The sequence below is a fragment of the Condylura cristata genome, unplaced genomic scaffold (assembly GCF_000260355.1).
Source record: "Condylura cristata isolate star-nosed mole 26May11 unplaced genomic scaffold, ConCri1.0 scaffold00020, whole genome shotgun sequence".
Lineage (NCBI taxonomy): Eukaryota > Metazoa > Chordata > Mammalia > Eulipotyphla > Talpidae > Condylura > Condylura cristata.
In genome coordinates, this window is record NW_004567121.1 from 794318 (window position 1) to 851406 (window position 57089).

At 42.0% G+C, this 57089-nt stretch overlaps 2 protein-coding genes across 2 annotated transcripts; both read right to left on the bottom strand.

Annotated features, from left to right (window-relative positions):
• Window positions 1–18258: 18258 nt before the first annotated feature.
• On the bottom strand, window positions 18259–23177 carry CHCHD5 (coiled-coil-helix-coiled-coil-helix domain containing 5). The gene is made up of 4 exons (XM_012727391.1): window positions 22988–23177; window positions 21879–22019; window positions 21632–21797; window positions 18259–19329 (listed from the first exon to the last, which is right to left on the bottom strand). Coding segments are annotated over exons 1-4 (333 nt in total). The 5' UTR covers window positions 22990–23177; the 3' UTR covers window positions 18259–19305.
• Window positions 23178–24719: 1542 nt separating this feature from the next.
• On the bottom strand, window positions 24720–48906 carry POLR1B (polymerase (RNA) I polypeptide B, 128kDa). The gene is made up of 15 exons (XM_004686102.2): window positions 48425–48906; window positions 45667–45834; window positions 44969–45115; window positions 43274–43406; window positions 42005–42141; window positions 41093–41316; window positions 40435–40606; window positions 38001–38172; window positions 37054–37335; window positions 35840–35973; window positions 34753–34923; window positions 33870–34026; window positions 31854–32050; window positions 31160–31413; window positions 24720–29399 (listed from the first exon to the last, which is right to left on the bottom strand). The coding sequence occupies exons 1-15, from the start codon at window positions 48599–48601 to the stop codon at window positions 28517–28519; spliced, it is 3408 nt and encodes a 1135-aa protein (XP_004686159.1). The 5' UTR covers window positions 48602–48906; the 3' UTR covers window positions 24720–28516.
• Window positions 48907–57089: the final 8183 nt, after the last annotated feature.

Here is a 57089-nt window from a genome sequence, read left to right on the forward strand (position 1 = left end):
AAGGGGAGAGGGTGAGTGAACTGGGTAGAAGGGATCAATTATATGATGGACAGAAATGGGGTTTTAGTGGTGAATATAATGTACATATAGAGGTGGGTTTATGGGCTGCACACTTGAAACTTACATAGAACAGAAGACAACAGAAGCTTCTGGGCTCGGCCATCTTGTGACCTTCACACTTTTAAGGGACACAGGACTTCAATGCTTGAAATCATTTATTCTTGGTGAGATCTGAGGAATCAAGGGTGAAAGTCCCTTTGGGGTACTTCTCAATAGATGTCATGTTAAGGAGAGAAAATGCTGGTAAATAAATAAAAGTCCCAGTCACAGGGAGGTGGCCGGAAGAAGTGGAGCGCCACAGCTGGAGGTATTTACTGGAAAAAACAGTGGGAGGGGAGGTTCTGCCTCGAGTCAAGCTACCCACAAGTCAGCTCAGAGGCTGTGACTCACTGTGTTCTGGGGGAGGCTGCTTTCTCCAAACAGGGAATTGGTGGCCAAGGAAGGAAATGAAGCAATCTCAGACTACTCAACAGCCTTCGGGTAAGCATTGCTAAAGATTCAAGTCATTCCCAAGTAGGGTGACTTCTACTGTGGCCCCAAGGCACAAACAACATGAAAGGGATAGGATTCTGGGGAGAAAGGGAACTGAGAACTATCTTGGGTGCGTAGCTTTCCCACTCTGCACCTTCATTTCTTCATTTTAAGAGAAGGGGGAGACTTGGCACCCAGCATCCCAACTCTGCCCATGGCTGCGTTTTATGTTACAATTAGAAAAACAATGGAATTTTAGTGCCTTTGCACATGATTTATCTTCCCGGCCAGCATCGCCTCTGCCCTCCCTTCCATCTCTCCCTTAGTCGCTTCACAACTCAGGCTCCCTGCCTGCTTTCGACATTATTTGAAACGACAATGCCAGGGCTAGTAGTCCCCTCGTCCTTTATCGCTCCAGAGCTCCAGGATTCCGAACCTAGTCAAATGGACTCCAAATACTGAGTAGAAACATAGCAAGTAGCCTGCACTGGGATGACAAGGGAAGGATCCTTCATCCCAGGATTCTAGAGCCTGGTGTGGCATGGTGCCAGGGCTGAGCATCTGCCAGGCAGCTTAGGGAGAATTCAAAACAGTCTTTTTTACCGCCTCCTGTGAATCCTGTTTCTCTAGTGCTGGGCCGCCAGCCGTGGGCATCATGCCCAACCTTCAGTGGGCAGTGAGGGGGCTAGGTACCCATCTGTCCAGTTTCCTAAGCAGGTGGCTGTGAAGGTTGTGCCTGCATCCAGGCTGCCCTCTGCTGGGCAAACACTGCAGCTGCAGTGGGGTGTGAGACAAAATCCAGAGGAAAAAGGCACCCACCCACTCCTAGTTTTTATACCTCTGCCAAGTGAGAAAAGCAAGGAAAAAGTCTTCAGCTTTTCTTCTATCTTGACAGGAATGCATGGCACCTTCCTTGTGATATTGGTCCTCCTAAAAAGTTTCTAATAAGACAGCCTCGGTTATAAGTCTAATCAAAGTGATTTTTGTAACATTAAAGGCTGGCACAACAACGTGCTCAGACCTATTTATTGAACAAATGAACTAAGTCAGCAGTTACCTATGGTAGAAGCTATTCCTGGCTTTGTTGAGGAGTATGCTTACAGCGTATTGGCTCTTTCTGGATTCCCCTCTCTAGCAGGGGAAGTCAGATGGGTTCTCCTGTCTGCCTCAGCCAGTTCCAAACTGTAGCTACTGGGCATCTTTCAATTCCTTGACCCTACTCCTGCTTCCCCACTAGATGTTTACAAATCATGGAAGACCTAGTTCTTAGCTTCTTCCTTTTCTCTCTCGTTATAATTTCCTTCTGTGTCCCTTTTACGTACCTAGGTTCTCATTTGACCTTCAAGCCATTGGACTTACATATAGTTTCACCTTCCTAAAACAGTCATAAGCACGCCTCTTCCTCACATTAATTGTTGTTACTTGACACTCATCAATGCTGTGGACTTGTACAACGACTGGCAGCTTCAGCTTTCCAGGAGGCCTTTGGGTCCCCTAGGATTGCCTGCGTGGAGCCAGGCTCCTAGAGGAGTTTAGCTAGGGCCTGAAATCCAGGCACACAGCCAAGTGGCAGGATGTTGTGTCAACCCTGAGCTTGTCTCAGGTATTCTCACATGACCTCCACACAATGAGCTAACGTATGGGGTGTGTGTTAAGCTGAGGCATGCTTAAAATTTTAGTTTGAGTGAAAAATTGACTCAGCTACTAGGTATATACCCAAAGACCATAATGACATTGATTCAAGAGAACACCTGCACCCCCATGTTTATTGCTGCTCTATTTACAATAGAGAAAACATGGAATCAACCCAAATGCCCAAAAGTAGATGACTGGATTAAGATGTGGTACATATATACAATGGAATATTACTCAGCAATCAAAAAAGGTAAACTCATGCCTTTTGCAGCAGCATGGATGGAGCTGGAAGGGGTCATGCATAGTGAAATAAGCCAGATAGAAAAGGAAAAATAGCAGATGGTTTCACTCATAGCAGGAGCCTAAGGGATCAGGGAAGAAAAAAGAAAAGGGAGAGACTAACAAATGTAATAAAGTAAAAATGAAAACAATGAACAACTATAAACCAGAGACATTTTATGTAGGTGTGAGGGGGAAGGGATTGGAATTGGGGTGGGAAGAGAGCAGCATTGGACTGTGGTGATGGCTCACGGGAGAACTGTTCATGGGAGGCCCATGGGTATTACAACTGAGATGGAAAAATGCACAAAATGATGATGTAAAAAAAAAATTGACTCAGTCTAGCATATGGAAAGGAGCTCCTTGATGCAGTGCAAAATAAAGACTTTTAGAGGCAGAAGGAAGCAGGAATATAGAAAAGAATATTATGAACACAGGGATCTGCGTGTATAGTCATTCACTCAGTCAGTGTTTCTTAAATGTCTATGTTCCATGCACTGTTCTCACTCAAAAAATCTTGTTCTAGAGAACTTAAATCTGATGAGTGAGGAAGTCAGACAGTGAGATAAATCAGTCAACTATATGTTAAGTCAGATTTGTATGTGAAGACTGAGGAGGATAAGCAAGCTGGGAGTAGTCCTGCAGGCATTTCCCTCTGCTGTCTCCCAGCCTCGGAGCCCCTGGCGCTGCCTCTGGTGACTCCAAGGTTTCATGTCCTCCCTGTGCTGGGGGGCTGGCACTGCGTAACTGTGGTCTGTGACAAACCCTGCGTGGTCAGGTGGGGAACCTTTGCAGGCAGGTATGGAGGCAGGGGCTGCTGATCTTTATTTGCCCTGGGTCAAAGTTAATGCATGTTTTTCTGGCTTTAGTTAAATGTGATGGAAATACTTTTTTTTTTTTTTAAAGATTTATTTTATTTATTCGTACAGAACTGGGGCACAGGCCAGAGGTGCAGAGGGTGAGAGGATTCACCTGGGACAGAGTGGGGAGCAGAACAGGCAGATCGGTGAAGTACACTGCTGAGGGGAGCAGCGGGCGGGTCAGGAGAAGTCTGCCACACCAGGTGGATCTCCTCCGGGGCAGGCGGGAATCGAACTCATGCGGAAGTGACTCAAGCTTCTTAGTGCAGTGCTTTAACCCGCTGCGCCACAAGGGAGGACCCGGAAATATTCTTTAGAAAAAAAATTATTTATTTATGCATATAAGAACTGGGGTACAGGCCAGAGGTGTGGGGTTGTGAGGAGTCACCAGAGACAGAGTAGGGAGCAGAACAGACTGACCAAAATACACTGCTAAGGGGAGCAGCAGGCGAGACAGGAGAGGTCTGCTGTGCCCTGTGAGTCACCTCCCTGGCTAGGGATGAGACTCCTGCTGTGGTGGCTGTGGATGGCTTCTCAGTGCTGTGCTTTACCCCTTGCACCACTGGGAGGGCGCTAATCCTAAACTTCTATCCCTAAATTCTATAATATTTTTTAAAAGTTTGAAATAAATGAGATTAAAGGCACATGGCTTAATGAAAAAGCAATGAAATCGTAATACATTTCTATTTCTCGTCACACTTCCCAGAAGAAGCAAAGGCCAGTGATGGTGTTCAAGCAGTATTCTAGGCACTGTGGAAAGCACTTGGGTGTAATCTTATCTTCAGCACAAACAACTGTCAGAAGAATACTTCTAACTTTCAGATGGGCAATCAGGCTCTGAGGGCTTAAAGATCTTGCCTGACTACCACTAGCAAAAGAGAGGAGAGATAATTGGCTTCTTTAATCTCACTATTTATTTTACTGAAAGCCACTATAGATAGACACTGGTGCTTAGCTGAGCCTAATCCTGGGAGCACGGGGTTCTTTGGAGAGAGGTGCTCTGGGTAGTGAAGAGGGATGTAAGTGTTGGTCAGAGTCCATCTCACTGAGTCAAGTGGGGTCCTGGAGAGGCTGTACGGCTACCAACTTTGCTTCCTTTTTAGAGAAATTTCTATGACATCTGCATTCACCTTACTTATGTGGTTAGTGTAACAGGAAATGGTGGTGGTGGGGAGTGACGACAAAAGAACAAGAACATTGTGGGTATGGATTTGCTTCCCCTCCCCACAGCTGTCAGCACCATTGCTCGTATGTTTACAAATGTTTATTCAATTGCAAAGGTACCCCATAAATAACTTGGCCACCTTGGGATAGATTTTTATGACAAAATGGACCACTATGGAATTCCTTGATCTTAGTGCATACTGTAGAAACAGACAGTTGCACAGAATGGTGAAAGACCTGCTAGAGTCCCGTGTGGTGGCTGCTTGGACTCACAGGACTTCAGAATATTCAGCAGATCTGTGGGTAGCTCTCTAGTCCCAAGACACTTATTCTTTGATCTGGTGGGGTATTGAGAAGACAGACAGCTCAGAGCTGAATCTTTTTTCAAGAATTACCTTCAAGAATTGGCCACAGGATCTTTTTTTTTTTTTAAAGATCTATTTATTTATGTATGCAGCCAAGAACCTGGGTATAGGCCAGAGATGCAGAGGAGGGTGAGAAGATTTACCAGAGACAGAGCAGATCTACTGAAATACACTGCTGAGGGGAGCAGTGGGCGAGACAGGAGAGGTCTGCTGCACCATGTGGGTCAGCTCCCTGGCTGGGGATCCAACTCATGCTGCAATGGCTGTGGATAGCTTCATAATGCCAAGACTCCCTTGCACCACCAAGGAGTTCCCCACACAGGGTCATTTTAACCCAAGGTCAAGTAGCTTAGGGACACATAGGATGTTCCAAGTATGTGTAGTCCTTCAGGGAACATGCTACAGTGTGTGCAGTGACAATGGGTTAGTACACACCTAGAACACACGCTGCCCAGCAAGACCACATGGCGTGGTGGAGGCAGTGCGAGGAGGGCGGGCCGCCACACTGCTGAATGAGCTGGTGGGGGACACTTACCACCATGCAGTAGGGAACACTCCCAGTCAGTCCCAGTTAGTCCTGGAGAGCTGTTTAAGCTACAAAAGTCAGGGATAGGCCCTTCCTGGTGGCACAACGGGTTAGGATGCAGCACTGCAAGCTAGCCGCAGCCACTTCAGTGCGAGTCTGATCCCAGCCTGCCCTAGATGTCAGGAGCAGCAGACCTCTCCTGACCTGTATGCTGCTCCCCTCAGCAGTGTACTTCATCATCGATCTGCCTGTTCTGCTCCCCACTCTGTCGTCTCTGATGAAGCCTCTTACCACCCCTGCATCTCTAGCCTCAGTTCTGTATGCATAAATAAACCTTAAAAAAAAAAAAAGTCAGGGTTAACTACTAGGCAAAGCCACTAGCTGCAGGAGTCACTCTTTTAGATAGATACATGGCCCGACATCCCTGGATGTAGCTACCCCAGACAAAAAATTTGTACCGGCACTTTCAGCTTGTTGGGTGAGGGTGATGAAGAAAAGAGGAGAGAGGAAGCCGCACCCAGATCTCTGAGGATGTCTGCATCTGGTTCACAGATGGATCAATCAAGTTAAAAGACCAGTGGGATGTACTTACTTCCTGCAACTGTGTAGTCACAGAAGAGTAACTGTCTAAATTTTGCATAAATAAGAAAATGTTAAGCAATGGACAGAACTGAAGACAGTTCTGTGTCTGGTGAATCCTCTCACCACCCCTGCACCTCTGGCCTGTACCCCAGTTTTGTATGCATAAATAATAAATCTTTAAAAAAAAATAAACATAGGTAGAACTAACTACCTGACTGACCTGTGCCACCTAGGGAATGACAAATGGACACAGCATTATCTATCATCCCTCTACCATGCAGGACTGGCACCAAAATAAGACTTAAAGATTCCAGACTGTGAAACCACAAAACTCCAGCAAATGTACCTATCAGTTGAGTGGCAAGAAAACTCCAGGGCACATAAATCCAGGATGTGGATTCCTATTGAGCTGGTTACTAGCTGGCCACTCATGGGCAACTGTGACCTACTTGCTATCAACAAATCACAGCAGAGCATTCTTTGACTATCTACGGAGTATAGCCCGTATCACGAGGTGGACCCAGGGATGCCTAGGCTGTTGTTGACCTAATTGCATGACTATCTCATGGTGGTCTCGGGATAACTCTGCCTGTGATAACATCATACTTTGCTGATGCAAATAGCTCTTGACATATGGTCACGATGTCCCCTTCCTTGTCCCTTGTCCCCCATTCCTCTCCTGCCCTCCGGACTCTATTCCTCATACCATTGTCCCATGATCAACTTTTACTGGCCTGTATGGTTTCAATAAATGGCAAAGAACTTCTGTTCAAGTAGCAGAGTCTTGCTTGCAAACTAGCCCCATAAGGGATTCTTATGTCCCTCATCTCCTTCCAGCCCCAAAGCAGTAACAAAGTTCCTGTTCCAAAACCAGGAAGCCAGGTTCTAGCAAATGAGACTATATACCCTGCTGTCCTGCCTTTTTTTTTTTTTTAAGATTTATTTATTTATTCATACAAGAACTGGGATACAGGCCAGAGGTGCAGGGATGAGAGGATTCACCAGAGACAGAGTAGGGAGAAAAACAGGTGGTCTGACTGAAATACACCGCTGAGGGGAACAGCACGATATGGATCACCTCCCTGCCCGGGGATCGAACTCATGCTGCAGTGCGTTAGCATCATAGTACTGTACTTTAACGCACCACAGAGAGAGTCTGCTACATCATTTTTTCTATACAATGTGAATTCTTACATTTTTGAGCAACAATAAACATCACCCCTTTGGACTTACAAGATATTAGCCAAATACTTTCATAAAAACTCCCCAAATCTCAAGAAAAAATGAAAAGTTAAGATTAGTAAAATATGTGCACTCACATTTGAGTAAAAGACTGTAAAGTAAAATTCTAAGTTAGTGGATTGAAAACACTGACATATCATTCCTCCTTTCAACATGCCTTTCTCTTTTTCATCTTATTATAGAGAAAGTCGAATGCTTCATTCAGGAACAGGAGATAAAGAGGTCATGGGGGTATAATTCCTTTAAAACAACAACCAGAAGAAACCTTAGCTCTTTTCTTTAATGGCTCAGAGAACTGCAGTTTTGAATTGGAAGGAATTTAAAAGCCTGAATTTGAAAGCAGCCAGCATTAAGGACTAACATAGATGATGTGATGTAATTTAAAGGTTGTGTGTCTATGGAAGCCACTGTACATGTAAAAATAGGCACACTGTAATGGAGGAAGGTGAAAGTGACAAGGCTGAAGAACTGTCCCTCACCAGACAAGAAGTCTAACAAATCCATCTGAGTCATTCTTGTTTCAGCTTTACAATGAAGAGAAGGCGAGTCATGCGCACAATCACACATTAGACAGAAGCAGCAACAACATTACCAAATCTCTTTCCTTTTTGGAAAGAGAGATGTGTGAGTGGCACTTAGCCAAGCAGAAACAGTATATGATTAAGAAAAACTTAAATTATATGTCACCCACAGTTTTTCAGAATTGAAATGAACTGGAACTGTTAATCAATTGCATTGTACTTTAAATCATTTAATTCTATCCAGATGTTTTTGTTTTTCTATTTTTTAAAAAGATTTATTTATTTATGCATACAGCTGGGGTACAGGCCAGAGCTGTGGGGGGCGGGGGGCAGTGGTGAAAGAATTCACCAGAGACAGACTGGGAGCAGAACAGACAGAGCCACTGAAATTCACTGCTGAGGGGAGCAGCGGGTGAGACAGGAGAGGTCTGCTGTGCCATGTGGGTAGCAGGTGAGACTGGAGAGGTCTGCTGTGTCACATGGGTCAGCTCGTTGGCTGGGGATCTAATTTGTGCAGCAGTGGCTGCAGTCAGCTCCACAGTACGGTGCTTTAACTCCTGCACCACCAGGAAGGCCCATCTTTTCATTCTTTTAGAAAAGGCTATCTTTCTGGGCTGTACATGGGAAGCCAACAGACCTGAATGACAGTTATCAAGACAGTTATCTTCTCCAGAAATTTTTGTATTTCAAATATTATTCATTTCCCCACAACCATATATTTGGGAAATTTTCAAATCTACAAAATGTTGCAAGAGCAGTACAATTTCCCTTCATTTATTAAGTGTTAGCCTTTTTCCATATTTGTTTTCTGTAGAAAGATAAATAGATGTTTATACATACTATCTACATATGTATATTTTAACTATACATATATGTGAATAATACTGATATCAATATATCTATGTATTTGAGAAGTATAACATCACCGCAACTATTTGAGAAATTTATTCTGCAACTTTACCTTTAGATACTTCAATGTGCATCCCTAGGAAATTCTTCTATATTAAGTCACTATCATTATCAAACCCACAGCATTTAATATTTATACAACAGGGGCACTCCCTAGTGGTGAACAGGTTAAAACACAACTATGAAGCTATCTGCAGCCACCACAGCAAGTCACAAGTTGGATCCCCACCCCGGAGGTGACCAACATGGCGCAGCAGACCTCTCCTGACCTGCCACTGTTCCCACAGCAGTGTCTGTCAGTCAATCTGCCTGTTCTGTTCCCCATTCGGTTTCTGGTGAATCCTCTCACCTCCCACACCTCAGGCCTGTATCCCAGTTCTTATGTGCATAAATAAATAAACCTTTAAATAATAATTTTTAAAAAAGCATTGTACAATAGTCTTATTTAACTTATTGTCCTTATTCAAGTATCCCTAATTAAACCAAGAGTGGCTTTAGGGAATGGTCCAGGAAATATCTCTTTAGTCTAACTTCATGGAGTCTTGTTCATGGGCTTGCTCTTTCATGATATTTATATTTCTTTCTAACTATACTTTCTGTATTTTTTCTTTTTATAGGTTGTTAATGTTCCTCTCTGTTGGCTTCAAGTCATGGTTCAGAAGCTTTTAAAAGCAGAATCCAGGGCCACCCTGGTGGCCTAGGGGTTAAGTCTCAACACTGTCACCGCAAAAGCTGTTCTCATCAGCCTGAGTTTGATCCCTCGCCAGGGAGCTGACCCACATGGCACAGCAGACCTTTCCTGTCTTGCCTGTTGCTCCTCTCAACAGTGAATTTAATCAGATCTGCCTATTCTGCTCCCTACTCTTTCTCTGGTGAATTCTCTCCCCTGCCCAGCACCTCTGGTCTACACTTCAGTTCTTCTAATCAAAATAAATTTAAAAAAATAAATAAGTAAAAATCTTATAATAAGGAGATAATTCTTTTAAATAAACAAACAACAACAACAAAAAACAAGAGTCCAAAGATGCTCCCTTGACAAAAATACAGCTGCTCTTTTCTAGCACAGAGTTTTATATACTTGGGTGTTTGTTCCTGTTATTAATAGGTGTTTAAACAGTTTGTTGTTTTGATTTAGCAGGGGTGGAGGGGGGTGGAGCAAGTGTTTTAAATATCCCAGCCTCTGCTTTGAGTAGTAGCCTCTTCTATGAAGAAACAGGTGATTCAGCCCTTTTCCTCACTGACTCAGGCTCCAGCTGTTCTATATTGAGTCTCTCCCCCCTCCACCTCCCCAACAGTGTGCCCTCTGTCCTACGCGCCAACTCTGCACATAGCCTTCTGCAGTGCAGTGCCAGGCCCTTATGCAGGGCATTGCCCTTGAATCGGCAACTACAGGGTTTCTGCTCCACTAACACCCCTCCTTCTTGGATCGTACTGTCCCAAAATCGCCAGAAACATAGTTCATTTCAAGTTTTTCCTATCCCTTCCACCCGGCCATTGCTCTGAGAGTGTGCTGTAGTCATCTATTTCTCCCCCAGGGGTTTTGGCTTGTTTTTCTGCCATCTAGTTCTAAGTACTTAGAGCAGGAAAGTCTGGCATCTTCACTTTGTCAACATCTTGCTGGACTCCTGATATTGAAAATTTTGAGGAGTCCAAGATAGTCACTTTTCAGAGTGTCTCTCAATTTGAATATACCTGATATTGTCTCACTCAAGTGGGGCCACAAGTGGAAAACGAATGGAGCTGCTACGTAAACAGCCAATGTCATGACCTTTGAGGACTCTGGACTGAGTTAAGGTCTGAATAGTAACTAAGCACACTGGATCACTGACAGTAAGAGTATTCAAGAGCCAGGGTACAACAATACAGCGGTGAAAAAAAAAAGCATGGGGCCCTCCCTGGTAGCACAAGGGGTTACAGCACAGCACTATGAAGCTATCCGCAGCCATTGTAGCACAAGTTTGATTTCTGGAGAGGGAGGTGACCCACATGGCGTGGCAGACCTCTCCTTACCTGGCTGCTGCTCCCCTCAGCAGTGTATTTCAGTAGATCTGTCTGTTCTGCTCCACACTCTGTCTCTGGTGAATCCTCTCAATAAATAATAAACCTAGTAAATAAATGCTTCAAATGGTATGTGAAGAGGTGATAAAGAAAGAGCAGGCTATCAGATGTGCTGGGCAAGGGGTAGGTGTCTGCGGTCTACTATATTGGATGACTAGAAGGTGACTTTGGAGAAAAGACTTAGAAGTGACAGTCACTTCTTTATCTGGGAGAAGACTCCCAGCTTAATAATTATGCAAATACGCTGAGGTAGGGCCAAACTGAGAGTGTTCCAAGAGCAGGAAGGAGCTGCCTGATTGGGAACTGGGGACGAAATGAGGTCAGAGAAGCAATGAGGAAGGTGTCCAGATTGCACAGGGCTTTGGATGCTACTGTAAGAATTTGGGCTTTGCTGAGGTGATGTGTGTCTACAATTTTAGACAGATGACATGTATTCTGACTTCTTGAAAAGAATCCCTCTGGCAGTTGTACTTAACATACTCGGGAGCAAAGTAAAAACTGGGAAAGCAGGGAGGAGGGTGCTGCAGAAACCTAGGTTTCAATGATGGTGACTCATACTGGGAGTGATTAACAGCTAGGTTGTTGGATTATAGAGGTATTTTGAAGATGTAGCTAACAGGATTTCTTAGTGAACTGGAAATTTTTTTAACATTTATTTATTTACGCATAAAAGAATTGGAGTACAGACCAGAAGTGCAGGGTCAGAGCGGGTGAGAGGACTCACCGACGACAGAGCAGGGAGCAGACAGGCAGACTGACCACTACTACTACCACGACACTACTAAGAAAAGCAGTGAGCAAGACAGGAGAGGTCTGCTGCACTGTGTGGGTCAGCTCCCTGGCCAGGGATCAAATTCATGCAGCACTGGCTGTGGATAGCTTCAAAGTGCTGCACTTGAACCCCTTGCGCCACCAGGGAGGCCCAGTGAACTGGAATTGAGTGAGAGAGAGGAGGGGTCAAGGAGGCCCCAAAGTCTTAAAGAATGGGAACTGCCTGGCTTAGAGAAAGGTGAGGGTGAGGCAGCTTTCTTTATTTTATTTCTTTAAAGATATTTTTTTATTTTTTATGCAGAGGTGTGGGATGAGAGGATTCACCAGAGAGAGTGGTGAGAACAGGCAGAACAGGCAGATCCACTGAAATATACTGCTGATGGGAGCAGTGGGCTGGCCAGAAGAGGTCTGCTGCGCCATATGTGGGTAGTTTCCTGGCCAAAGATAGAACTCAGACTTAATCCCTAGGTCACCAGGGAGGCCTGTAGATCAGCTACAGCAGCAGGCATTCAGCTCTGAAGATGTTAAGGCTGAGGTTTACAGAGATGAAAGAGATGCTGGGTAGGCAACTAAGATGCAAATCGGAAGCCTGGAAGAAAAGCCTCAGTGGAGATTAAATTTTAGAAGCTGATTACCCTACATAGTGGCTGTTGTCATTTCTCTGATCTGTAATTCATGACACACATTGTTCTGAATGTGACTTAAATGTGCAGTTTGTGTGTATTATCGTTATGTGGTAACAATCTGTCTTTGACTGTGGATTAATTGTTGTGTTTTGTATTAAGATAGTACTAATTTAGGCCGTGGTGCCTAAATTAAAGGGTTAAGTATCAGCACTATGAAGTTATCGGCAGCCACTGCAGCATGAATTTAATCCCCAGCCAGGGAGGTGACTGATCCACATGGTACGGCAGACCTCTCCTGTCTCACCCACTGCTCCCCAAAGCAGTGTATTTCAGTCAATCCATCTGTTCTGTTTCTCACTCTTTCTCTGGTGAATCCTTTCATCCCCTGCACCTCAAGTCTACACCCCAATACTTGTATGCATAAATAAATAAATCTTAAAAAAAAAAAAGACAATGCTGGTTTAACACTGTGAATATTGTGACCATGTTTCCTAGGAGTTCAGGTAATCAAAATGAGAATGATTACAATATCCCATTACCAGACATCACTGAACACACAGACTCATGGTTGTTAATGACAAATGGGAGGTCATATGACTAGGTTAAGAAAGTAACCAAGGGCCCTCCCTGGTGGCGCAGCGGGTTAAAGCACAGCACTGAGAAGCTTAAGCCACTTCCGCATGAGTTCAATCCCCGCCTGCCTGCCCTGGAGGAGATCCACATGGTGTGGCAGACCTCTCCTGACCCGCCCGCTGCTCCCCTCAGCAGTGTACTTCGTAGATCTGCCTATTCTGCTCCCCACTCTGTCTCTGGTGAATCCTCTCACCCTCCGCATCTCTGGCCTGTACCTCAGTTCTGTATGAATAAATAAACAAATCTTTAAAAAAAAAAAAAAAGTAACCAAAACTTTCTTGCTGTACATTTCTAAATAGATGGAAGGACTTGGAATTGTACCCAGTACAAAAGACTATTTAAAACACATTTTGGAGACTAAATTTTAATTTCAGGATGAGACAGCCAAGTATTTCTAAATCTGACAAAAAGTGGAGTTTAGGTTTTTTTTTCTTTGTCTTGCCAAAGACACTAGTGCTCAGTTGAAAAGAGTGGTCTCTGAATAAGCTAGGCACACCACACACTCTTTTTTTTTTTTTTTTAAGATTTATTTATTTATGTATACAAGAGCTGGGGTATAAGCCAGAGGCATGGGGTTTTGGGGTGAGAGGATTTACCAGAGACAGAATACAGAATAGGGAGTAGAACAGGCAGATCCACTCAGAAATACACTGCTGAGGGGACCAGTGGGGTAAAACAGGAGCATTCTCTGTGCCATGTAGGTCAACTCCCTGGTCTATAGCTTCCTAGTGCCGAGACTTAACCTCCTGCACCACCAGGGAGGCCCGTAAACCTGCTGTATTATCTGATTTAGACACTCCAACAAAAATATCCTGTGGGGTACAAAAAGAGAACTTCTGTTAACAGATGTATTGGTCTATACAGTGGAAAGCTGATTCTGGTAGGTCTCACCCATGATCATGCTTGCTAATTACCCAACAGTGGCATGGCAAGAACATTCTCCCTCACTCTTAGGTGTCTTGATTTGAAAAACAGAATTTTTTTGTTTTTGAAAAACAGAATTTCAAGTCATCTTAATTCTTCTGCAGACTGTAATGAAACTGCAGAAAACACAAAAGACCTTTGGTCACTTATCCAACTACAAACTAGACTTTGCTTATTTATCTGCATATTTGGCAGACAGTACAAAAGTAAATTTTGGCAAATCCCATTCAGTTTATAAGCTTCTAGCCAAAGAAAATGAAGAGACTTGTTTATAGTGTCCTGTACATTTTGTGTATAACACTGATAAAAAGACATGTGATTCATTTACTTGTGATATTGAGGCTTTCACAATGTAAATTTTCCATTGCCTCAAATATATACAAGAATTTAATGAGATTGTTTTACTTTATTGTTTTTATTATACAAAATTCTTTTTGAGGAACAGTTCTACTCTGGCGAGTTACCATCCTGCCAATTCCTGGTGCCAGGCCAAAGTAATAACATCATGCTAAATAATATCCTCTTTACAGAAATACTGAATATGGGATGATAATTAGGATTTTTTAGTCTTACCACTACATAAGAGAAAAGAGGATCCCTAAAGACTCAGGAAGTTTAGGGAATTACTACTGGGAATAGAGACAGAAAAAGCAAAGCTATTTTACTACTTTTAAAAAGATCTGTTTATGCATACGAGAACTGGGTACAGGCCAGTGTGGGGTGGGTGGTAAGAGGGTTCACCAGAGACAGAGTGGGAAGCAGAACAGGTGGATCTACTGAAATACATTGCTGAGGGGAACATCAGGAGACACAGCAGAGGTCTGCTATGCCATGTGAGCTAGTTCTCTAGTCAGGGATCAAACTTCTGCTGTAGTGGCTGTAGACAGCTTTATAGTGCTGAGTTTAACCCCTTGTGCTATTAGGGAGGCCTAAATAAAACTATTTTATTGTATCATAAAACATAAAGAAATATATATATTAAAAAAAGAAATATCATTGCTATTTTTTATTCATAATATCCATCTGAAGTTGAGGCACTTGGCTGGGCAGATTCTTTGGAAGATGTTATTTCTCCATTTTTCTGATCCTCATTTCCCCCTCCCCTTCTCCCACCCTGGCATCAGGGACTGTTGCAGCAGTCAGAGTGGTAGGCTCCAGCAGCTTCTGCTGGGAGGCACGAGATGTGGCTTGGACTAACTGCCCACGCTCTGAAGCCAGAGCAATTCACTGGCAGTGTCCAGGCCTCTGCTCTTGGGAGCCTCAGGAGGGTAGGGCTTTCTCATTGCACAAACTTATCCATGTTTGCTGCATGGCATTTTGTTGTTTCTTAATACTTTTCCCAAGAAATACTATTTTTGTCTGTGCAACTGACCTGACACAACAAGCATCCCATATTTCTTTCCATCAAAGAAGGACGTGATCCAAATTCTTTGGATGTGATCTTGTTTTATATGTCACCGTGTCATTGGTAAATATTCATGGGGTTAAAAAGAATACTATTATGATATTCATAGGCTCCCAGACTCTGAAAACTATATTATCAAGGCCCTCAGACAGGCTCATTAATTTTCTGAACTTTATTTCTAAGCAACATTTTAAAAAATAGTCAAAACAAACAAACAAACAAACAAAAATACCTGAGGCATTCCACCAGGCCAGTGGTTCTCAAGCTTGGCTGCCTCATAAGTGAGACGGATTTGAAAATTGGTATTAAAAAAAATATATAGCTAGAGCCCTCCCTGGTGGCCAACGGATTAAAGTGCAGCACTATGAAGCTAGCCGCAGCCATTGCAGCACAAGTTCAATCCCCAGCAGGGAGCTGACCCACATGGTGCAGCACACCTCTCCTGCCTTCCCTGTTGCTCCCCTCAAGAGTGTACTTCGTCAGTTTGCCTGTTCTCTATCTCTGGTGAATCCTCTCACCACCCCTGCACCTCTGGCCTGTGTCCCAGTTCAGTATACATAAATAAATAAATCTCAAAAAAAAAGCAACTTTATCTGGGTCTAGCCCCAAGATACTCTGATTTAATGGGCCTGTGGTTTGGTGTTAGAACTCTTTTGAAGTAGCACACATTATGCCAAAAGTCAGTTTACTTTCTTTTCAAGATTACCATTAGAGATCTGATTTCTACTTACGCACATTCTGCCTGAAAGTTTTGATGACATGAAGTAGATTGTTCACAGAAGGTAAGGGCCAACTGAATTATCATTATACAGTGACTATCAATATATCAATAAAGTCAGTATGTTCAATGGCAATCATAAATCCTGTTTAGCTATTAAAGGTGAAATGAGACCTTCAACAAGTGCCTTTAGGTTAACATAGCCCACCTCTTCCGGCACTGACTGGTATAGACTGCCTTCTCAGAATTCTGAGTGTCACCACCTGTCCCTTCCCTGCTATTCCTAATACTTCCCCATCTTTCATGCCCACCAGTTCTAACTGGCCTCCTTGGTGAAATACAGTCATTGTGAATGTGGTCAGGCATTTTGAAAACACTCTTGCTACCACAATACCTCCAGCAATGATGGCTGTGGTAGAATGTGGACATGGATGGCAGCAGTAACAGGCAGTAAATGTGGTTGGGGTGATGGAGGCTACGGCTAAGGCAGCCATGAAGGCTGCCACATGGCAGCTGTGGCAACAGCTGATGGCCACTGGAGTGAGTGGCCGTACGGTGACTCCCACTGATGTGAACCCAGTGGGCAAGAACAACTAAGGAAGCTTCTCTGTTGGCAAGTTTCTCTCCCCCAAAGTCTACTCTGCCTGTGTGTGCAGCCAGCAGGAATGGCACAGAATTAAAACTCTGTCCCCTTTAGTAGTCCTGAGCAAAATGGGTAAGGGGGTTAGTGTTTAAACCCCCTCACCCCTCCGGTAGAAATACGTGTGCATATTCCACACAGCTGCCCAGAGCCCCCAGAGAATGAACCTACTGTTCACTGTGCCATCTGCTTGCCGATGCACCTGCTGTGCTGCTGTCCCAGACCTCTCACTTCCCCTCGCTCTACCCTTGTCTCGAAGGATCATTTTCCAATCCTTGCCTCAAAGTCTGTTTCCAGGGGACATAAGCTAAGATAGTGCGTCATGAACCAAGGGTTATGATTCAAGCACATATGGCACATTCACAAAAACTGACCGTGTGCCAAGCCACAAAGTCTCAACATATTTCCAAAGAGTGAAATCACATAAAACATGTTCCTAAGCCAACTGCAATTAGCCAAGATAATTAGAAAAATCCCCACATTTAGAAATTCATAGAATTCTAAACTTCTACATTATCTAAGATCGATTAGAAAACCACAATACAACGCCATGCTTGGTGGGAAATTTAGGTGTATATATGAGAAAAGAAAAAAGGCTGAACATGAGAGAGCTAAACTTTTACATCCAAAAGCAAAAAATTAAATCTAAGTAAAGGAAGTAATAATTAGTTGAATTAAAAATAAAAAACAGAGCACATTGCGAATTTCAGAAGTAGATTCTGGGAAAAAAAAAAGATTGATAAATCCACATTAAAGCTGATCAAGAAAAAAAGGAAGGGGATACAAATAACCAAGGTGAGAAATGAAAAAGGGGTTTTCACTGCAGATTCCATAGACCTTAAAGCGATAATATGAGAGTGACTGTAGTTAATAACTGTACTATAGAATTAAAATTAGCTAAGAGAAAAGAACTTAAATATTCTCACTATTAAAAAAAGACAAGGATATTCTGAATACATTTGTGGCACTTTGAAAATTCAGATACTGTGACTAATTCTTAGAAAAATATAATTTACCCAAACTGACACTCAATGAAATAAAACAATGACATTTTCACAGTAGCTTAAATATGGGCACAAAGCTTTTTTGCAGTTACTGCCATCAAGGTGACTCGCCACCCTTCTAATGTGCGTTGACCTCATGACTTGCTTTGGCCAATAGGCTATCGTAGTAAAGGCAATAAGGCCTCTGAGGTTTCTGTTTTTACTCCCTTGGACTCCCGAGAGCACCACACAAGGAAGCTGTTCTAGACTACTGAAAGAGGCCACTTATAGAAGATGTTCTGAAGTGAAGCCTCAATTTCCATCTTGGCTGTTATGGTCACACTTTAGCTTTTTGGAGCAGAAGCCCACTCGACTTAAGTCAAGTGGGGTCAGCTGAAGACATACTCAGAAATCTGATCATAAAATCCACAGTCCAGAGAAACTGGAGTTGAGAACAGAAAGCCACCAGGTCCAAGCAGGTCTTGTAGGCACTGAGAACAGATTACAACCCTCTCTGCTACCTGGGTTTTCTCCTGTTTGGCTACATCTGTCTGATGCTCCTGATCACACATGTTTTGGCTGGCTTCTAATAAGCCAATTCACAACTTCTTTTGTCTTAAAAATCCCCAAAAGAGAGACTGGCTCATTTCTTCAAGCCACATCACCAGCCTTGGGTTTCAAACAGCCAGTATGGTTAACATTGGATAGATTTCCAATTCCCTGAGGTATGGAGTTACTGCCAGAGAACAGTGATTTGTCTTGAGTATGGGTGCAGGTCCTGGCATACTCTGCTCTGCTCTGCTCTGGTCTGCTCTGCTCAGCTCAGCTCAGCTCAGGTCAGCTCAGCAATGGGATCTCTTTTTAGTAAACGAGCTGTCTGCCTCCTGCGCTGGAGGACCTGGCCCTGCTGGAGTCCCTGTGATCAAACCCACAGAGCCTGTGACCTTGAAGACATTAAGAACTCGCAGCAGCCACTGTTGGTACCAGCCCAGATCTAATCTGGAGGCTGCTCACTTGATTCTGACATGTTCTGCCCAGGGATCACTTCTGATGTCAGGAGCATACTTGTGCCTCTAGGGTAGGCAAATATGTCAATCACTGCCCAGGAAAATAGCCTTCAATTACAGATTGGAGGACAGCTATCCAATTTCTTTACCTCTTAGATGGGATAACTTTGGTAAGTTCTCTGCAGAAGTTCCCAGAGGGACTGAGCCCCAGCAGCAGGGACTGACTGGCTACTTCACCTTTTATTTCCCTCTGTCTTCCCTCTCTACCCCCCTCCAACTTCTAGTTCCATTAGAATCAAAAATCGTGTTCTTGATCAAGAACTAGAATCAAGTTCCAAATATACCACTTGAACTAAAGTTGTCAGCACTAGACTGTAGAATACAAACCAAGAGAGAAATCCAGTACAGCAGACTCCAAGTCACATCTTTCAATACAACTGTTTTCAGGAATAAAACCCATATTTTTATTTCCAATGCCTACTACCCATTTCTATCACTCAATTGGTGTGGAACTCAGAAGTGAAAGATTATTTCTAGTACTTGAAGCCTCAAGTACTCAAAAAATGCTCAAAAATTTTTTAGTAAATGCAAGAGTAGAAGAGAGAAAGAAACTTTCCCCAAGTCCATGTAGGAGACAGAATATAGCTGGTGAAATTTATGACTGTTAAATTTCTTAGCCATGGTGAACAAATGGAACATTCTGCCCCCTCCCAGGCTCTTCCTTAGTACACTAGGTGAAATTAGGGTGCAGAGTACCCTAAGGTACCATAGGTTAGAATCAAGACTTGATACAGAGTCTTTATTTACTGTGAGTCCTGATGTCCAGGGAAGCCACGCCCATGTCCACAGCCCTTAGAACTTCATCTGACCATTCTTCAGGTAAAGGTGTCCACTCTTGTCCTCTTTTCCTATGATCCAAAGAATCCTCAGGAGGCAGGAAGTGGCTGTGGCTGTGAAGGAAACACAACAACATCTACTAGCACCTTTTCTTTGCTCAGACCCAGGCCCACTGCTGGGGAGATCACACAGACACAGCAAAGGCTGCAATCGCAGAATTTATAGTCTGGGGGGAGTTGGTGTCCGGTAAAGACCTTGGTCCCCTACCATCTAAACATGCAGTGGACTGTCAACTGGGAGGAGGGAAGGACCATTTGCTTTATGTGCTGAGCATCCACCGTGTGCCCAGGATTGTTCCAGGTAATGGGGAACCCAGCAAAAGGTGCAGGAGATACATCTCTGCCTCTAAGGAGGAGAAGACAATCAATGACAAAAACAAGTTAACTGCTAATAATTTCTAGAAAAAAAGAAAAAAAAAAACTAGGATAAAGAACAGAGGTAAATGTGGAAGAAGAAATACAAGTAGCACTTTAAATTGTCAGCTACGTTAATGTTGAGGTTCCATAAAGTCTTTACATCATGCTTTATGAGACTTGCTTGTGTGTGTGGACATGGGCCTAGCCCTGGACATTAGGGCCAGTAAATACTCTGTAGCAAGACTTGATTTTAGCAAGTGGAGGAGGTCTGAATCTCACCGTCCCAAATTCGGTAGGAAAAGCTGCAACTAGAATGGAAAAGGGTGGTGAGGAAGCTGGGCATTGTGTTAATTACACTAAACACACTGAGAAGCCCCAACAAGGTTTTAAAGGGGAGAATGTGACCCAGCCCCCACTTGTAAACATTCCTTTGACTGTCAGAGGAGAGCACATTTGGGTTCAGAAGTGGTTGACAGGACGACTCAGGACAGGCTGGCTGCTTGCTCAGTGAGGGAAGGAGCATGTGGGAAGGTAGGGTATTTACTGTTCGGATGCTGAAATAACTTCCAAGAAAAATCACCAACACATGACTAAGAAATATGACTAAGGAATAGCATGAACAGCATGCAGTCATTACTGGATGTTTCTTGAACAGAATTAAAAGTCCTTCCCTCTGATAACTGCTTTTGGGTCTGAGTCTTTCATGTATACATGACTCATTGGAGAAAAAAAAAAAATTAATGACTACAGACCCAGTATAGGGGATTCTCCCCAATTCTGAGCCAAGAAAGCCTCTGAAGTGGGCAATACAAGGGAAGCAAGTAGGTGAAAACCATGGTGGAGGGAGCTTAGGTACCTTGGGTGCCTAGGGACGGGGATAGGTCATCAAGGGACATTTTCTTAGGGAGAAAACATTTACAGTGGAAACAAGCTTAGCCTGATGGATCAGCCAGGGTAACAGAGACAGAAGGGATGAGCTAGATAAATACTTGGCAGCAGGAGACATGCCTGTGAGTACCAATTACTAAGGCTGGAACACAAACTTGAGGTAGAAAGCAGGGGAGGCAGGGCCAGAGATACAGGGGCCACATCCTGTAAGGTGCTCTGTGTTGGTGTTTAGACTTGAACTGGCAGAAGTGAACAGTCACGAAAAAGTTTTCAAGAAAAGCAGAAAATTTTCTAATTCCTCTGAGATCACTCTGGAAGCATCACAGAGAATGGACTGTGAGGGGGAAGATGGGGCAGAGAGGTTCCAAAAGAAGGCTTCTCTTCTGGATGCAAAAAAAGATGCTGCTCTAGGGACACAGATAGGGGTAAATTCCAATATCTTTAGAGGTGGCTGTGAAAGGTATGACTTTTGACTTTGACTCTGGAATCACAGTCCGGTGGGGGAGGCAGTAAATGTCTAAATCAGTGTTTCTCAAGCATTTTTTCATTTTTGCTCCAAGGAACCTGTTAAAATACTTTAAAAAATTGTACCCTCGGTGAAACTTTAATACCACAGATACATACACAGGTATTAGTTAATGTCTTGTATACATTTAACAGTAAAATTTCCTCATTCTGTCTGACAGTACAGCCAAGCACACAGTGATGAATGAAAAGTAAGTTTGAAGGTGCATGAAGTCGGCTTGGGGACGAACACCATGAACCCAGCAAGAATTCTGTTCTCAGCATGAATGGGAAGCTACCGAAGCAAAGGTGTAATGTGACAGGTTTTAGTTCTTAAATGATGACCCTGGCCACTGACTAGACCCAAGACAAGAACAGATTCAGGGAGATCAGTTAAAAGGCTGGAGCAGGTAGCAGTAGAAAGGTGGGAGTGATGGCTGAAATAAAGCAGGAACTGTAGAGGGGCTGGAGGTGATCACAGTCTGTACTCTGGATGGAGAGGGAAGCTGTGTGGGTGGACTGGGTGGGAATGGCTCCAAGTTCTTTACTCTGAGCAACTGGACAGTTGAAGGGGTGATCTGAAAAAGTAAGCCCCCCCCTCACTTACTTCCACATTCGAGGGTGAAGGTGGCAATTGCACTTGCTCAGCACACTGTAGGAAGCGGCGCACATGCTCTGCACAGTTGCCCACTGCTGCCTCATTCTTCCGAAGACACTCCTCAAAGGCCTCAAAAGGTTCAGCACAGGCCTGGCGGATCTGACGGATGATTGGGCTGTGGGGGTAGGGCATTTCAGGCCTGAGACTTCCATGCCACTGCATTCCCCTTCCCCCACTCCCATACTAGCCCACTCACTGGGAGGATGTGCATTGAGCAATGCTCATTTTGAGGTGGTGGCAATCCCGCTGCCATGACTCAGGCTTGGCTGCCACACACTGGCCATATTGCTCCAATTCCCGGCCACAGTAGCGGGCAGTGATCTCCAGGGCTGCTTGCCTGTGGGACAGAGTAGGCTAAGAATAATTCCAGACAGCAAGCAAAATGGAAGTTCTGATTTGAGTGTGGGGTGGGTCAGATCTGGGAGTGTGCAACATCCTCAGGTAAGTGTAAAGGTGGCATGAATCATGGGACATGCAATAGGTTGGGAGCTTCTTGGGAGATAGTGGAAAACCTAAAAAACATCTGATTATTCTAAAGCAGACCTTGGAGGAGTCCTGGAAGAAAGAGCTTAGAGTCTAAGCATCCTACAACAGATCTTGGAATCATTCAGAGAAGGCCCTGGGCTTTAAAAGTAAGAGCTAGTTACAGGGAGAGAACTCATGATGTCTAAGTGGGTCTGGAGGTCCGAAAAGTGAGGCTTAGAGATAAAGAGGTGAACCCCTGGTTCTACAGAAGGGTCTTTTGACCAATCTCAAGATAAAACCTGTGAACAGATGTACTGTAAATTAAGACCTAAGGCCTTGGGTGGGTTTGGGGGCCCTGGGATGGGTGTCAAGGTCTTAGGGTCATACTCTGGAAGACTTAGCTTGAGAATCTCAGGCGGAGCTGGAAAAACAGGGCGGTGTAACGAACAGTCTGTGTGGATCCTATAGTGAGGTATGTAGTACTCTGGACAGATCTATAAGTTCAAGACATCAGTTAGGTGTGCCAGGAAGAATGACTTGGGGCTCTGAGGACGGGTCTATGAGTCCTAAATCCTGAAACAAGTCTGGAATTCTTGGGTTGTCGGGCAAGGTTCTGGATTCGGGGTTCTGAGAGGTAAAACTTCGGTGCTGAGATTAGACCTTAAAGTCAGTTACCACAAGGGAGAGGTGGGGACTAGACACGCGAAGGGGTGAGACTTGCGAAGGCCGGCGCTGGATGCTAAGGATGGAATCTTTTAAGTAACAGACTAATCCTTCCCGCAATTCTGGGCTAGGTTCTGAGGGAAAAATGGAGCGCGGGGCAACCCTCCAGCTACTCACATATTGATGCCGGTGTGGGATCAGCATGGGAGGAGCTGACCGCCTTTTCCGGTATCAGGTTGTCATGGCGGCGCCCAGTCCATCCCTCCGAGCCTCGCTCTTTCCGGTGGCCGAGCGAGCCAGCTGCTCATTCTCTTTAGGCCCAAACCGTCATGGCGGCGCCCTGTGTCTCCTTCCGGTCTCGCCCTTTAAAGGATGGGTCCTGAGTGGCCACTTCCGGCCCCAGCCGGCGAGGTTGCTTTACCCCTTTCTATTTCCGACTTGTCATGGCGGCACCCAGTTTGCACCGGAAGTAAGTGGGAGAGGTACAGAGGTGCCTCAGCCCTAAGTCGTGCGCGCCTGACTAACAGTCTCCTTGCGGGGCTGAGCCACAGCTACACATAAGTCTAACACTCTACTGGTGCTAGTGGCGAGCGGTTGCTGCTGCTACAGGCTGCTGCCTCCTACCCCCCGACGTGAGTGGGCGCCATCACTGCCGGCTGCAGCGAACAGGGTAAGAAGTCTTCACGTGGCCGCCACCTGCCTTGCGCATGCGCTCGCCGCCCTCTGTGGGCGCTGGCTGCTGGTTCTTGGGCGCACAGCGAGCTGGCACAAGCTTCTGACCAGGATTTTCCCGTCTGCTTAGCCTGTGTTGCCCAGATCTTATCCCCTGCTCCTTGGCCTCGATTGTGAAACCAGGACGTACGGGAATTTAATCCTGACACCTTGCGACCATGGGCAAATTATTTCTCTTTGTAATTCCCCCAGGTGATAATATATCCACCCCTTAGCAATGTATCCACCTCTATCTAGAGCGTACGGATAGACTTGGTGTGTTTCCTCATCTGGCTAAGCACTGGTAACCCGCAATTAGAGAACTGAGCATCACATCGGCCGTCCTTTCATAAGTGCTGCGGTCTCATCCCTCACCCATCCTATACTGCTTCACACATGCCATGTACCTGCACTGGGCACCAGTGCATCCCAGATGTTTACAAATTCCTCCGTCCTTTTTGTCATTGCAGCATTTCCCCCATACGGAACATCTCTTACCGAGATCAGCTCTGCAGATACGTCAAGTGTTATAATACATCTTGCACTTGGGAGCGTGGAGTGTCCATTAAATAAAATTTTCCTTTCAAAGGCCCCAGTGAGGGGGCAGAGTTCAATGATAGGATTGTTACAGTAACACTGTAACATGAAGACCAGTCAAGAGTGGGAAAAGGACCTACCCCTGGCAACCCTGGACGGGGGCCAGAAGGATGTCCAGGACCAGACAGCCATCTGCAGCGAGTAAGTGGGACCAATGATGTGTGATGCAGAGACACATGCAGACAGAAACCTGTCTAGCAGGAGGCAGAAGCAGTCCTTTAATTGATAAAAAAAGAAAGCTGTTTTTTTTGTTTTGATTGCAAGAGGCACCACTTTGTCCCTGTTGTTCCAGGGCTAAAGTGATGAACTGTTATCCCCAAGGTGGGCTAGGTCTGGAGGTCTGGATATTCCTGGGAACCAAAGGCTGTCTTTTAGATTTTTACTTTTCTCTCAAGCAGTATTCCATCGACAGATCTATGTAACATACATAATTTTAGCTCTAGCCTCTCGTTGTAGTCGTTTTCTACATTTTCAGATATATGTAATTCAATTTTTGTATCTTTCCTTTAGTGTTGTGTCCTATTGCTTCACTTTTTAAGCATGTGTACATATACATGCACACATACTTATTCATGTTTGAATTTTAATCTGTTGCATGTCATTCTCATTTGAGTAGGTTTTATTCAGTTGGGTTTACATTCAGTTCATAAAAGATAAAACATTTACCGTTGTGCATAGCAGTGTGTTTCAGCAGATACTAACTTCTGTTCTACCAGCAGTCCATTCATAGAAATCTAAATCTTTCAATAGGCACAAATGCTTAAATTCTAACACTACAGATACATGCTTTTATTGATGAGGTAAAAACCATCACTCAGCCTTTAACAATATTGAATTCAGATAAGTAATTTATCTTTCAACAGTAACCACTTTCTTTGAGTATATTCATTTATCTTTTAACTACACTCTATTCCAGATATATAGATGCATTGTGTAGTTTTCCTTTCAGTGAAACACCTTCTTTATTTTCTACCAACATTCCACTTATAAGGATGTATTTCCTACCATTCAATTTTGTGTATAAATTTTCAGTAAATATATTCAGTCACAAACTCTTCATTAATGGAGATATAAAATAAAGAATTCAGTTATGTGTATAATAGTTTCAATTTTGATAAAGTACCCCCAACAATCCCCCCAACAATCCAATTTACAGAAATACTAGCTTATAACCTTACTTCTGTGTGTTTAGTTTCCCTTTATTCTGCTATATTCTAAGAGACATAACACCCCTCAATATTGTATACAGGTTTCTCTTTGTTCTTTATATACCCATTCATATTCTGTCATTCCATGTTGCACACAGCTCTTTTATATTTATATATATATCTTATTATGTGTATCTTAGTTACAGTCACCTATAATTCAAATTTGATTATGTAATTTTCCTTTGAATAGATATATTTCAGCTGCTGTTTACTCACAGAAGTATCTAACATAGCACTCAATTTAGTTTATCAGTCTTTTAACAATACCTTCTATTTTGCTTTGCCAATACACAACACAGACATTGTATCACTCAGTCATTAAAACAGCTCTTTTTGAGGTGATACTTCATTTGTATTTTGCCTACAACCCATTTCTATAATCAAGTGTCCAAATGCCAAATTCAGTTTCTGTAAGAAATTGTATGGAACACGGGAATGCCCTGTCACGGGTCTTATCTAATAGCGCTGCTTTGGGATGGTTCAATCGTTGCAACAGAGACCATCAGTCCCACAAAAGTGAAAATAATCAGTGTGGGTTTTTGAAGTTAGCTAAACGTTTCTTAGTGAAATAAAATATAATTCAATTTGATGTATAATGTGATTTTCTCAATAGAATAATGTATCTTCCAATACTTCATTAACATACACCAAACCATAAAATGTAAATCAGTTTATGTACAGCACTTTGCTGTATGTTCTAACAGTATATTCAGAGATAATACTCAGTCTTGAACACAGATTTTTTTCTTTCAAACTATACATTCTTTTGTGTTCTTCCATAAAAATGAAAAGATAAGCAATAGGCTGGGAAAAAATATTTGCAGAAATTTATGACAAAAGCCATTCATATAACTATAAAACTATATAATTATTATAAGAATACATAATGAAATCTTGAAATTCAATAGTAAAAAGACAGACAACCCAATTAGAAAACAAGCAAAAGATAAGAACAGACATTTCACTGAGGTTATGCAGACAAGAAGAAAGTACACTGAAAATTATTCAACATCACTAACCACCGGAGAAGTGCAAAATAAAACCACGAGCTATCACGCTAGTTATTCACTTATTAGAAAGGCTAAAATGCAGTGATAGTCACGATGTAGGAGAAATGGATCACTCATATAGTGCTGGTGGGAGTGGAGTGTGGTAAAGTTTGGCAGCTTACCAGAAAACTAAACATGCAACGCCCCTTACCACAGAGCAATTTTATTGGTGGTCACTTGTCCTAGAGAAAGGAAAATACGTGCTTACACAAAAACTCCATGATCGTTCAGAACAGCTTTATATGTAAACACAAAACGCCAAGCAACCAAAATATCTTTAAACAGGTTAACAACACCCCCACAGAGTACTATATGTAGCAATAAGATGGGATAAACTACTGATTCATCCAACAGCTTGGATGAATCTCGAGGGAATTAGGTTGAATAGAAAAGGGCAATCTCAAAAGGTCACATGATTTTATTTTACATACTATTTTTGAAATAACAAAATTATTAGTGGTGGCCAGGGGTTAACAATGGGGGAAGGAGGTAGGAATGGTTCTAAAAGGATAGCATCTTTTGGTATAACAGCTTTTTATCTTGGTTATACTACTGGTGACACCAATCTCCACCTGATAACACTGAAGAGAACTATACATACGTATACAAACGAGTGCATGTAAATTGGGAAATCCAAATAAGCTCTGTGAATTGGTCCAATGTCAATTTCTTAGTTGTGAATCTAGCATATCAATTTTAGTTAAAGCTGAAAGTTAACTATTTCATTAACCATTTTTAATGCTGTTCAAAAAAAATGGAGGGATGTGAACAATAGATTTCACTTAAGGGATGATGAGGTAGATAGGCTGGTCTGGACAGTCTAAACAGATTCTACAACCAGTAGGGGAAGTTTCAGTCAACAGATTCAAGGTGTTATTCCAGATTTTGTTTTCAATAGTTTCATGAAGCAAAGCCAGAATATACCTTGAATGGTCTATTTTTCTCAGTCTAGAATTATCTGCCTCATAATTAGTGATAGGCCACTAAAGCCAAACTCAGTGAAAAATTATAAAGCTTTTACACGTCAAAAAATACCTTACACTTCCACAAGTAACTGTAGGCAAGGCAGCTCCTATCAACACTGTAAAAGTCAGTATGGGACAGCCCAGTTACCATTAATGACACAGTACATACACACGGTGCATGCTGAATACAAAAAAGGACACATCCACTAGATCTTATGGATTTAGTATAGAAAAATATAGCCCAGTTCATTTTTTATATTCACCACATGTTGAAATGACATTTTGGCTACATGACATCAGATATTATTTCTAAGATGTCAACAAACTAACTGTCCATTAAATAGAGAAGTGGGCAAAGAAAATATGGCATTTACACACAGTGGAGTAGCATTAAACCTTAAAAAGGGAAATCCAGCCCCATGCAACATGTTTTCAAAAACCTGAGGAGACCAGTCACAGAGAAATACTCTGCACAGACTCACTGACAAGAGTTATCTGTAATATCAAACAGTCAAGCTTAGCGAAAGAGAGAATGGTTACCAGGAGCACTGCAGGGGAGAAGATGGGAATTGCTGTGCCAGGGCCACAAGGAAAATGAATGAATTCTAGAGATCTGCTGTACAGTACTGTGCCTATAGTTAACAAAACTGCATTGTACACTTAATTTGTTAAGGAAAAAGTGGTCTTGCTGCAACAAGCAAAAACAAGGGGGCCGGAGGAAATAGGATGGATGTTTATTATTATCCTGGTTGTTTCAGAGGCCCATGAAAATCCATGTAATTGTTCACATTAAATGTGTGGTTACCTGTATAACAATCACACTTCAATAAATCTGTTAAAAAATAACTGTAACAGTAGGAAAAGATATGACTGCATCCATGGCTTGCATCATATTTGTATTTGACTACTCTGTTCTACATGGACAAATACCTGTTTGAAAGTGAAGTACTGAAAGCTGGGTTTGGAAAGGACAATTTTCCCTATAGAGTCGTCTATTTTTTAATGGAGCATTTTTTTAAAATCAACTTCAGTAGTTATTATACCAGAGACTTAGAGAGCTTGAGTTAGTCTGAAAGTCTAACACCCTTTACAAAACACTGGCATAACATAGCAACAGCTTTACTGAAGTTAATTTTGCTTTAACCTGATAGCTCTAACCCAGAAGGCCACATCAAGTTAAATGACGTCCAGTTTCACTTTGATGTTCATAGCTGCCAGCTCAGCTACAAAATACCGAAAAACGTAAGGCACAGAAACGGTGTCAATCGTGTCGCTGCGGTCACACACCGTGCAGTTGTATTTTCTATTGCGCAGGGCAGACCAGGAAGGGGGTGGCTTCTCCAACAGCGGTGAGAGTAAACTACCACACTTCACACACACGTGGGCTACCGATCGATCAGAACAGTTGAAGAGGCGGTCATGAAGGAGAAAAGATGTACCGTGAGCTAAAAGAGCATCCCGCTCCATTTCCCCAAAACGGATTCCACCCTGGACATTTCTCCCCCCAATAGGCTGGTTTGTGACTTTGTCTCTGGCTCCTGTTGTTCTAACTTGGAATTTGTCTGAGACCATGTGTCGTAAGCGCTGATAGTAAACCACACCTATGAAAATGTCTGCTTCCAGTTCGAGCCCACTGATGCCGCTGTACAACCTCTCAGTGCCATAGAAGTTGTAGCCAGCAGCCTTTAACATTTCGCCGAAGTATTCCAAGGCCGAGTTCTCCTCTGAAAAGGTGAAGGGTGTAGCATCATGGCAGAGACCATGCAGGGCAGCAGACTTCCCTGCCATACTCTCTATTAACATACCAATGGTCATTCGGGATGGAAAGCCATGTGGATTGAACAGAATGTCTGGGACCATCCCACTCTCAGTAAATGGCATGTCTTCGACTGGCCACAATCGGCTCAAGATGCCCTTCTGCCCATGCCGACTGGCAAATTTATCTCCGATAGTAGGGTTCCGAGGGACTCTCATTGTGATGCAAACACACTTGAATCTTCCATTTCCAGTGTCATTACTGCACACTTTGATGTTATCCACAACACAATTTTCTTTACTCCTAGAGAAAAATAAATAAAAATACAAAAAGTCAAAACCACTTATTTCAACATACAGAAAGGCTTAAGTTTTTTTGTTTTACAAAAGTTTATTTTTACATCATTTTGTACATTTTTTTTCCCATCTCAATTGTAATCCCTGCGGGTTTCCCATCACCAAGTCACCCGTGTGCCATCACCATAATCCCGTGCATTCCCCCCCCCGCCATTTTTGATCCCATTCCCCACTCCATCCCCGCAAAATGTCTCTGGTATATGGTTGTTCATTATTTTTGTTATTTTCTCGCCTGGTCCATTATACTCCTGCTATGAGTGAAACCATCCGGTATTTTTCTTTCTCTTTCTGGCTTATCTCACTAAGCATGATCTTTTCCAGCTCCATCCAAGTTGCTGCAAAAGACATGTGTTTCTCTTTTTTGGTTGCTGAGTAATATTCCATTGTATATGTGTACCACATCTTTTTTATCCAATCATCTACTTTTGGGCATTTGGGCTGCTTCCATGTTTTTCCAATTGTAAATAAAGCAGCAATAAATATGGGGGTACAGGTATCTTTCTCAATCAGTGTTTTTGTGTCTTTTGGGTAGATACCTAGGAGTGGGATTGCTGGGTCGTAGGGAAGCTCCATGTTTAGCAGTTTGAGGAACCTCCAAACAGTTTCCCATAGTGGTTGCACTAGTTTGCATTCCCACCAGCAGTGCAGGAGAGTTCAGAAAGGCTTAAGTTTTATGGATGTAACTAGTTCTCCATAAAGATACTTGGAAACCTTAATTTTATCTCCAGTCTCTGATTCAAATAGAGATTTCTGTTAAAAGTATTTATAAATAGGGTTACTGATTATGCTCACTACAAAGTTATGAATTATAAAATAAGCTGAAAATAAGTTCTTAAAAAAATTTTTTTATGCATACAGAACTGGGGTTCAGGCCAGAGAGGCAGGGGGTGGTGAGAGGATTCACCAAAGACAGAGTGGGGAACAGAATAAGCAGATCGAAGAAGCACACTGCTGAGGGGAGCAGCAGGCAGTTCAGGAGAGGTCTGCCGTGCCATGTGGGTCACCTCTGGGGCGGGAAGCAACCTTGCACTGAAGTGCTACTGTCAGCTTTGCAGTGCTGCGCTCCAACCTGCTGCAACACCAGGGAGGGCCCAAGATATTTCAAGTTTTAATAGAAGGCACAATAAACCCAGTATTTTAGCTAAGAAACATCCCTAACAACACGTGTGGCATATTTCTACATACTTCATAATCAAACATGAAGGCTATAGTTTAAAAATAAATCATAGATAACAGTCATCAATTATGACAGACTGACAAGAGAAACAGAAACACTGACAGAATTTCATCTTGTTTAAAATATATGCATTTATAATGGCTGCGTCATAACTATCCTTTATATTTTTTCTAGAAATTCTCCTGTTAAAAGATAACTTTTATTGACTTCCAGCATTTTCTCTGAGCAATAGCCTTTAAAAAATAGCACTGGGAAAACAACTCCTAGAATCTGACTGCAGAACTGAGGGAGAGAGGGAGTGGAGGAGATGTGTACAGATGAGAGAGCCAAAGGACTCTGACAGGGGATTATGGGCACTTTGGTGGTAGGTGTGGCTCAGTAACCTACATTCAAAGAGATGTAGCCAGAGACCCCTAAAACATACAAAGTGCTGTAAAACAATGTTACCTTGATTTAAAAATATATTAATTAAATAAAATTAAATTTTACAAGTTAAAAAAAAATATATAGCACTGGGTATTCAAACTTACTTATAATACATCACAAAGCTCTCCCCAGTGTTTAGGTTCAGGTAGCTGTAATATGGATCTCCATACTGCAGTTTAGCTCCAATAAATGGCAGCCCGTCATCATCCAACTTCTGCAAAACCCGCGGGTCACCAGGTTTGATTCCAAACACCAGGCTATCATCTCCTTGTTTAATTTTTTCAGAGAGATCTATGAACTCAGACTTGTAGACACTTCCATGGGCAAAGCCTCGTTCCCAAGACGCCTTATTCACAATCTATAAGGTCAAAGAATAATTAATTTAGGACAAACAAGGCCAATTAGTGATTTTTAAAATAAAACTGGTTAAAATTATAATACTTGGTTTAGGATAACTGGTATTCAATTTTAAAATTGTATCTACATGTTCCAAATCACCTAAACTAAAAGCCAAGTACACATAAATGACTTAAAACCTAATCATGCATAAGTATAAAAGGTCAATGTCTCCAAGATTGCTTTACACTTTCAAAATCTACTGTGTCCTCAAACCTGCATGCGTGAATATTATCTCCCTTGAGGTTTGCTGCTGTCAACTTAAAGCATGAATTAACTTTTTACAGAACACTCACGTGCCAAATCCTAGGCACCTAGATATAATCCTTCAGTGACTTAACAGTGGGGGGGGAAAAGATAAAAATTAAAAAGCATGGAACTAGATCTCTTGGTGAAACATACCATAGCATCCTCCATATCATAGCCAGTGTAAGAAATAACAGCAACGATGGCATTTGTCCCAATTGGATAGTTATCCATGTCATAATAGTCATACATGTAAGGTCTCACTAAAGGGCTCTGTGGGGTCTGAAGACGATACAGTTTATTATCTGATCTGTCTTGGTAAGTGAGAAGAGGAAAACCCATGGTTTGTTTACCTACAAAAGGAAAAAGAACTTAGTGTTTTAGTTTGTCCCCTTGATTGCAAAGATAATATACGAAGTTGGAAACACTAAAAGTTAATTTTAGGGAAATGAATAAATAAATCATGATGTAACCACATACTACTTGCCACATACTACGCCACAGTGTGCAAGTGCAGTAGACCTACATATATCAGTATGACTAGACCACGAAAACAATGCAAGTGGGAAGAAGTACAACACTACGCTAATCAATACTATTCTTACACATTTGTAACACATGCCAACTATCCTATGCCCAGTGTATGGACACATGAATAATGTAACAAAAAAGCATTAAGAGGCTATAGTGTCACACAGTCCTTTCTCATATACACATACACACCTTTAGAGCAAGATGTCAGTATCTGTTAATTCTGAGGAGCACAGGACATAGGCAAGACTTTATTACTTTAGAACACAGAATCAACTCAAAATAAAATTATTTTGAAAACTAAAACATTGATGCAGTAGATTTTTCATAAATACAGTATAGGAGACTCTAGTTTCCAGTAGTAGAAGGCTACTCTGACAGGACCATCCTCAACTGCTAATATCCAGGAAAATAATAAAACAAAAACATATACCTACATGCACACAACTTTGAAAGCACTGAAGAGTTACCAAAAGCAATCACAGACTTAAAAATATATACAACTGGAGAAAAAGAATTAGAATTGCACTAGGTGAATTTCCAGTTTTAAATTTTTTTTTTTTTACTTTATTTTTGCCTAGCAGTGTCATAATATAATGGCTATGAAAGTGTTCATGATTCAAAGAACCAAGGAATAGAGTTCAGAGAACAATAAGGGGAGAAATTCCAGAGAGGGAAGAAGCCAAGGGAAGAGTCTTAAATTATGCACATAAAGTAAGTCCAAATCTTTGGAAGACTCATGAACAGTGTATGTGTGGAATATTTTTAAGCAGCCCACCTGAGGCAAAGAGTAAACTTCAATGGCTATGTTTAAGTCATCTAGCAGTTAAATCTAAAAAGCAATCCTCCTCAGAGGAACACAAGAGAATCCAATCTAAAACATTTCATTGCAAATGTCCACCAATACAAACTGATAAAGAAACAGGAACATACTCAAGAAAAATGTCCAATTAGTGGACACTGATCCCGAGATGGCCCAGATAATGATTTAACAGATAATGAGCTAAAAAAATATCTGTTGCATGACTCTGCTCAAAATTTTAAGGAAACTATGATAAGCATTTTAAAGAAAACAAACTATAAACATATAAAGAAACGGAAATTAGTCTAGGCTGTAAAACTGAATATATGAAATAGAATGAAAAGTCAGTGAACATGATGATTAATAAAAATTCCTGTATGATGAAAGAAAAGAGAGATAACAGAAATCCAGTTGCTTGAGACAAGTATCCAAAAGCTTAATTTACAGGATGTGTAGCTAAAATCTCAGACAAGAAAAAGCATGGGGCAGATGTATATATTTTTGAAATAATGGTAGAAAACTTCACAAACTCCATTATTATTATTTTTTTCATAGATTTGAGAAGATCAGCAAAACCCAAGCAACACACACTCAAAGAACATTTTACGTAAGTATATCAAAGCCAACTTGCTATAAATCAAAAATAGAAAAATTGTGACGAAACAGGAAAGTTAACACAACCTCTGGCTGAACAACAATGCAGATAGCTATTGACTTCTAATTAGGAATGACAAAGGCCAAGAAAAGACAGTATAACATCTTTTAAGTGGTAAAATTATTTCAAAATTAAAAAGTTACAAGCACATTTCTTCTGTGACTATCATCTCACGTCACCTTACCCATCTGGCACTGGTACATGTTCCGCGGACTCTGGTTGTGATCGGAGAACGGGATGAAGTTGGCAATAACACTCAGCAGGCTGTGAGGAAAGAGCTCTTGGTGGGTGGTAACTCCAGCAAAAACCTCATCCTCAAAGATAGCTATGTTCATGAAGAGCTGGAAAAGAGGAAGGATGAGAAAGTGCAAATGCAAGGTACAAAGTAACTGTCACTGCTGACATACTACTCCCACCAAAAGACTTAAGAGAAACCCACCCCACAAACACAGCAGAGATCCACTGGAAAGCACAGGGAAGTTTCCAGTTAGAAATACACTTGCCTTAGGGATTTCAGTCTCATTCTACTCTGGTCCTTTGCAAAGGGGGATATGAAGAGAAGTTTTTTTTTTTTTTTTTAAATGATATAATAGTTTATTTTTATATCATTTTGTGCCTTTTTCCATCTCTGCTCTAATCCCCATCACCAAATCACCTGTGTGCCATTACCACAGTCCAAGGCATGTCCCCTACCCCCAACCCATTTTTGATCCCATTCCCCACTCCACCCTCATAAACTGTCTCTGGTCTATAGCTGTTCATTATTATTTTCTCCCCTGGTCCTTCTATACTCCTGCTATGAGTGAATGAAGATTTTTGCTATAAGTGCACGAAGGTTTTTGTTAAGTAGCAGAAAGCCCAATCTTGCAAAAGCCAAGATGCAGGCAAAGAATATGAGTGCATCTAACTGAATATTTTATCCTCACCCTCAAGGCAGAACAGGGTGGGAAGGAGCTTTGGGAGTTGGACAGAATGTGACCACAACCCTATTATAACAATGACAACCCTTCAGAATAACAACAATAACCAGGTCTCTGCATAGCCATTATCGCCCAGTTTCTGCATACCTGTTCCATAGTTCCAATTAGCTCTTCTTTACCCAGCTCCAAATTCTGCACAGGTCGTATCAGTCTACAAGGAGTGGTGAAAAGGAACAACCCTGGGTACAGGCCAGGTTTTCCTGTCATGGGGATGAGGGCCACCTCCATCCAGGGAGGAATTCTTTTTTCTCTCAACACCTGTTTTAACATAAAGAGTTCAATGAAGAATAAACAATGTATTCACCTCATCCGCCTGCTACTCGGTACAGCAAAAGTAGGGAAGAGGTTAAGCATGACAAGCAGTTACCTTGAGAAATTAGTTATGCAGGTAACAAACCTAGTGCCTTGCCAGTCTCACTCTTGGCAGAGAGTGCCACTCACCCCATTACCCAGGGCTGGCAGAGCCCTACCAGCTGGGAGGCCCAACACCACTACCAGGCAGACCAACAGTGAGAGCCTGGGGAACAGGTGAACAAGGATGTATGGGTGGACATACTACATGATACAGTTCTACAGAATCGAAAATAAAGTAACTACTGAGTTTATTTTATAAGGTATTCCATGAAAAAAAAATCCTTCTTTCAGGAACATTTTTAAAAAATACAAACCAAACTTTGAAAAAAATAACAAAATTACATCTCAGAACTTTTGGGAATTCACAGGTAAACATAATAAAAGAACTCAAATACTAAACATAATAAATGAACTCAAAAGCTTAAAAAAAAAAAAAAAGGAAATAAACCCCCAAAGTACAAATAAGGAAATTATAAGGTAAAAAATCTGAAATTAATGTGGTACAGAGAAAGTTTCAAACTAAGGAAATTCTCAACTTTTCATTAACGATCACTCACTCCCTGGGGGTGGGGACAGAAGCCACCGAAAGGGGACACAATCCATTAAGACAAAAGGGGAAACGCCACCTAACACAAGCATCACTGAAGTCTCATGTGCCACAAGCTGTGCAGGGGATGGAAAATGTTCTCATTCTTTTTATAAAGCAGAGACTTATGAATATAGATTCGAACAATTTTAAATAAATTGAAATCTATTTCAGGGCGTATTTCTTAAGTCTTAAAACCCAGTGGGGTACACAGTCCCAAAGACACAAGAGCACCTTGAACTGTCGGACAGCATCGGCGACGCCGGGCGCTAGCTCCTCGGCCACCCAGCCGACCATCACGCCGTCCAGCAGGACAGGGTAGCACGCGCGGTAGGGTCGGTGCGGCGCTCCGTCCACCGGGGTGACACCTGAGGGAGGGAACACACAGAATGGACCTATCTGGATGTTTTTCCAGATTAAAAAGCCCCTCCAGAGGGGTTCAAAATGGCATCATTTTATGTAGATGCTTTTGTATTGCTGGACTAAGTTTCAAAGTATGTCAGGAAGGACACACAAGCAGCTAGACTCTACTGCCTGTGGGAAGAGGTACAGGGGGACAGGGAATCCATCCACTGTAAACTTCATTTTTTAAAAATTTATTTATTCATTCATACAGAACTGGGGCACAGGCCAGAGGTACAGGGGCGGTGAGAGGCTTCACCAGAGACAGTGTGGGGGGCAGAGCAGGCAGATCGACGAAGTACACTGCTGAGGGGAGCAGCGGGCGGGTCAGGAGAGGTCTGCCACGCCATGTGGGTCACCTCCGGGGCAGGCGGGAATCGAACTCATGATGAAGTGGCTTTAGCTTCTTAGTGCTGTGCTTTAACCTGCTGTGCGACCAGGGAGGGCCCCACTGTAAACTTTTTATGTATGATTTTAAAACCATGTAAAATGTTGTGCCCCACCTCCCCCAATTCAATTATTATTGATTTTCAACTGCAGATCTATATCTGGAAATTTGCCTACTTATTGAAAGCTATTTGTAACCCTGATATCTGAAGCATCTGAGGACACTCAGCAAAACATCTGTCTCGAAAACAACTGAGGTCTAACGAGGTGACACCCACCTTCTTGTTTCAGCTCTCATTCTATAAACAAGGGTCCTTCCTTTTCACTGTCTATTCAGTGCCATGGTTTTCACATTTCTGTGCTTTTTGAAGGTGATGGAATTTAAAGTGCCTGGAATTTAACGTGGCCTGAGGTACAGTGTGCAAGTGCTGTCTAGTGGTCCTGCCACTGTGCTGTGCCTTCTGGGAAAGAAAGCACGGTCACAGCAGCTGATACTTAGAGTGCTGTTGGCTGGGGGCTCAATGTGAACAAATCACAGTATATTTAAATACGGTCTTTAAACAGAAACACAAACATATAAAATAAGCATAACTTAATTATTTGCACCTATTAAAATCCACATAACCAGACAACACTGCTCATCACTGTACAACACATACCCAGGTTGCAGAGCAAGGCTGGAATAGACGCGGTGTACACAAACTGTGTGACAACCTCACAGGTGGCAGTTAAGTGGTTCATCAGGCCACAGGGCTCCCCATCTGGGGTGTGCACGGGACAAAGAAAACCCCAGGACTCTGGCAGCAGCCTGCGCACTGTGGTGGTCCTCATCTTGGCAAAATCAGCACCTCTGTGCACACAGCGGAAGTGGGAGAGATAGCGTATGAAGTTCAGCTTGTCAGCCACAACGCAAAGTCCAGAATCTTGCAGGAAGCCAAGACCTAATAAAATAAAAGTCATTCAATAATGGGCTAATCCTTAAGAAAAATTTTAAAGGCTATTTTTATTGGTAGCTCACATAAGAAGACAAGACTACATCCTACAGATCACAGAGTGGGTTCCTCAGCTTACAAAGCTCCCTCAGCTCGGACAAGTGGGAAGTAGTCAAAAACCTCAAATTCACAAATTTTATTAGTCCTGACTGGTTCCCTACCTACTCTACCACTTTGTCCTTTGTACGGAAACATTAAATACATAATAAATAGCCAATATTAAATGGGAATCAGTTAAAAGAGTTGGTATTACTAAAGTAATTATTAGCCTCAGAATATGTATCAGAATCAATCATACTTTTTTTGTTTTTTGTTTTTTTTTTTAAAAAAAAGATTCCTTGGACCCTCAAACATTTTTAAAGTTTTCCTCCCATTCTGAAGCAACTGATTTAGAATGGGATGTGTAACAACCCTCCCACATCACCTATACAGGTGTCCTTCCTTAGGGGGCTCAACCGCCTTTAATCTTCTAGGCGGCACAGGAAATGTATTCGATTATACACTGATTTAAGCCAGGAAGACCCTGTCTATTTAAGCTCCTGAGGTTGATATACACTATTAGGTAAAGAATTTTATAAATATAACTAAAATAAAGCCTATTTATTCAATTTCACCTGTTTTAGAACGTAGATTCCCAGTTGCAAGAAGATATTCAAATGGTTTGGTAAGGTCTGTTCCCAGATTAAAAATCTTCATCAAATTTTCACTGTTAATGGACACATTAGTCTTCTGAGATCTCTTATCTATAGCTAGTTTAATGGACACTAACCAACTTTCCATTTTTTCCTGAAATAAGAATGAAAATTAAATATTTTGCATTTTAAATTCAAGTTTCATATTCATTCCAACATAATCTATGTGTTTATAACAAAGGTCCACTAATACATATACTTAAATACAGAACAGCTACACTATAAACCCGGAAGACAGCTTTTCAAGTCAGGCAATTAAGATAAAAGTACAAACTTTTGGTGGCGCAGCGGGTTAAAGCACTGCACTGAGAATCTAAAGCCGCTTCCGCATGAGTTCGATTCCCGTCTGCCCCGGAGGTGACCACATGGCGCGGCAGACCTCTCCTGACCCGCCCGCTGCTCCCCTCAGCAGTGTACTTCGTCCATCTGCCTGTTCTGCTCCCCTCTCTGTCTCTGGTGAATCCTCTCACCCTCTGCATCTTTGGCCTGTACCCCAGTTCTGTATGAATAAATAATAAATCTTTAAAAAAAAAAAAAAAAAAAAAAAGTACAAACTTTATAGATCTGGGTGTTTTACCCTCAGACTAAAATGTCAAGACTACTCACATTTTGATTGGCTCTTTGTGGTGAAAGACCATTTTGTACAAAGCAGCAAACAGGACAGCACCCCTAGTCTTTACTTACTGGACACCAACAGCACCCCTCAAGTGTAACAATGTCCATTGACAATGTGGTACAAAAGTCATTCTCACTAAAGAATATCAACACTGGGGGCCTCCCTGGTGGTATAAAGGGTTAAAGCGCAGCACTATGAAGTTATCCATAGCCACTGCAGCACAAGTTCAATCCCAGGCCAAGGAGGTTTACCCACATGGCTCAGCAGACCTGTCTTGCCCCCTGCTCCCACAACAGTGTATTTCAGTCAATCTGCCTCTTCTGCTCCCCACTCTCTCTGGTGAATCCTCTCACCCCCACACCTCTACCCCAGTTCTGAATCAAAACTGGTTTGCTTTGTTCTTAGCAAATTTTGAATTAAAATGCTTTTATCAACAGTCAGAACAGCATCAATCTCAGAAACAGGCAGCAACAAAGACTTGAGCCTGTTGTTCCAAGACCAAAATCAACCAACAGCTCAAAGTCCTCAAATGATATCTAATGCACATGACAGCTAGTAGGCAAGACTGACACGTTCTTCTCATATGAAACTTGAGATGTAACGGAAAAGGAAGAGAAGACAAAAGAGGAAAGAGCCACAGAGATGAGGAAGAGAGACTGGGTAACAGCACTGGAACCTGAGCCAGGAGGAGGCAGGAGACCCGCCCGTGTCAGAGGTCTGCCCAGGGAACTCACTGCCCCTGCACTCACAGCCAACAGCACTGTCTCGCAGACTGGGTGACCTGATGAAATCACATATTTTCTCAGAGGCACATACATCACAAAACCTTTTGCACTTGGGAATACTAGATAGCATGCTAACATCGCACCTAGGCCCATTTTACACAGCCAGATCACCAACTAAAAGCACAAAAATGTGAGAAACAAGGAAGTAACCCTTGTTTACAGAATGAGAGCTAAAATAAGAAAGAAGAATGCCACTTTGTTACACCTCAGCAGGGAACAGGTAGATCGGGAGACTCCACAGTTTTTACTCTGAATGTGTGTCTGTAAATAACCATGAAAGTGCTGCCAGAACTGATATTGTTGGTGTTAAAATTAATCTGCGTGAGTACACCTACTCACTTTTGTAAATATGAAACAGTGAATGAGGATGGACTGTATGGTGACATGTCATTCACATTCAATCTAATGTTCTGATCAAAATCTTGCCTTTACTTAGCCGATATAAAAACATTACAGAAATTTCCGAACCTAGTATAAGCTAGAACCTTTGATCAGATTTCTTAGTACTAAATATAGAAAAAAGAGACTATATAAAATGCCCAAGCTAGCAGTTACAGACAACTCTCTTTATCTGTAGATCCTGCATCTAAATTTAAAGATGGAGCTGGCCCCACAATAGGTACTGAACATGTACAGACTTCTTTGTCATTATTTCCTAAACAATGCAGTATAAAAGCTATCTATACGGTATTACATTATAGTAGGTATTATAAGTAATCTGAAGATTGTTTAAATTATGAGAAGATATGCATAGGTTTTATGCATTACTGTACCATTCTACATAAGAGATTTAAGCATCTGAAAATTTTGATATCTGCAGGAGGTCCTGGCACAAACTTCCTGTGGATGCTAAGGGGTGTATGTATAAACACACATGGGAATTAACACTGCCAGATCCTGTCTCACCATTCTTCGGAGGCACAACTTGACCCAGGTGAGAAAAACACATATTTACCTTCAGATACATGAGGAAGAGCTGACCAGGAGTAAGGACTTCCTGATTCACCAAACTATCAGGATTTTCTTCCATGCACTCTCCTTTAGCTAAAGCAAAAAGCTTCCGGGTCATGAAACAAAGTATATAAAACTTTTCAGTATTGGATTTCAAGTGGATACAGATGCACTGGCTGTCAAAACAGAAAGAAGTAGTCACTTGAGCACTCAACATGTGCTCATGGCTGTGTATGAGACAGAGCTGGGCTACGGCAGAGCTGCTTTACATAAAACCACATGGTAGTTACACAAGACAAGTCCTCATTCCAAGGAAATACAGGGATGATGACTGCAACTTTCAAATCATATGGTGAAAATAATATAGCAAGTGCAACAAAAATGTTAACTAGAGACCACACGTGTCCAACATGTTAATTTTACAGTAATTCTGGAAGTTTGAAGTTCTTTCAAAATAAATACTGAAAAGTACAATAAAATAACACAAAAATACCATAAAAAGAAGACGGTCATGGGAACAAAGCTATCCCTACTCTCCTAGACAGAGTTCTACCCCGGGGCCATTCTAATTCCTAGACAAATCATCAACTCTAACTACATCAATACAAAGAACGACTGATACTCTCTACCCCCGTAAAAAGCATGCATGGAAGCTAACGTACTTGAACAGAAACTCTGCAGCTTGTTCATTTGGATACCAGTCAGGAAGATTGAGCTTTACTCTGAAGCGTTCACCTAGATAATGAAGGACTTGTTTTTGTGTGGAACAACCCTCTTCTGCTACAATCCGTAACATCTGAGAGACTGAATTTCTGAAGAAAGAATCATCCTCTTTTCCTTTGATGAGCTCCTGAAAAATCTGATAATCGGAGAAGTTGACAAGTGCCTAGAATAGAAAAAAAATTTTTTAATTGCTTGTAATAACTATTCCACTTAACTCATTCAGTAACAATTCTCTCCTATTGTTCTTATACCTAAGACAAATTAGCAGAATTGAACTCTCCACAGTGAGGTACTGCCTGTGTGAGAGATAGCAAAAAACAGCCCTGGTGATTCTTGCCTCCTGAAATTCATAACTCTAGTTCACTCAGGCAATCAGTCAGGGTCTCGCCTGTGTACCAAGATACTACAGTGAAAAAGTTCATGTGTGGCTCTCCAGACTTGTTGCTTCCATTTCATCTAGGTTTGGCTGTGCCAAACCGCTCCCTGGGGGCAGACAGCTACCCTAAGCAGCACATGTGCAGAGGAGCTGAGATGTCCTGCCTGAAGCCCACACTGACTTGTTGGCCACTCATATGGTGCAGAGTCTACACTGGAAGTGGGTTCTCCAGCCCTGGTCAAGCCTTTTGAACAAATGCTGTGTTTACTGACTTCGGACACAAACCTCTTCTGAGCCAGAATAGCCAGGAGAGAAGAGAGAAATTTTAGTGATGTTTTTAAGGCACCGAGTTGTGCAGTAACTGTTGTGGAGCAGCAGATAATGAGGAAGCAGGAACTCTGATAAGAAGAACCTATTCATTCTGTGGCTTCCAATGAATCTTTTCACAATAAAATAAATATTCAATAAATCACACCTTAAGTGCAAATCCCAAAGGAAGGAAAAACAGTTCTTTCCGGTAAATGAAGTTCAACATAACTGTGCCATTTTCTAAATAGTGAAGATTCATGTTGACAGCAGAATGTTCTTCCTGCACACAGTGCATTGAAACTCCTATTTAAACAGAAAGTCAAAAATTCAATAATACTGTAACTGCTTAATCCTCTTTTTCCCCTGAATTAGTTTTACCCTTTTAGAAATAACGAGTCAAATCACTAAATTCAACCAATGCTGGATACCACATGTCTCTAGAACCTGCCAAATGCTCCCTAGAGTCTTCCTGGGTTAAAAACCCCTCAAAGTTCTAAAACTAAGAATTTAATGAAAATTCAAAGTTTTGCATCAGAGCAGGGTCCTTGTCCTTGTCTTCTAGAACTTTATATCCCCAGAATCCACAGAACTCTGCGCAAATGGAGAAAAGTAGAATTTTAGCTATCAAGCTAAAACATACTGTGTCAAGTGCTGCAAAAGAATAAATGACTGCACACATTGCCTTACTGCTATGATTATAGGTTATCATACATGTATGTGTGGTTATAGAGGCTGGTTGTTAGTTGCAATCTAAGAAGAAATTCTTCAGGGACCTCCCTGGTGCCACAAGTGGTTAAAGCTGCTCTTTAACTATGAAGTTCTCTGCAGCTGCTGCAGCAGGAGTTCAATCACTGGCCAGCGAGGTGCCCACATGGCACAGCAGATCTCTGCTGTCTCGCCCGCTGCTCCTCTCAGCAGTGTATTTTGGTCCATCTGCCTGTTCTACTCCCCATTTCACCTCTGGTGAATCCTCTCACCCCACATACCTCTATCCCAGTCCTTATATCCTTAAAAAATAAATCTTTAAAAGATAGAATAATATTATATTATTTAAAAAAAAAAAGAATAAATTCTTCAGCTGTCAGGATTACCCAAGAATGCAAAGTCCTCAAAGGCACTGTCAGAGACAATGTGATCCATCAGAGGCAGGTGGCTGTCAGCCAGACAGACCCTGGGGGGAATGGCACAGAAGCCTGTATGAAAAAACTTCTGAGGCCTACACTGATATCTGGCCAACTCAAACCAGTCTCCATCTTTATAAGCAATAACTTCTATACATGTTTCTTTCCACTTAAAAAAAATATATATAAAACTAGGCTTCCCACTTACGAAATTTAATACAGAAATGGTTATACTATTTAGGCACAGCTACTTTAAAAAAAAAATAGCCTACAAATTTTCCTACTATAACATCCCCAAAATCACTACAAGTTACCAAAGTGTGTATAGCCAGGGCCTCTGGTTTTCCATTTTGGTCGTATCATTGCAATGGGGAAATTCCTCCTAGGCATAATCAACATTCGGATGACTTTTTCAATGCCATTGATTATAAAATAGCCTCCCATTTCCTGCCAAAGAGACAAGTTATAACTTGTTAAACAAACATATAAACACAAAACTGACACAATGCAAGTCATCAACCTCATTCCCAGGCAGACACAGAGCAACATGTACAAGCGGAGCACACAGGCGAAAGGGATTGAGGAACTTGGAAACTACGTACACTAGCAGTGTGTGCCAAAGTCTTATCAAGAATATTAAAAGGTTCACAAATAACTCAAACTTTTTTTTAAATAATGTTTATTTTTACATCATTTTGTACTTTTTTTTATCTTAATTGTAATCCCCATCACCAAGTCACCCATGTGCCATCACCATAGTCCAGCGCACTTCCCCCTTCCCACCCACTGTTTTTGATCCCATTATCCCCTCCACTCCCATAAAATGCTCTAGTATATAACTGTTCATTATTATTATTATTATTTGCTCGCCTGCTATGAGCAAAACCATCTGGTATTTTTCTTTTTCTTTCTGGCTTATCTCACTAAGCATGATCTTTTCCAGCTCCATCCATGTTGCTGCAAAAGACATGTGTTTATTTTTTTGGTTGCTGAGTAATATCCTATTTTGTATATGTACCACATCTTTTTAATCCAGTCATCTATTTTTGGGCATTTGGGCTTCCTCCATGTCTTTCCAATTGTAAATAAAGCAGCAATAAACATGGGGGTGCAGGTATTTTTTTGAATCAGTGTTTTTGTGTCTTTTGGGTAGATAGATGCTTAGGAGTGGGATTGCTGGGTCGTATGGAAGCTCCATGTTAAGCAGTTTGAAGAACCTCCAAACAGCAAGTAACTCAAATTTTTAACTGTGTATGGACACCAGAAATTCAGATTAGTAAATGGGAAAATAACAGCGTTGGTCAGTATTACTTTTCTGTGGAAAATATAAGCATTGCCTCCCAGGAAGCAGGTGTATGATGCTGGACACTCAACATTATTCTAACATTTAACTCTTGTGACAATGCATGGGAGAGCTATTGTACTCATTTTCAGCAGAGGAAGCTGCTCAAGGAGATTAAACTTCCCAAAGTCACACAATGGTCAGTGGAGCAGCTAGGTCGTCAAACCCAGACCTGCCTTCAGAACCCTCTTCTGCCACACAACACAAACTCCCTGCTGCAAGTAGAATCTGTACGTCTTGATCAGCTCAACTCCAAAGTGCAAAGCCACCAACGCAGCTGCAAGAACTGCTGAAGGGAAGATGGGGAGTCATGGAATACGCTCGTAGAATCATACTCTGGCAAGGCAATTTTAGACAATAGCTTTTTGTAGACTAAGTTAGCTAAAAAAAAAAAAATTACTTTCTATATATGTATTATTCAGAAAATTAGGGGGAAAATTTATCAATTCTTCCCCTGCAATAATGTCCTTAATTTTAAGGCCACTTTTTCATAACAGTATCATCTGAGACTCATTCTAGGCTCTACACAGTATGCAGCCAGGATTATTATGTCCCACTTTACCTATCTAGAAAGCGAAGCAGAGAAAGAGACACTGACTTCCACTGTCAAGCTTCCAGTCTTCTCTATTGTCACCTGGCCCTTTAGTGCACTAGACCCTGAAATTACCTCTGCTTCCTCATGATGCTTAATGAGGGCTTTAGGAGGAAGGTTGTATAAGTTGCAGAGCTTGGACTTCACCATGATGGGGACATAGCCAAGAAATTGTTTAATGACTCCTTTTGTGATTCCATTCACTGCCCAGCTGATATCAGCCTAAGTGAAAATAAGAGGGAAAAAGTTACTTAAAAAAGAAAAAATCTGGGCCCTCCCTGGTGGCGCAGCAGATTAAAGCACAGCACTAAGAAGCTAAAGCCACATTCACATGAGTTCGATCCCCGCCTGCCCTGGGATCCCCGCCTGCCCCGGAGGAGATCCACATGGCAAGGCAGACCTCAACTGACCGCCCGCTGTTCCCCTCAGCAGTATACTTCGTCCATCTGCCTGTTCTGCCCCCCACTCTGTCTCTGGTGAATCCTCTCACCCTCCACATCTTTGGCCTGTACCCCGGTTCCATATAAATAAATAAATAAATCTTTAAAAAAAAAAAAAAAGAAAGAAAGAAAAAATCTGAATCCATGAGAAAAAAATGAATATTTTTGAAAAAGCAAGGAAGACCATAAAGGAAATGATACTGTGTTTTAGATTTAAAAGATAGGCTATCCTAGATGATGGTACTAACAAAACAGACAGCAAGCTTTATGAGGCACCAGCCTTATTCTAAAAAATGTAAAATGTGAAAGTCACATTCTGTCACTTGTACTCACTGTCAACTTTCCCCTGTAGGTGCTCCTTCGGCCCCGGCATTCTGCTGGGTAGACATTGAGCTCTTTGCAGATGCTCCCCTTGGGAACTGTGGGGGGACTGATGACAGCATCCACAATAGTAAGGGAGATGCGTTCATCTTTGAAAGCAAATTCGAAGGGAGGTATAGCCTGAAATACAAATGACACTATTAACTGTTTACATTCCAAGGCATGTTTTCTCTAATACCCTTCCAAATCTCGTGTTATACAAATGTTGATACCTGTAATGCCAAAGTGACATATATTTAAAATGACAGTTAAAGCCAGATCTGGTCTAGTCATACTTTCACCAAGTCAGTCTTTGGTCATGATATTTTGTTATATGATCAGTAGGTAACTTTTATGTGTTTCTACATAAGGACATTTTGCTTAATAAATATTGTTGAGTCTTTAATATTGAACTCATAGCCAATTGCACCTAAATCATGACTAAAGAAAGTTATCCACCACACGTTTCTCTGTGAGGCACATCATAACCTTCCTGTGCTTAGGAATATTAGATAGCATTTCACCTGGTAAGGGCCCTGATAAAGAACAAAATCACCAACAAAAAGCTCAAGAATGCAAAAAACTGAACAGACTTCAAAGAGGACACTTTAATTTAGAGTACAAGAAATATGAAAGCAGAATATTGCCTTACAGGATTTTACGCACCAGGAAACAAGTTTTTCACTGAACTGTCCATGTTGGTGAGGGCTGATATGGAGGTTATAAATAAATTTTACAGAGTGGGTAACTCACAAACATAGAATTCCTAATAGTGAGAATCAATTATATTCTGAAGAGATGACATGATGGACATACTGATCTGAACACACAGAATGGAGGAATCTACTCGAAAGAAACCAGGCAAAACTATTAATAAACAAAAATATACAAAGGCTATTTCTCCCTTGGATCTATAAAGTGTAGTCATTTATGTTACTATGTTATGGAACAGCAATTTCAAACAATATTATAATACCAACTAAGTTCAGTAGTATTATCTGTGCCAAACCAGATTTTCTTCATGACTTTCAACCAGAATGTGTCTCAAGAGATTGAATACTGAAACAGATACAAGAACTCAGCTGTCTTATAATAAGCCAGACATTTAAAAGATATGAAAGTGTCACCATACAAATATTTACATATAACTGAATTTAGTTTTTCAGTTTTAATTTCTACTAGAATAAAGGCTGATAAATAAAAATATACGCGATACTTAAGAATTAAGAGTGGTAAAGGTGCCCAGGGCCAAAAATTCTAAAACTATGCCTATATCCAAAAAGTATGGATGATACTCCTTCACAAAAATTATTGTGTACATGTTTTCCTTTTTTATTTTAGATCACCTCAATCCTAGGTTCTTTTTGTTTGTTTGTTTTAATAATCCCTAGTGCGAAGTAACTACTACTAAGATCTAATTTTTCCCAAAGACATGATACCAAAAAAACTCAGTCAGGTTACAAATAATCCCCACCACTGGTGTTTTGCAAAAATGATGAGGGAGTATTAATTTTCAATGACACCTTAACAGCTCCCATAATACTTGCACAACAGAGTTCAAGCACCAGAAACTGGCAGAACTCTCCACATATCTCTATCCCTTGCCCTCATAACACACATCCTACCCTACAAAACCAAAGGCAGTAGTATCCCCTTCACTCTTGTCCACAATTCATCTAATCCTGTTGCCCCAAACACCTGGATTTGGCTGTATTTCCTCTGTGCTCCTCAAGTAGGTACCCAGTGCTTGGCCGGGAATTCTCAAGAGTACTGTCTTGCTTTGTATCTCCACCACTCTAGTCCAAAACATGATGCCCAGTTCTGAAAAGCAGAGAATTCTATAGTCTCTTCTACTACTTTCTCTCAGTCGCATGCCTGGAGGCACGGGCAATGCTTATTAAATAAATGAGACCTTCCCCATCACCTTCACTTGAATCCTTCATTACCATTACTCTCTGTGCCAACCACTTAATGTTGACAAACGTTACCCAATAGTGCCATTATACTTTCCTACTGAATCTAGCTTTTATGTCTCATTTATTTCTCTCTCAACGGCTACCTAATTCAGGAGAGGTGCCCATTACCTTTTCATTTCAAAACTCTTGGAGAAGGGGTTAAAACTGCGAAGGAGGACCTTACACATTGGTGTATCTACAAATAAGCTCAGAATCTTCTGAGTTAAGTTTTAGACAGGTAAGTCTTCATGCTATAAATGCGTGTGCGTTAAAATGCACATTTCACACGGGCCACTCCTGACTTTAACAGCACACACAATCCGACCTTCAAACATGACGTTTCCCAAGCATATAAATTCAGAAACTCCGAATACATCTATCTAGCTGACTCGACTACAAGTGACATGGGGCCACATCTTGCGCTGTCTAGCAAGATCAAATGGTGTAACTTTGGGGGTTATAGTGCGACCTCCAGCTTTCTCTCCCGATCCACGCCGCGTGTCTGACGCCAAGGTCCAAGTTCCACCTCCACCTACCGCAACCCCCCGTTTCCTGAATCTCCCCCACTCCAACCAGGAGCCGAATCCCATTAATCTCTCTACTTTCTCACCCTCTCCCAAGGCCCGCATCCCTTCCAAGGCTCCCTTCTCCGCCCCTCCGGACCCCTCTCCTCTCTCCAGTACCCCTCGGGTTTCGCTACGGGAGGGTCGTCTCACTGGTCTACAGGGGCCGGCAAACGCAAAGATGCAGAGTGTCAGGGAGAAAGCCGCACTCACCTGCACCGCGTGACTGAGTCCCTCGCGCACCGCGTAGTTGAAGGACTCGACATGCGCCCGCGTCAGCTCCTGCAGCGCCGGTTTTTGCTGTTCCCGTGGGATCCCGTAAGAGGGATCGGTCAAGTGCTTTAGGCTAGGCCCGCTGGGCAGGTTCCGCCACCGGCCGCAGGAATCCATGCGGTCGCCTGCACCCTGAACCCCAGCAACCACTACACACGCGCCGGGAAGAAAGGCAGAAGACCCCGCGTCCGCGGCCTGCTGGGAAATGTAGTTCTCCTTGTTACCCCGCCCTTGGTCCTTCCATTTTATAGGGCCGACTTGGAACCAAAACCACGGAGTGAAGGAGCCGGTTAAACCCTGCGGAGCCGGAGCGTGACCCGCCCTTTCCGGTCCTCTCTTTGCTGAGCTGACAGCTCCAGCGAGACGCGGGAACTTGACCCACTCTTGCTCCACGTCCTATTCGGGTTCTGAACTCATTGGCTCTAGATTTGAGGGAGGTGATCTTCAAAAAATTCTCTTTAATCCTGGGAAGCCCACGGGGATTACAATTGAGATGAAAAAAAGGCACAAAATAATGTAAAAGTAAACTATTATATTATTTTAAAAATTCCCTTTAATTCTTTGGACGGTTGTGGGATACAAGGCTGATGGGACTCTGGGGAGACACCCCTTTTTTTAAAATTAAGGTCTTAAAAATATATAGTAGCTTATTTTTACATCATTTTGTGCCTTTTTCCATCTCAGTAGTAATTCCCCTTGGTTTCCCATCACCAAGCCACTTGGGTGCCATCACCATAGGCCAGTGCACTTCCCCCCCCACCCCCTCATTTTTGATCACTTCCCTATTCCACCCAGTAAAATGTCTCTGGTATATTGTTGTTCATTATTATTATTCTCCCCACCCCCTTCCTTTATCCTCTGCTATGAGTGAAATCATCCAGTATTTTTCTTTTTCTTTCTGGCTTATTTCACTAAGCATGATCCCTTTCAGCTCCATCCATGTTGCTGCAGAAGGCATGAGTTTATTTATTTGATTGCTGAGTAATATTCCATTGTATATATGTACCACATCTTTTTAATCCAGTCATCTACTTTTGGGCATTTGGGTTGATTCCTTGTCCTTCCAATTGTAAATAAGGCAACAATAAGCATGGAGGAGAGACCCCTGGTTTTAAGGAAAAGGCAGATGTTGTTGCATGCCTTTCTGTGCACTCTACTCATCTCTTTTGTTGTTACATTTTCATTTTTTAATGGTAGTTTTTTTTTTTTTTTTTACTGAAGTAACAGTTGACTTGCAATACTGTGTAATTTAGAGGCAGAGGTACACACCCTTTCAGATGTATGTTACCACACCCATGGCCAAAGCACCCCTAATGCTCTGTAATCCATTGGGCCCCCTACTGCCTTGGCTCACTACCTCCTCACCTCCCCCCCCACCCCTTTCTCGATGCCTAAATTCTGGCCTCAAATTTCTATTTACCCAACTCTTAAATCCTGAAGGCTTATTACTGAGATTACCAAGAAGTGGTCTACCTTAGCTTTTCCTATCCCCGTCTTCTGGGGAGCTGGGGCAGATGGCAGGTGCCCAAGGCCTTACCCCTAAGAAAGACTTTGAATCTCTATGAATCCTGTAACTCTTAATCTCCCCAGAATGGGGATTTATTAGGGAATGCCTGCAGGTGTCTTTAAGAGTCATTTTTTGTGTATATGTGTATTCAACACTTGTAACCTATGTTGCAATATAGCTGACATAGTTTTAATTTGTATTTCTCTAATGACTTGTGAAAGCATCTTTTCATGTTTATAAGCTTTTTCTATTTTCTTGGAAAAATGTTTAGACACTTTGCCCATCCTAAAATTGGGTTGTCGTTTTGCTGAATTGCAATAGTTCTTTAAATATTCTAGTTCTCATCTGATACACGATTTCCAAATGTTTTCTTTCATTTTACGGATTTTTACTTCTTTGATGATGTCCTTCGAAGCACAAGTTTTTGGTGGTGATGAAGTCTAGTTTATTTTTTTTTCTTTTGTTGCTAATGCTTTTGCTGTATCTAAGAAATCACTGCCTAATCTAAGATAAATAAAATTTACACCTAGATATTTTTTTCAAGTTTTTCACAGTGACAACATGGTAACCAATAAGGTTCATCTGAGGTACAGTGATTGCTAATTAAAAAAAAAGATTTACATTTTAAAAAATTATATTACATTTGTTTTCTTCTAAGAGTTTTTAAATTTTAGCTGTTCCATGTAACGCTTTGATCAATTTTGAGTTAATCTTGTACATAGTATGAGAGTGGCATCCAACTTTATTCCTTTGCATATGTGGATATAACCTAGGGATGTTTGCTGAAAAACACTATTCCTTTTCCCATTAAATTGTCTTAGCTTCTTGTCAAAATCAACTTACTGTGGATGTGAGGGTTTATTTCTGAGTGTGCAATTCTATTTCCTTGATCTGTACGTTTATCCTTATACTAGTACAACATAGACTTAGTTAATACAGCTTTGTAATAAATTTTGAAGCCTTCAACTTTGTTCTCTTTCCAGATTGTTTTGACTACTTCTGGTCCTTTGTTATTTCCATATAAATTTTAGTGATATCTTGTACATTTCTACAAAAAAGGCAGCTAAGATTTTTCATAGGGATGGTCTTCCACCTGTACATGCAGGTAGGTCTGTTTTCATTTTTCAAGTAATTACCTTCCACTTCATGAGTCATATTTCTGTTTATTTAGGTGTTCTTTAATGTCTTTCAAAGATGTTTGTTAGATTTGGTGTACAATGAACTTGTTATTAAATTTATTCCTGAAAATTAAATCTTTTCTTAAAAGTAAATCTTTTTGATAATGACAAACTTGTTTCTTTAATTTTCAAAATTTTAAGTTTTACTTTTAGAAATACAATGGAGGCCCTCCCTGGTGGCGCAGCGGGTTAAAGCACTGCACTAAGAAGCTTAAGCCACTTCCGCATGAGTTCGATTCCCGCCTGCCCCGGAGGTGACCACATGGCGTGGCAGACCTCTCCTGACCCGCTCGCTGTGTACTTCGTTGATCTGCCTGTTCTGTTCCTCACTCTGTCTCTGGTGAATTCTCTAACCCTCGGCATCTCTGGCCTGTACCCCAGTTCTGTATGAATAAATAAATAAATCTTTAAAAAAAAGAAATACAATGGAATTTTACAGGTTGATCTTACCTGGCAACCTTGTGAACTCATTAGATCTGCCCTCAAGATTTTCAGTATATGAGATCTTGTCACCTTCCCAACATAGATGCCCTTCCTTCCTCCCTTCTTCCCTCTCTCCCTCCCCCACTCCCTCCCTTACTAGAAATTGTACCAAATATTAAAAAGAAAGCTTTTAGACTTTTTTACTTGTGATATAGGCTATGGTTTTTCCAAAGATGCTCTTTATCGAATTGAAGAAGTTCCCCACCTCCTGTTTATTCCTAGGCTGTTTTCTTCTTTTCCTTTTTTTTTTATTGTTTTCACAAAGTCTTGTATTTCTCATGCTTTCCTTATGTATATTGATGTGATTGTGTGGTTTCTGTCCTTTATTCTATAAAAATGATTACATTGATTAGTTTTGTATTGTAAACATTGTACTCTTAGGATAAATCCTATTTTGACCCTGGTTTGTAATTGTTTTTATATATTCTCTGGTTGCTATTAAATTTCGATTTTTTTCATCTATATTCCCAAGAAGTATTGGTATGTTGCTTGCTTTTACCTTTGTCTGATTTTCAGAGTATTAATGGTTTAATCACAGAATGAGTTGACAAGTGTTCCCTCTTGTTTTTTGAAGAAACTGACAAGGGTTGGTGTTTTTAGTTGTAGGGTTGTAGTTTTCAATGCCAAATTTCCTCTTGGCTCTATTTTTTTTTTAATTAAAAAATTACTATTATATTTCTTATTTTTTTTGTACATCATTCTTAATTTTGTGCACCTTTTCACCTCAATTGTAATCCCCATGGGCTTCCCACCACCAATTTACCCGTGTGCCATCACCACAGTCCAGTGCACTCTTCCCACCCCAGTGGTTCTATTTTTAAAATAATTTTTAACTGTTAATTGATGTTTTCTCTCCGGTAACATCACTCTTTCAGCTCCTTAAACATACTTTAACTAAGTTAAAGTCTTGTACAGTAAGCCCGATGCCTGGACTTCCTCAAGAAGTCACTCCTGACCCCCCTTTCCTTTCATGGGCCGTATTTTCTTCTTTTCCTTTGCAGTGTTTGAAAATTGAAAATTTTTAATGGGTCAACTTTGGAAGTGAAATAGTCTCATCTCTGGTTTTTTGTTGTTGTTGCTATTTTCTTAGTCCCTTTCCAGAACTGATGCTGTGAAACCTGTATTCTCTGTTGTATGGCCACTGGAGTTTCCACCGTTAGCAGTGGTGAACTGATGAATGACCAGAGATTTCTTTAATTGCCTAGAACCTGTAAGTCTCCCAGTCTCTGCTAAGGAGCTGTGTGTGTGTGATGCAGTCTTAGGCGATTTATATAACTCTGCTGTGTTCACTTCCCGCTGATGCAGCTCATTCTCATCAGACAGAGGTGAACGTTGAAGAAATTCACGTCTTCCTTGGGGCATGCACACAGCCTGTACTTGTATTGTCCTTCTAGTGTTAGGAATATATCAAAGCTTTTCGAAACCTCTCTGGTAACCTCAGTTCCCATCTTTTCTTTCTAAGTGTCTTGGTCAGCTGGAGTTTGCTCCAACTGGAAGTTGAGATACTAACGGCTGCTAATTATTTCTGACAAATAGTTTGGGGGAAAGGCTGTTTCCACTCTGAGACACATCAAACAAGGCAAGCCCTAGATGGGAACTGACATGGGTCTGCCAGGTCCAGTAAACACAGATCACTGGGAATGGAGCACTGGAGGAACGCTCTATGTACCTTCTAGTAGCTGTGCTGCTGCTGAATCTTACCATGATTGTGGGGTTCTTGTGGAGCTCAGGAAGGGTGGATAAAAACAGGGCAAGTTTCTTGGCCTTTTGGCTAAGATCAAATGCAAAAATGGGGCAAGTTAAAATGTCACAAAACTTGTTATTACTGCAACCATTTTTCTTTAATTCTTATGTCCTGGACTGTTCAAGTCTATGGATAACTTCCAGTTTTTGCCAGCCATTTCATTGCTTTTATGAAGGAAAGTGTTTTCAAAAGTTCTTAATGTGTTATTCCCACGCATGATCTTTCATGTGGGTTTTGGAAAGAAATTCTGCTTGCAAAAATCTTCAAGTTGCACCACCAAGTATTCCATGGGACAGGGGTTTATTTTCCTTTGCCTTTATGGATGTTTTGGCAAAACCACTTTAAAGTATTACGGGACCCCTGGGGCCATGAGAGAACTTCAGGGGCAGTTACTGACAGCAAAGTGAACCAGACTCTAAGGGAAGAACTGCAAGGGCTTTGAGCAGGTCCACTCTCAGAATCCTAGGGTCCAAGTCTGCTCATCCCCATTTACCACCCGTGCAACTCCACTGAGTTTGGTGGGCATCAGGAACTTGGAGTGTGGTGCCTAAGCTAGTGTTTCTGGCATGGCAGGCCATTTCTCTGTGCCCAAAACATATGTTTCAAGGGGTGAAACCAGCCATGAAAAGCAGGCCATCCATCCATGGGAAAGGAGTTCAAAGGACTCAGCCTTATCACAGAAGTTAAAGTTAATTACAGTTTACACAGATCCTACAAGGACTTCTCTGAGACCAAGCGCCAAGGACTTCTTGGATCTGGTTAATTGTGGAAGTAGCCTCATTTTAGAAGCCCCTCCACACCCACCTCATGTTTAAAAGACAAATAAACCTCCTGCAAAATCATGGGTCTCAGCTCATAATTTGCATTCTGATTTAGACAACACACAGGAGAGATGACGGACTAGATTGTGGGAGCTGAAATTGTTTTGGTACTTGACCCATGTCATCACAGTGTTGAAAGGCAATTTGGCTTAAATATTGTGCCACTAGCTGGGTTAGCAAGTGATGGCAACATCTTGTTTTCTTATGGTCTAAAGGCTCAGAATGGTTTTTGCATTCTTTCATTCTTTGGGGGGTAAATAGAGGATATGCAACAGAGAGCCTCTATGGCTTACCAAATCTAAATATTTGCTATCTGACCCTTAACAGAAAAACTCTACCTGCCTCCACTTAAATGGATTCGAATAACCCATTCTAGAACAGACACCACCTACGTTAAGATAGAACCAAGCCCTCCCTGGTGGCACAGTGGCTAAAGCGCAGCACTGCAAGCCAGCTGCAGCTGCTTCAGTGCAAGCTCGATCCCCAGCCTCGGAGCTGACCCCCATGGCACAGCAGATCTCTCCTGTCTCACCCAGCCCACTGCTCCCCTCAGCCGTGTACTTTGTCAATCTGCTTTTTTTACTTCCCACTCTGTCTTTGGTGAATCCTCTCATTGGCCCTGTACCTCTGGCCCGTACCCCACTTGTATATGGATAAAAAAAAAAAAAAGATAGAACCAAAGGGCACGAAAACACTTGAAATATCATTACTTTACTTTAATGCTCCAGGCATTTTAGACATTCATTAAGTCACCTTATTTCAGAAGTCATTTCCTCTTAGGTACAGATTCAGTGTCCGCAGTCAGGGACAAGTGTATCACTGAACTTTCCCTATAACTCCCACATGCTACAGGGGACCTGTGCTGGCACCCTGTCTTCTCTAGCAGAGCCCCCCCACCCCACAGTGGGGCTGCACCACCCCTGCTTGACACAGCTTGAAATGTTCCTGTAGCTCACTGCTGCCTGTGGGTTCTGTAGACTTGCACATTTCAGCACTGCCAGATAGTCCAAGTCTGTGATGATCACCCCGAGGCGCCAGTGAGACAGCACATCAGCACCTGCTCCACTGTATCACAGACACTGAGGCACTTCCATGTCCTGGTAAAAGAGTTATAATTACCACAGGAATGAACTGTGAGGGAGGGGGCTTTTCTCTCAATAATTAGTAACCTTAACAGATATTTAGCGGATTTATAAATTCATGTCTGTTTACATTTGTTGTAAAGGCGGCATGAACTGCTGAAGTACATGAGGGCATGTTGTAGTTCCCATGCTGCGAGGAAAAGCAAAGAACCTGCTTAGACAACACTGGCTTGAGTCATGAATACTGCAACAGCTGGTCATTCTTAAGGGCCCTGTCCTTCCAGAAGGGGTTTTTTAAAGCCCCAGGCTTGGACTCTTTCAAGGTAATAATATTTGTTGTTCTTTCTTAGGCAGCAGTTCCCAGCATCTTGAAGCCTGCTTCAGGTCTGAGGTTTATTTCACTGGTCAGGGGTGGGGTGGAAGAAAGGGAATGTGTGGACTCCAACATTTTTAAAAAGTAATTCCAGCATATAGCCAGCACAGAGAACCTTGGGTACTAAAGGTTCCTGAGTCTCACTAATCTCCTCTGTCCTCTCTCAAAGTCCTTGAGGTAGTCCCTGGGTCAAGCAATACTCTCTTCCATGAGATAAGAAACTAAGGCACAGAGAGGTTAACAGTTTCCTCTGACACTGTGCAGCCATCTGACAGCACCAGGATTGAAATGGGCATCTCCCAAAATAACATCTCCTCCTCCAGCACTAGCAACATGTACATGGACTATACCTGTGAAGACTGACTGGGGAGCAAGGTGTGACCATCTGTGCCAAGGCATCATGGAAGGATGTGGAACAGTTCCAAGCTAACCATTTCACCAAAAGGGGAATAAATGCCTAAATATTTATTTGAGGGGGAATAAAGTACACCTTTTTTTTTTTTAAGGACTAATTACTTGCACATATATGCTATATTCGTCCAGGTTTCTTAGAAGATACACCAAGACCCACAGACTTCCTGTTTAATTGCTAACATTTACTCCTTACCTCCATCACTGCAAGAACTGGAAAACCCTCAAATGTCCCTGCAATGTAGATCCAAAAGAGCACTACACATCTGCATTTGCACGTAACCATACAACCTTCCCCATCTGTGCTTCCCATCTCCTGCCACTCTGCCTGCCTGGGACCCAGTACTCTCTCCTGGGTCTTCACCTTCCCAAGATTTGCTTAGACGTCCCAAACACTAACCCCTCGGCTGCACTGGGCCTACAGGATGACTTTTACCACTGACTGTTATATTGCTCTGGATGGAGACTTCACTATTCACACACTGGACAGCTAGCAAGGCTTTGTAAAAGACAGTGGCCTGCATCTCACCTCGCTGAACCTTTCTCCATTTCACAACATAACACCTTTGCATTCCACACCACTGCTGCGTCTGTGGAATAGTTGTATCACGATTCCCTTCTCTACTGTCAGCTCCCACATCTCCTCGTGAGTGAGGAAGCATAGCCATAACCTTTTAAAAAAGTCTCCCCACCTGCAGAACTGAAACAAGCAACGAAACACACGCAGGGACCAAAGGAGAAGCACGAGGAAAGTGCTTCTCCACACTGCTGTGGTTCCCAGCACACTCTAAGAATGGGTGATGTCATCTTTGCCTGCAGCAGTGCCACCTGGGAGTGGGGGGGCTCTACCCTCTCCTGCCACTGCAAGAGGGTGTCACAAAACTTAAAAAAAAAAAACGAAGACTGGCCCTCCCTGGTGGCACAGCGGGTTAAAGCACAGCACTGAGAAGCTAAAGCCACTGCAGCATGAGTTCGATTCCCGCCTGCCCCGGAGGAGACCACATGG

Bases quoted from the DNA above. Each gene is read 5' to 3' on its own strand.
- CHCHD5 (XM_012727391.1), bottom strand. The intron at 21,798-21,878 runs GTGAGTGGGCTA...CTACCCCCACAG, and splicing joins GCTCAATGCACATCCTCCCA to CCCAATCATCCGTCAGATCC. The intron at 19,330-21,631 runs GTAAGTGAGGGG...TTTCCTTCACAG, and splicing joins CTTCACCCTCGAATGTGGAA to CCACAGCCACTTCCTGCCTC.
- POLR1B (XM_004686102.2), bottom strand. From the start codon at position 48,601: ATGGATTCCTGCGGCCGGTGGCGGAACCTGCCCAGCGGGCCTAGCCTA. The intron at 35,974-37,053 runs GTATGTGTTGTA...TCCCTCCCTCAG, and splicing joins AGCCTTGCTCTGCAACCTGG to GTGTCACCCCGGTGGACGGA. The intron at 32,051-33,869 runs GTAAGGTGACGT...TTCCTTTTGTAG, and splicing joins CATGTACCAGTGCCAGATGG to GTAAACAAACCATGGGTTTT.